Source organism: Aulonocara stuartgranti (genome assembly GCF_965226115.1).
Source record: "Aulonocara stuartgranti genome assembly, chromosome: 22".
NCBI classification, from domain to species: Eukaryota; Metazoa; Chordata; class Actinopteri; order Cichliformes; family Cichlidae; genus Aulonocara; species Aulonocara stuartgranti.
In genome coordinates this window covers 19,627,783-19,693,804 of record NC_138957.1, presented here as the reverse complement: position 1 = coordinate 19,693,804, position 66,022 = coordinate 19,627,783, and the positions used below count along the sequence as shown (strand labels likewise).

Below are 66,022 nucleotides of genomic sequence, written 5' to 3'. Positions count from 1 at the left end.
GTGAAGTATCTCAGACAGTCGGATCATGCTCAGGCAGTTTTCCGGGCTCAGCTGCTCCTGGAGGAACACAGAGCAGGCTTCAAAGAGGCTTCCGTAATGAAGCATGGAAGCTGCCTGCATGAGTGGGAGCACAATGTCCATGGTGATGGTGATGCAGCCCGTATAAACATAGTCCACAATGCCAATGAGCACATTTGAAGAGATTCCCTTCAGATTCACGCGGGCCTGGCTGCTCTCCAGAAAGTTACTGCAGAACATGGCGCGGAAGTACGGGCTGCTGGACACCAGGACGTTCCTGTGGCAGGGGATCTCCTGGTGTTCAGTGCAGAGCAGGACGTCCGTCAGGATGCGCTCCTGCCGGAGGACGTTGAGCTTTGCGAGTAGGTGAGAGGGAAGTTCAGCATCTTTGAAAGAGAAAACATCTTGTGGTCTGGTGGCCATTCTGCACAAGGGATGACAAAGCAGGAATCATTTTGTGACTGATGTCGTATTTTTGTTTTCCAATGGGAGAAAGTGGATGACCGGCTATGCTGATGATGTGTGATGTGATGATCTACATAAATATTAGTGACGACCACAGTTTTTAAAATTTGCTTGCATCTTACTCTCTGTGTACCATCCTCCTCTGTCACACTAACCATGTCCTTCACTACATCCATCAAACATTTTTGTTTTTCCTCTTTTCCTCATGTATTCCTAATATATCCAATGTCCCTCCTCTGCACGTGTCCAAACCATCTCAGCCTTGCACCTCTAGCTTTGTCTCTAAACTGCTCTACCTGAGCTGTCCCTCTGATTTCTGGTCAGTCCCAGTGAAAATATTGACATCTTTACCCTGCCACCTTCAGCCCAGCCTCCTGTCTCTTTGTTTGTGCCACCATTTCCACACTAAACATCACAGCAGGTCTCACTACCATCTTGTAAACCTTCACTTCACTCTTCTGTCACAAATCACACCTGACACTCGTCTCCACCCACTCCACCCCGCCTTCACACTCTTCTTCACCTCTCTTGAGCACTGTCTGTTGCTTTGGATGGCTGACCCCGGGTTTTTAAACTCATCCACATTCATGACCTTTTACACAGCTTCACTGTGTAAAAGGTCATGAGGCCACACACATTATTCTGTTTTGCTCCTCCTGACTTTCATTCCTCTTCTCTCCAGTGCATACCTCCACCTCTCCAGGCTCTTTTCCACCTGCTCCCTCCTCTCACTACACATCACAATGTCATCTGGAAACATCATAGCTCATGAACTGACCTCATCTGTCAACCTGTCCAACACCACTGCAAGCGAGAAGGGACACAAAACCAATCCCTCATCCCACCCCCACCTTGAAACCATCATTCACTCCTACCATACATGTCACCGGTGACCTCATACATGTCTGCTGCTCCTTTCATATGCTTTCTTTAGCTCCACAAAGACGCGGTGCAACTCCTTCCGACCTCTACACCTCTGCTTCACATCTGTAGAGCTCTTTCTCAGCATGAAGCCATACTGCTGCTCACTGATCCTCACATCTCTTCTTATCCTAGCTCCAACAAGTCTTTCCTCGATCTTCATAGTCCGTCTCATCAGCTTCATCCCTCTGTAACCCTTGTTCTTGAAAATCAGTACCAGTACACTTCTTCTCCATTGCTCAGTCATCCTCTCACTCTCCAGGACCGTGATAGCTGCCCTCATTTCCTCCTTTCTAATCCTCTCCTTCCTGATTTACTAACCGTTCTCCATCCATCCTCCTCTCTAATATTCTTTATTCATGAGCTCCACAAAGTGCACCAATTAGATTCACAAGTGTGATTTTAATAAATTTGTATTTGCAACAACTTAATCATGCATGCTTCGAAAACCGTGTGATCTGGTTCATAACAAAGCCTTTCACTTATTCGTCTCCTCTCAAACTCTTAAACCTCCCACGTAGCAGCTGTCTTTAATGTGAATGACTGACACAGATTTCTGTTCCAAATCCTGTCTAAATGATCTCACAGGATTCGTGTGCCATTAGGGCTTATTTCAGTAATCAAGCTGCCCATCATCACTAACATAAACAGAACTGTATCAGCGGACCATCTGTGTTTGTCTCTGCAACCCATCTCTCTCTGGACTGGCCTCACAGTCTCTCTTGTTATTTTTTTCTATATGTCATGTTTTCTCTCTTAGTCCCAGTGTGTCTCTCTCTGGCTGGAGGGTTTGTGGTGATCCTATTGTTTAAAGAGCATGAATTTCATTGGGCTATTAGCAACATTAAGTCTTCAAATCATCTCCGTGCCAGCTACCGATTTACTCCCACTTACATGGTCCAGCCTGTCTGATATATTTAGACCACTAATCATTATTGTATATTATTAAATGCCAATAGCTGTGAGTGGCATTTCACGACTGGGAGTTTTAACTCAGACTTCAAACAAGAGCTGCTGGTGGAGCTGCAGAACCTCTCATGATAAACTGCATCTGAATTTAAAAATAATCCATCTGCACCTTAATCACTTAGTCAACAGTGGTGATGGTGATGAATTGATCATGTACGCAGCTTAAATTATTACACTTTTAACAGACAGTTTATAGCATGGCATCATATTTTTGAGAAACATTTCCAGTCTAAATAAAGAAATGTCATAAAATGCAATGACTCACTCCTTTAAATGCCCAATAAACAAGAGGAAACGTTTTAACCAGAAAATATAGATTCTTAACTAAGAGTTATGCTAATACAAAAGAAATTTCACATTTGAAGATTTAATAATAAAACTGGAGTTAAACTGAGGAGTTTGAGACAAACATCTGTGTGAACAAGATGATTCCAGTTCATCAGCAGTATCTGTGGTTAGCTCAGCCCTTACCTCCTGTCCTCGGAGGACCAATATTATCCAAAGTCGTCAGTCTTGACAGAAAAAAAGGATTAATTCCAAATGAAAGACAGTTTAAGCATTACTCAGAGAGAAAATGGGTAGTGACTCAGGGAAGGGTTTCCAGTTAGGCGCTGTGGAGATTGCCATGAGGCCACTGTGTACATTCCTACAGCTAAGAATAGTATCCTGGGCCACTGTGACTCCAGCCGGGCCTCTCATGTGACACAGCGCTGTTTGGTACCCAGCTGCCAGCTTAACAACTCAGCCAGGGTCCAGTGGAGGGAGTGTTTACAATAGCCGCAGGAAGGGGAACCATCACAGGGTCCTGACTCAGGCATTGTTCCCACCCAGGCTGGTCTTTCATCAAAGTGTCCCCGAGCTGCTAACCCTTGTCTGTCTTCTAGTGCCGTCCAAGTTCATCCCTCCTCCTCCTCTTCCCCCTTCCTCATGTGTGTAACCCAGGATGTAGTCAAATATAGAACGGTGCTGATGGGCCACTTTGATCAGGAGAAACAGCTGTAAGAACTGGGCTCAGTTTTCAAGGTGTGGTGGTGTTTCTGTTAGTGTCCATGAACGTGCACAACTGGACGTGACCACTGTTGCTATTAATCACCCGTTTGACAGTTAACTCGTTGCACTGTGTGTGTCAAATCATCAAGAAGTATTTGCCATACCTTTAAGAGTTGAGCAACCAAACGTGGAGGTCCACATTTATATCAGATATCATGAGGTCATCATGTTGCCAAGCAACCACTTAGCTTGGCAACATGATGGCTAAAATGACCCATTACTGGCATTTATGCACCTATAACACCTTATAAAAGTGTCATATAATTTTTATTTTGCATCAGTAACATCTAATTTCTATCCAAAAAGGCTGAATTATGTGTAATGATGTCATTATGTTGCCTGACAACCACATAGCAACTGGCCAAAATGACCTATTATTAGCAGTTATGCATCTCTAAGAGCTTTGATTGAGTGATTGATTGATTGATTGATTGATTGATTGATTGATTGATTGGTAATTTATTTCAACATGTGAACAATATACAAGTACATTTAGAAAAGAAATGAGAGAAAAAAAATACTATACAAATTACATACAAAAAAACATTCTGATTAATTTACATGTTGAAAGGGAGTGGGAAGAAGTATACACTTATTTAATCCCACCCCTGTCCCATAAATTATCAGTGAATATTTAGTCAGCTTCCTTACTGATATAATTTGTAATAAAAATAGTGAACAGATTTCTGATATACTATATACTATAATATCACATCATGAATTTTTTGTTTGTTTGTTTTTAAATAGAGACATTCACTTAATTTAAATATTTTCCTTTTCTTTATAGATCGAGAAGATCATATTTTTATAACTCTTTTTGAACAGTTTTATGTTTGGACATTGCTTTAATTCCATATTCAGTTTGTTCCATAGTTTCACTCCTTGAACAGAAACACAAAAGCCTTTTCTTGTAGTACGTACCTTCATTGTTTTGAAGTTACAAAAACCCCTTAAATTATAACTTCCTTCTTTCAAAAAAAACATACTCTGAATATTACCTGGCAGTTCTTTATTTTTTGCTTTGAATAGAATTTGTGCTGTTTGGAATTTCACTATATCGTCAATTTTCAATATTTCAGACTGCAAAAATAGTGAGTTTGTATGTTCCCTATAACCTGCATTGTGGATGATTCGAATTGCTTTCTTTTGAAGAGTAAAAAGTGAATGTATAAGAGCTTATAAAAGTGTCATATAATTTTTTATTTTGCATCAGTAACATCTAATTTCTATTCCCAAAGTTTAATTATGTATAAAATGATGCATACAAAATGCAGGCTACCTGTTTTGTAGCATTTGTGCACCTGTAGCACCTTATGAAACCATTCTTTTTTCTTTTTTATTTCACGACAGTACATCACTTACATCCACAAAAGCTAAACTACATGCCTGGCAATCACCTAGCAACGGGCTACAGTCACTCATTTTTAGTACATAAACATCTGCCAGTCTATTTTTAAAAAAAACTTCTCTCTTTGTGATTAAGTACATCACTTTAAAAACAACACAAACGGACCAAAACCTACTAGCATGAGCATGTACTAGTTTCAAAAATACATGCAAATTTAAAAGCACAGAATACATTACAGAGAAATGTTTTGTTGATAGCGATCGGTGACTCTGAAAGTTGAGGCCTGGACCTCAGTGCATTAGCAGGTGGAGAGTTAACTGTGAGGCTCATAAAATTACAAGCAGTTTATTAGTTAATCACTTTTTGTGACTCCCCTGTGTGTACTCAGAGTGTGAATGAGTCTTACAATAATAAGTACTGTCTCTAGAGGAATTACATGATCAGTACATAAAGAATAGCTGTTGTAAGAAATTTTAAAAAATTGATTATTAGACATTACTTAATAAAACAAGCTGCTGCTGCTGTGAGAAGACATCATGTGAGATGGTTTGAAATGTAAATAAAGTTGACAGTTTGTTTCCTTTCCTTTTTATTATTTACATTCAACACAAGCAGAGGAGAAAAGCTCAGGGTTACAGAAGGTCTGATCGCTGTTCACAAAGCAAAAATGTCCTCTGCAGCTCACAGTAGTAATCAGGTTTGGTATTTATTTTAAGGTGAGTCATTGTTTGCTGTTGCATGGCTACAGCAGATCATACTTAGGCTTCCCCTTGCTGTTAAATCCCACTTTAGCCCCTGCACATTAAAGCCTTGAGACTATGAAGAACTTTAACAGTATATTTTAAAAAATTTATATTTAATTCAAAAAAAGAAACACTATTCTTCCATCTCTATGCTTCTAGTTTAGAAACAATGTGTGTTTTCACAGCTTTTATATCATACTGTAGCCTTAGATGAGGTGTTTCACAAGTAGACAACGCTTTATTTTAAGAGATCACACGCCAGAGAAGGCTGGGGAACACTGTTACAGAAATAGGGTGCAAAGATTTCCTTTCCTTCAGAGATCAGATTGAGCCTCTTGTGATATTTTTTCAAATCAGTCTTGTGTGACTTTACAGAGACATTTAAACCTTCTTTTCCTTATATTATCTGTGAGCTATAATGTCATGAGGATTCTCAATCTGCAGCCCCTTTCTGCACTCCATGGAGTTATGCCGGTTGTCTGCCAGGCAGATGAATTACTGTCATGTTTGCTTAGCGGCATATGACAGGGAACTGAAGTTACATGCAGGCAGATTGAATGACATAGCTGCAAGAAAGTGAGCTGTCAGCAAGCCAGATATCATGACCCAAGAGCAGAAGCCACTTTGGTGTTGCAGTGAAATCTTACACTGAGTCACCAGTCACTAAGTGATAGTTTCATGCTTACACGTCGGATTCCTGTAAGAACAAAACTGCAAATCAAACAAAAAACAACTCATAAAAGCTCCAGGTCAGGGTGCAGGGACAGATTTATGATTTTCTATTTTTAGTTAATCATACCGGCTCCAAACCTGAATTTTGCTTTTGTTTCCACTGCTGAACAATGATCACATTAACCACTCACTGAAATATTAAAATATACTGTATATATTTTCTGACCAGAATAAAGACATGATAACAGACCTACTGGGACAGAAGATATATTATCACACTAAAGGATTTTTTTATGGTGTGAAAATGAGAGAAAGACAGATTGGGGGACCTAAATAATGAAGGAATTTCTTTTCCAAAAATTATCTCAGGTGATAGAAGTGTTTTAACAGATCATTTTGGCTTTGCACTTTTATGTCTGACAGGAAAACGATGGCAGCATTTCAAGCTACTTAAGCTAATTATAATGCCCTGTGTTAAAGATGACTGTGTAGTTAAATCCACATCAATCCAGAGTTGTGCAGATGCAAACCTGACAATCATGTAGAACAAGAGATTAGAGGCGATAATTTATGTTTTTAACCAAATTTATCTACAAGTATTGCACTGTATTTTATTGTATTGTCTTTCTGTGAAGCTAGAGTTGCTCATAAGTGGGACAATGATACTATGACAACATTTTGCCGACGGTTTGTGAATCTGAATGTTAGATACACAGGGGAGACTTGTAGAAAAAAGTGTTATGAGTACTGAAATTGGTTAGAAATAATATAAACATACATGTACTGGACCACTTATCAACACCAATAGTATCATTATATGCTACATCAAAATATCTAAGTTTGTGTGTATTATCATAAATTTTATATTTCAGTAATGTCTCAGTTAAATAATAACCTCCTTTGACCCCCCACCCCCCAGCTAATAAAGTGGAAGCAATAATAAGATACTGCTGTATCAATATTTTGACCCACACTAAATGCAAATACTCACAGTATGAGTGTGAAAAATATGCTCATAGCCTACAGACATATATAATATTTACTCCAGTTTGAGCAGGATTCCAAAAACATGCAGAGCCCTGCAGGTTTAGACTATTCCTTAGACTTTTCCCTCAAACAAAAGAATATCTTTTCTGCATCATCAGTGATATGGACAGGCTTTGGGAGATGGAGGCCCATCCCAAAATGTCATTGGGATGCCCCCCCCCCAGTCAAAGTGGCCCATCCAGTCAGTCAGACCGGCCCTGACTTTCTGGCTTCACGTCTTCATTAGGATTAAAACAGGCTGCCGTGGGGGTGGAAAATGCTCCACATGTGCTAAAAATACTAAAAATAATGCAGTAATAATCGCACTTTAAGATAAACCATTGATTTGGACGGCGCTAACACCATCTCTCATTTGAAACTCCGCTCTCTCCTGCTCCATTCAGGTCCACGGTCACTCCTCAACAGGAAGTGACGAAAGTAGCCACGAGCGTGACGAACGGCTCTTTCGAAAATACAACAAGGAAGTTACGGTTTATTGTGAAGGAAAATAACCGCTGGAGAAAAAAATTCTCCTCAAACCGGGGGTCCCTTCGCTCGGTTGCTGGGTGTCCGGGGGGGGCGAGGTCACCGTGGACTTTCCCGAGAGCCCGTTTCCGATCATCTCGAGGAATTCTACTTGTAGCCAGCTAGCTAGCTAGCGATGAACACGGACGTGGAATTTCACATCAGGCAGAATTACCCGTGGAACAAGCTCCCAGCTAACGTCAAACAGGTACCGACTTTTAACGTTTCCTGTGGGCACGGAGAGAGGGGGGACACCGCAAGGGGAACCTGTCAATGTCACCGGGGCTGCTCGCTGTCATACTGGCAGCTGTCAGTGTCGCACTGCTCGCTCCCCGTCCTCTGCAGGGCTTCACCATCCAGCCGGAGCCATAACTGACCATCATTACACTCCAGCTACTGAAGCCACACTGGCATCACATGACAGTTTGTTTGATTGGGTGGGGGCACCACATGATTTTAGAGCGTGTATGTCACCTGCAGATACGGCTTTTACGTATTTGTGCCTGGTGCATTTAATGCTATTGAAATGTGCTGTTACAGTTAGTCAGTCAAATGCACGATCCCCCCTTCTCTTCTTGTGCCACTACGCCAACATGTCTCGGTGAAGAGGAGGTGGGTGGATGAGCAGTTTGAGCTGCTGCATCCTCATACACCCTCTGAAAAGTTGGATTACTCATCAGAAACAGTGAGACTCCAGAGGCCCCTGGTGTACACATCTGGCCTGATGTGCACAATATAACAAGTTTTCTCTCGCTCAAAACAGCTTTAGATACAATATTAAGCTTATGCCCCAATTCCATTGTTAATTTTCCTTTAATTTAAAATATCTCTTCTCATTTTTTGTGTGAGTTATCATGAATCCAGGGGCTACTGTGGCTCTAAAACCTGTGGATTACATCATGACACATAAACTGTCCATTGAGGATCAGACAGGTCATTGCTGATATCTGATCTGCTTAAGGTCATTATTGGTCCAATACCAACTGGTGTATTGGCCTTGTAAGTAACTAGAAGTATGCTGTAGGTATGTGCTACCAAAATCAAGCACAAGACGATGCTTCTTGCTTTATTACCTACCTCTTAGCCTGTGTCAAATTCAAATCCCTCATTGCATCTTTGCAGTTAATATGGTTTCACACGTTTCTCAACACATATGACATCACATCTAATAGCAGGAAATATTCCAGTATGGAAAAATATTTCACAGACAGCTGGAGAACAGGAGGTTTAAAAGAGGCCCTGTTTGGTTTCATCCCCTGACACATTAATGTGGTTGACCTGGGCATTTTCCTTTCTCTGCAGAGTTTGGGGAACTCTCAGCGCGAGTATGAGAAGCAAGTGCTCCTGTACAGCATCCGCAACCAGCTGCGATTCCGCAATAACCTAGGTGAGCAATATTATCCCCCCCCCCCCCCCCCCCCACACACACACACACACACAGCAGGGGTAAACATACAGGGTGAGCTACATGATGTTTGAGTGTTAGATTAATAGACAGACAGTGGTTTGTAGCAGGATAAATATAACCCCACCAGAGAGTGCTTGATGATGGGCAAAAACTTTCTCACCATATCACCTTGCAGAGAAACATACCCCAGTGCTATTTTATCATTGCAGTAAGACTTCTGATTTTATAAAAGTCTATGGGAAAACAGCACTAAGGTTCATGGCTCTGTGACCTCAGTAAACACTTCTCTGATGGAACTGTAATCCCACTCTCTGCTTTCAAAGCAAATTCAGCAAAACACAAAGTTTATTTTGTAAATTATGGTGATAATTAGGAGGATAAACCAGGACACGGCTATTGGATCCTGCTTGTCAGTTAGCGAGTGAGAATGCAGTGTCCTCTGGTTCCCATTTAGAACTAACTTTCACTCATTATGTCAGGTTTCAAAAAAGTTACAGCAAAAACAGGAAGCACACGGGTTAAAAATGGGACTCCACTCACCTGTGGGTGATGTCTTATTAGCTCTGTCCATGTTTTGTTCTGCTTTTGGTGTTGATCATAGGATTATCCTTCATATTTGACCCGAAAAGGTAATATACAACTGAAAATACTTGTACTGTTAATAATCATACAGTGGCTAAACATGTGTATGTACCTGTATAATAAAGTGCATTATGTATTACATCGAATCACTTTAGATGTGATGCTGATGTAGAGAGATCGTTTCTGTATGTACACTCTGACTGCTGTTTGTTTTCTGAGCAGTGCGCCACGTGAGGAAGGATGAGCGCAAATATTATGAGGAGCTTCTGAAGTACAGCCGGGACCACCTGATGCTGTACCCCTACCACCTGTCTGACATCATGGTCAAAGGGCTACGAGTCACCCCGTTCTCGTATTACATAGGAATCATGGAGGTAAGCAACTCATGCTGCGTTGAAGAGTGCAATACCAGAGCATTAACTTTGCTCCCATTATCATAATCTCTGTGAACAGCCTCTCGTATACCTGAACATCTGTCGTTCTGTCAGTTCCCGTTGGTTTTAGAACGATGGGGCAGGTAAACCCAGAGGAACAGAGCAGACATACTTATTGTTCAACGGCAAAGGTTTTCTAATTGACTGGAAACATGCAGTCTCTGTTCATTTAAAATGAACAATGTCTTCAGTTTTTGGCATCCCTGGGAATGAATGCAGGAACTGCAGGGACAAAACAAGGACTCCAAAAGACCAATACAAGTAGAGGGATCTGAGCTTTTCACAGCTCCCAGCTGTTTAGTTCAGTGTGCTTTTGTTGCATGAATAGTACGAGTATACGGCATTGTTTGGTACACCTGAGTAGATGTGCTGGATTATTATGGTCACCCTGCATAAAGGATAAATGGGTGTATTGTCATTGGTTAGAATGATTGTGTGTTGGTTCATTTTTAACCTAAAAGGTAAGATTAAGGACGTCATAAGACATTGTGTAGCTTTAGGGAGGAATATGCTATGTTTCCTATGTTCCCCAGATCTGTCATCAGTCAGGCACTAGGTGTCAGTCAGCGTCTAGTAAAGCCTCATCTACCAGCTCAGGGCAAACACACCCGGGAAAAATCTTTGCTGTTTGCTCTGCAGTCAGTCTGAGCTTTGCCTGCACGACAGCTCAAACTCACTGATAAAGCAGAGAGAACCGGTCTGTCAGGGAGAAGGGTTCTCCTTGACTTTTGGCATTTTCATTTAGATTGCAAAGACTGAGCTCTTGTGTTCACGGGACTGGAGATGGAAAATAATGCATTTGTAATTGAATTACTTCAATTTTGTGGCTGACTACATAGTTGGTGTAATTCCTTTATACAGCCTGCTCTCAGATGTATTTCCATTACCACAACTCTGTGTGCAGATACCAACTGTCACATTCGATTGTTCCACATTTAGTGTACTTCCCATTTCATAGGACAGATGTGGCTAATGTTCTTTTACCTAACCTATAAATACACATAAAGGAACAGCATTTATTTTTCAGCTCACTGAGAGGGGTTTCACCCACTTTCTGCTGCACGCTAAACCAAACTTGACTGAGCTTTAATTGTGACCACTAAATTGCCAAAGGCTATGTCATATTCTGATAATCCGTCTTAAGCACTTAATGAAAACTTGGAGTCGAAATTAGCACGGCTGCTCAGATCTGCTAATCCTGTTATTAATCAGAGACAGGGGACATAGAAAGGGGAGAACAAAATTAGTTTAATTCTTCTTTTTTCTCCTTTCTCCTCTTTTTTTCTTTCCACCTCCAGGATATTATGAACAGTGAGAAGAGTTACGACTCTTTGCCCAACTTCACTGCAGCTGACTGTGAGTTATTTTTCTTCTCTTCTACGCTTATAAAATGGCTTGACTGTCTCTGGCTCCCCAACTTTCCCAGTTCTTGTTTAATTTTTTTTCTTGTTGATTGTTTATTTTTGTTATTGAATGGTTATTAAAGGATCCAGAGTTTAGGAAGATTAGGTGTGAGAACAAGAGTCAGGAGCTCACTGGAGAGGCCCCTCAAACCTCTTTACAGATCTTTTTCGGTTGCGTGGCTTTTCTGTGTTATTCTTGGTGCCTATCACTTCCTTTGTACTTGTGTTACCTGTACCAAAACTGATCTCTCATTAATTTCTAAGATGATTGACAGAAAGTTATTCATTAGCTATTTTGATATTAAGTTAGTCGTGTAAGTAATTTCTTCTGGCAAACATTCATTTGTTTCGGCATTTCAGCATGTCCTGATCCCCCCCCCCATTTTTATTAATTAAAAACTGAATACATTTTTATTTTCTGTCATTTTTCACACCAAGCAGTTAATCAAGAGAAATAATTGGCAGTTTATTTTACTTAATTTCTACTTCTTTTTTTCTATTTAGGGGAGACAGCTTGTGTAACACATCAGATTTGAAAGATAAATTAAAGCAACGTGTCAAAAATGTTTCTCAGAAAATCTGGCTTTTGAAAAGCTGATGATAAAGATGAAGATTGGCACCCTGGCTTTTAGGCATGAGTAGCACATGTTGTTTGTCTCTGTACAGTTTTCTCGAGTCATTTTTCTAAGTGGTTTTAGTGTTTTTTGGTTCTTGAATATTGGAGGTTTAAGGCTTCTTAGTAAAACTGCTGTTAGTTCTCTCAAAGCCCAAACCCTGCTGTGGTTTTGTTATTTTATTACAGGAATGCTTTTGTAACCCGCTTATTAAATTCAATAACAAACCTAAATAATTGCTTTGTGTTTCCATAACCAAACCATTGCCATGGGTTTTAATTGGCTGGTGTAAATGCCATTTAATTATAATGAAAATTGCTTTTCCCCCTAAAAAATGGCCTCATTTCTGAGGACCCGCGTTTCTGGGAAATGACTGTGGAGCCTGATTAAAATTAGTTAAAAGTCACGGGCACTGGTTGTGATCTTTGATTTTTAGTTGTCAGCTGAAATGGGCTTTGGTGTTGACTAGTGAGTGGCTGAGTCCTGGCAGTGCAGGACCTTCATGCCGTGGAAGCAGAAGGCCGCCAGCAGGCGATCGTAGCCGTACTCGGAGGGGCCTCACTCCACTAATCTCTCTGGAGGAAGTCTGGAAGTGTGTCATGCAGAAGTGGGAGGATGGAGAGGCAGTGAGAGTGTGTGAGAGAGAGTTTTACGTGGGTGGATGTTTGTGTGTTGTGTCTGTGTCTCAGTGTAGCAGCAGGGTGCAAGTGTAGGATTCTGCGATCTTACTCGTTCCTGTTTGCGTTGGCACCTGTCCCAGCACGTTTTACTCTGCCCCCCTGCAACCCAGCGCAGCACAGGGGAGGGGACGAGGGGGGGGTTTTAGACAAATTTGAATATTTTAGTGTAACATGAAACTTTTTGCTACATGGCCCAGAATTTCCTCAGATTCAGAAAAAATGTGTTCGTTTGATTAGAAATAAATATGCATGCACACGCTTACTCTTGTTATCTCTGTCTGCCGGTTGGGGGATGGATTGTGTGTGTGTGTGTGTGTGCCTGTGTGTGTGTTTGTGTGTGTGTGTGTCAGGCAATTGTATTGGAGAAGGTGTGTGGGACTTGTTTGGGATTTGTTTGGACTTGCACAAACTTTGAACAAACCTCATGAGGGTTTTTTACTGAAATAACTTTTATTGAAAGAAGTTGGAAAAACACTAAAAAGGAACTGATTCTCAAACTTTCCTTCTTGACGAACGTCTTAGGTCTTACGTCTGTAATTACAAGAAGCCAGACTGAATATTGCAGGATCATTGCAGCCAGGTTAGACTGGACAAAAGTACTGAGCCTCCTACACATTACACTGACAGGAGCTGCTCAGCCATGGAGATCCATGCCAGGAAGCTCCTGGTGCACGGTTATTGTGCTGATTTTAATGTCAGAGGAGGTTTAAAACTGCAGTTACTGATTCAGGAGAGCGTTGGTGACTTTTATGCACCATGTGCCTCTGCACTCTTGTTCCTAAAAACGTCCACGTTGCAATAATACCACTTATAACTGACTGTTGAACATTTAGGGGGGAATAAATTTCAGAAAGTGACTTGTTGCAAATCCAATAATAAAAGTACCACATTTAAATTTAGTGAACTCTTTTGGGAAACTCATTCCTTCATAATTTTTGGTAAAGGCAGACTTGATTTTATACACCTGTGATAAGTTGACTGGCTCATGTTTCCAACCATCCCACAGGTCTAAGGCTACTTGGCATTGGGAGAAACCAGTACATCGACCTGATGAACCAGTGCAGGTCCTCCAAAGTAAGATGTCATTAATATGTATTTTAATCTGTTTTATTACACCTGTGCTCTTTTTAGTCTGTTTAAGCTGAACGAAGCCAGGTATACTTTGCAATCTGGGGCCCAACAGTGTACCATAGATGGTTAGTAAAGTCAGTACGGACTAGCAACTTGAATTAAAGTAAATTCTCCTTTATTTACTTTGATTGCTTGTCCATTAGTTTGTCCATCTTTGTAGTTAGAATATTAATATCTTTAACTTTTCTCACTTCACCTGCTAATTGCTGAGCCCTCTTTAATAATCTTTGTCTCCACCTTTAGAAATTTTTCCGCAGGAAAACAGCACGGGACCTACTGCCGGCCAAACCAGTCGAGATCTCCGTTGAGCCGTGGTGGGTGGCACAGACAGGCTACATCACCGAGGACGACATAAGGGTGCGACAGAAATTTGACTCTTTTCTTCTTGATTTGTTTCAGTTAAATAATGTACAATAAGACCCTGTCATTTTTTTTATAGAAAGCTCAGTGTCAAAAATCACATATTTGTCTCAAGCTCTTTACAGCCGTACAGAATACATACAGCGATGTGGTTTAAGGTACAGACAGGCCAAAGAAACCTGGGTGAACATAGGTAGGGAGGATGAGAAAGCTTGGATCCTCATGTTGGAAGTTTAGCGTAATTCTGTCTGTTTAGATGTTTATGTGCCATAGGAAGGATAACATACACATGAAGAGAAGAAGGAACAACATGAAATGAGTGTAGTGAAGACGGTGAAGAATTACTGGTGTAATGTTTTTGTTTTCAACCTAAAACATAAATGAGCAAATTCTTCTAACAATTCTTTTTTTCCACAAGAAAAATAAAGAAACAGAAAGCAACACATAATATAAAGTTGGATTATCACGGGTCCTTTTTTTTAAAACCCTTTTTTGAAGCATATTTCTGTGGTACAGGTGTGTGCTAATGTCATCTGTTTACTGGATCAACTTGCAGATCTGTTCTCCCGCTGAGAAGAAAGCCATTGATAAGATGATAGATTCTGGTCCTCAGCTGGCAGGATCCATGGAGTACAACGTGGTCTTAAGTGAGCAAAATACTCAGTTCTATTTGCTCGTGCTCAACCATAAATTAGGTGGCAAATATTTAAATCTTGTTAGTTGTTTATAGTAAGAACAGATTCAGTCTTACCTCAGTGTGTTGGACTGATTTTCGGAGGTGAAACACAGGGATGAAGGTTGTGTTCTTGCAACTTAGATGTTAATTAGAGATCAGTTTGAGTGTGATGAACCTCTACACAGGAGTGCTGGTAACTGAGTGGCAACAAATAGAATAAAATGCACTGAGACGCTTTGCAATCTGAATATGTGTAGATATTCTGATGAGATTTTTATTGGGTTGAGGTTTTTCCAGCATACTATTATTCTACTCTGATGAAGCAGTAACTGCACAGGTTCTGTCATAATATTAGTTTCCACATGGAAATAGCAACAGCAAATATACAAAGAGAGTATTTTATACTGTTTTTTCTCTGCTGTAGGCTTGTACAACCGGGGATTCATCTACTTAGATGTTCCCATATCTGATGACAGCTGCATCTCAGGTACGTGTGTGTGCGTGTGTATGTGTGTGTGTGTGTTTAAACATCCCTATTCTATTTTTTTTGGCTAAGAAAGTTTGCTGTTGAAATATTGAACATAAATGAAATGCTAAAAGCTAAAAAAGTATTATGGGAATGAATTTGCACTGATCTGAAATCACGTGTTATAAGAGTATTACAGACACAGTAGTGTGCAAACGTTTCAAGCTAACCTGAGTTTCTTTATGTTTTTCTTAAAGAAACCAGATTTTCTTATAATTTTTCAAGTGATTTTTAAGAAACAATTCTCGAGGCTCTCTGGCAAAAGTTTTTCTTTTGGACATTGGCAGCTTTTTCACTTATTTTTACTCCAGTCCTTGTAACTGACCATTTTCAGCAGAATGCATTTGTTTGTTAAGCCACTTAACACCTGATCTGTGAATCATTCAAGCACAAAAAAAGCATCTTACTGAAATATGTGTCTACACGTACCAGGCTGCTGAGCGAAGAGCTAATTTTAAATTGTATCTTTTGTTATTTTGCTACTGTCAGCCTGTCTCAAAAACACTTCTTTTGTTCCCATTTCTATAGTCGAAAAATGAAAAATGTCAAACATGACACAGTTTGACAGACATAATAGTGTTTTTGCACCAACAAGATGATTCCCAAACAACTATTAGCTGAAAACCTGGCATATCCCAGCATGAGACGAACAATATCTTCAAGCCATGTCTTTAAGAAATAGCAAAAATCCAGCAAAGACCTGACACAGGACCTGATAGTTGGCATTTCAGTTGATAAATCTACTGCTCACTGAAGCCTCATCAGAAATGGTCTCAGTGGAAGGATAGCTGTCAAATAGGAGGAAAGGCTGAGGTTTGCCAAATTACACAAGAACTGGACTGAAAATCAGTGGCAACAGGTCTGTGATGCTCAAATCAGCGAGGGCTTAAAACACGGTGGAGGCTCTGTCGTGGTAAATTGATGGAATTATAAATCAGATTTTGATCCACCACGCAATTCCATCTAGAAAACATCTGATTGACAAAAGCTTCATTTTTCAGTATGACAGTGACCCCAAACACACTGTCAGTCAAGTAAATTCATAGCTGCATAGAAAAACACACATTGGGAAACACAATCAGGCATGGATTGGCCTCCCCAGAGCTCGGATCTCAACATTGTTGAAGCAGTGTGGGATCAATGTGGGAAATGAAGAGGTCAGTCCACACGTTTGCACAGTACTGTAGTGTATTTAAAAAGAAGGGAACGGAAACAGTTCTGTGTTTGAAGAGTTGCTGAACAGTTGTTGGTTACTGTTTGTGTCTTTCAGTGCCCCCACTGGAAGGGTTTGTCATGAACCGGGTCCAGGGTGATTACTTTGAAACACTTCTGTACAAAATCTTTGTGTCCATCGATGAGCAAACAAACGTAGCAGAGGTAGGCTTTAGAAATGTGTTTCATTATCCTCTGGCTGCTGCAATCATAGTAAGAGAGTGTGTGTGTGTTTGTTTATCGATCAACATTTCAACCAAACACTTTTTTTGTGTCTCCTGATCCTGCCTCCCTCTGTGCTTCCCAGCTGGCAAATGTGTTGGAGATCGACTTGGACTTAGTGAAGGTAGGCATCTGTTCATCCTACTGTAACTGAAGTGCAGTTTTTCAGAAGGGAAATGGTAGATCTGAGAAATATGTCTTTCAAAATTTTCACAGAAAAATGCAGAAGTGATTTTCTGCGCTTCCACTGTTGCTTTAGAAGAGATTTGTTAAACGTACTTCTTGCTTCTCTTTGTCTGCAAAGACACATGGCAGAGCAGCGTTTAGATTAAATGAAAGAAAGGGAGCAGCTTGTTTTGAAAAATATGTTTTGCTGCATAGGAATAGGAATTTGCTTTTCAAGGATGTGACGTTGTGGCATTTTGTCTGATAAGCAGCTATCACATCGGATCTTTGTTGTCTTGGAATTTCAGAGACTAACTCTGAGGGGGGGAAAAGCTTTTGATAATATGTAGCCAAGTGAGGAGACATTTCAGCACAATTTGGCCGTTTCGGTTTGGATACACCCTCACGCAGACGTGTATCTGAGTACCACGATTAGATCCATCATGACCCATGACTCCACCAGAGGGGCTGAGCGGCATCATTCCTGTTGAATTGCTGCTCCAGATGCACTCCATCATCACTTGGTCCCATCTCATTGGTGCAACTGAAAAGCAGCACTTAGGAGAAGTGGTTGAAGGCAGCGATTTAAAGCGAGTCTCCAGCAGAAGGCCTGTAGCCTCTGAGATGATTGAGATGTCTGAGAGGTCTCCATTGTGCAGAAACTTTTCCCATCCTGACTTGAGTTTGAACTTTCCTCCTGTGCAATAACCACTTCATGGCCTAAGTCATTTGAAAGAAACTTCCTCCCAGGGCCTCTTTTGATATGATAAGAGGATGACTAGTTGACCTCAGCCTGCACCTCTCGGGTGTAAAGGTGTGAAAAGCAATCAAGCTCACTGTGCTCATGTCTGAGTAAAAGACTTAACAGCATGGCGAGTTGATGACTGTAGAAGTGGAGGAAATAATGAAAAGGCCAGACAGCTGTACAGTACAGCTGTACTACCTTTCTTTTTTCTCCAGTTTTTGAGACCAGTTGAGTCAGCAGCCAGTAATTGCTTTCTTTTCTCCCTAAGAGCATCATCCAAAAGACTATTCAGATTGCTTTTAGTCACTTTGAGACTCTCACAAGGTATCTCTGTTTACAGTATAATTTGACAATGTAATTTCAAATCCTCTTAAAGCCATTCAAACTGAGGGGGTTGGTTTTCTTGGGCTACACGTTTGTATGACATTTGTCCATCTTTGCACTGAAACGGTTGACTTTTTTTGACAATACATTTGTTTTTTTCAGGATTTTTAATTTACTGTTGATATTTAGATTAAAATGTTAAATGAGGTCTGAATTAAAATATCTTGCTAATAAACTCTTTAAAAGTTTGTAATTTGTATGGATATAACTGCCTGAACCTAGACAGCGTAGTTTTGAGTTACTCTTACTACTGCAGGGTGGATTTCTGTACTAGAAAAGAAAATTTAGTCAGAAAAATGTCAGCGGTAAAGCTAAGGGCGATGTTGTCATCAGAGATTGCACCATCGCACAATGCGGGAAGAAATGTTTCCCAGAAGAGAGAGATAAAAATACCAAATTTTCTGGTGACGGTCTCAAGACATTTTAGAGCAAAATCTGTAACCCACTTTTCTTCTTTCCTTACCTTATTATTGCATCTCTCTGTTGTATCACTATCACACTCAACAACCACTTCTTTAGATACACTTTCCCAGCACTTGGTTGGACTTCTTTTGCTTTCAGAACAGCCTTAATGGCAGTAAAGGGTTTTGCATGGTTAGCAGCAATAATCAGATGTGTGGTGTTTAAATAAGGCTTAGTGGGTCTAAAGCATCCAAAGTAAGCCACAAAGTCTCCCCTACACAATTACATCATCGCCACCAGCCTGAACCCTTACAAAGCAGGATGGATCCATGCTTTCATGTTGTTTACACCAAATTCTCACCCTACCATCTGAATGTCACAGCAGAAATCGAGGCTCATTAAACCAGGAAACGTTTTTCCATACATGCGTTACGTGTCTGCCATGTGACTGGGAGCAGTTAAACAGGTGTACCTAATAAAGTGGCTGATAAGTGTACATATGGTTTCAGATATGTTATTTGTGGGATCAAGCATCATTTGCGTGTGCTTCTCCTGTGTTTTATCAGAACGCAGTGTCCATGTACTGTCGCCTCGGCTTCGCCGTGAAGAAAGGTCAGGTGTTCAGCTCAGACCAGCTCCACCCCACCTGGAAGAACGCCCCATCTGTTAACAGGCTCAAGTATGTGTTGTCATCGGTCAGTCAGCGAAACACCATCTGAAACCTCAGTGTAGAGCAATTTGTTGAAATACATTTTTACATTTACACAGTTGAGCACACAAAAAACCAACATTTTAATGGAAGCTTCGAGCGTTTGAGACTCCAGAAACCGCCACACACCAACGTTATTCTTATAAAAATTCCATGCCATCAATGTTTAATGAGTTTTAATTTCCCCAGCTTTAGGACATGATGAACTACTAGGGTGTGGTGACAGTGTGTGATGTGGTGACAGTGTGTGATGTGGTGACAGTGTCCTTTATGTACTGTGTACTGTTATGTACTGTTGTAGGAGCACTATGGACCCCCAGAAGATGCTGCTGTCCTGGGAGCAGGGCAGTCCTGTAATGGAAGGAGGCTCCTCAGCCACAGATACAGACACCACTAGCCTGGAAGACCAAGGTCTGTATACACACACACATGCACACACACACAGGCATATTCTGCAATGTATGCAAATGCTGATGTGCGCACATGGAGCACTTTATGATTTGAGTTTGAAGCAGCAGTGTTAATTAATCCCTAAGAAAGCTCAGTCATGTTTCTGTAACTCATTCTCACATTAATAGGTGTTTCTCTAAAACATTCTCATATTTAAACTGAGTTTAACTTTGTTTTACATGTTAAGGTGGCACTGTTAAATTTGCGTTAGTGGATATTGTCATATAAGTGACTGTTGATCAATCACATCTCCATGTAAATCAGGCCTGTTTGATAGAGAGAGGCTTTAGTTTTCGTCTTCTAAATGCAGTTAATCATAAAAACACTAGTTTTAAAAGAATAACTCGCATGTAGCTGTGCTGTTAGACTTGCTGCAGTATGCATGAGTGGTACAGCATATTTTTATGTCTCTGTAGCAGACACAGGTAGCGTTAGCAGCCTGAGCATCCCAGCTGCACCCACCAAGAGGATCGCCTTCCTTTTTGACTCGACCCTTACAGCCTTCCTGATGATGGGCAACTTATCGCCGGTAAGTGAAAGAGTGTGGACGTGAAGGCTTCGCGTCAGTGAAAGTGGGGTAGGGTGGGGTAACAAGCATAAGATAAAGATAGTGGCTGTGCTGTGATCTCTCAGAGGGAAAATATTCATCAATGCAGTGTTGCTCATGCATGTGAGTTCTGCTGCTCGCTGAATGGTGCAGAGGGATGTTTGCCTCAGTCTGAACTATAATATGAGTGTACTTTTTTTTTATTTTGGAAAAGTAAAATCTCTGTGTCTAAATTTCTGAGTAGCAAAATCTGGAGCAATTAGGTACCTCAAACTATGTTTGTATCATTATCACTGCTGTTAATCATATAAAAACACAAAAAACAAAACTTATCTTGTAAAAAATTGGATGTTTACTGTTGATCTAATTGTTTTCTGTTGTCATGCTATCAGAACCTGAAGAGTCATGCTGTGACCATGTTTGAAGTGGGCAAACTGTCGGATGAGACTCTCGACAGCTTCCTGGCTGAGCTGGAGAAGGTGAGACCAGAAATCAGAATTTCTTTCTTGTTTGCAGAAAATCTCTAATCAAAAGCTTAACTTAAATTGAGAGGATGCTAACTAGGTGCAACAAATACACATGTATGTACAGACATCAAACACTACATGCAGACATCTGAATACAGTCACACAAACTCTGAGTTGGAACTTCTCCACTCGTTTCTGTTTCTCTCAGGTGGAGAGCACAGCAGAGGGCGAGGCTCAGCGTTACTTTGACCACGCTCTGACCCTGAAAAACACCATTCTCTTCTTGCGCTACAACAAAGAACTCACTCAGGACCAGGGACCTGATATTCCAAACATAGGTAATTATGCAGTTACACCGCCTTTATTTTCAAATGAGCACTTTGACGAGGACACGGGGTCTGTTACCAGTCACCCGTCCATCCCCAGTTTACAAGACTGGCTACCCTTCTTACAGTGTTGGTCAGATTTTAGTAAAAATTGTATACAGTGATCATCCAATGGGTCTTCATCCAGAAGTGTGCTCAAAGGCAAGGTCACTTTTGTTATTTTAAGGACAATTACCTATGAACTGTGGTCGATTGTGAGCTAAATGAGTTACTATCTATAATATAGAGCAGGGCGATATGACCAAAAATATTTATCACGATATACATTTGAAAATTTGCGATAATGATATAACTGACGATATAATTGACGCTTTACTTTACTCCTCAACTTTATTAGTGCAAAAAACCCCATCAATGTATTTTCACTTAAACAAGCCGCTGTTTTTTAAGTGCATTAAAGTTATATAAAAAATTAACTGACTCCTCGCTGACAGTTTAACCAAAAGGCATTTCCAGTGGAAACTGGCCGACATATCCTCAGCATAACCATGTATAATATCCACAAAACTTAAAAAGAGGTTATACACACACAATACGGTAATATTATGTTGAAGCACAGTACGTATCACTCCGCGAGACTCCTGCCTACGATAGCTGTAAAGCTCCAACAATCCATCAAGCGATGCGGCTTCGTAGCTTAGCAAAGTCGTACTGATACATTTGACAGATTTTCGAGCGCCGTGTACCACATAAAGTCGTTTCGAGGTCAGTAAACACAACCACAATTCATACATAAGGCACACGGGATTATAAGGGGCACTGCCGATTTTCAGAAAAATCAAAGGATTGATTTTAAGTGTGCCGTATTTTCCAAAAAACACGGTAGTAACGACGGCCCGCTAGCATGCTCTACCAAAAATAGTGCTTTGTTGTGTATCTGACGGACGAAAGCCAAACCAGTTCCACACCACTGAAGTTGCAGCATTTTTACAAACCAGTTCTGGTCCATCCGTTTCATTCAACGATCCACTTTCGCTCTCCTCATTGCCCAACATTACACCGGTATTACCGTGAACGGTATGATATGGCCCAGCCCTACTGTAATATATTGATTTTGTTGTTTCAGTATCATGGAGAGAAACCTGTTCAGTATCTTTGCTTTTGGCATGCATGAACTGAAACACCAAAACTCTGATTATTAGATGACCTTATCTACAGCTGCAGTTACATCCATATAATTACTGTTATAATTATAGTGGTGGATGCTCATTATCATTGTGAGCCAGAATCTCAGGATTCAGCCTGCTTTAAATATTTGGTTTCACACAGCTTTTGTTTTTTTCTTTACTCTTAAATCATAATAATGGGATAGAAGGGCGAGATGGCCCTAATGTGGTCATCTCAGGGATCAGGTCTCACAGCTCTGGCTGTAATTGGCTAATCCTCTCAAACCTTCTGTTTACAAGTGTCAGCCACAAAGATGGTTTACAGGAAGAAGAGCTAAGCAGCTTTTTTCAGATAAAATGAGCTGAGCTGCACCGAAGTCGGTTATAAAATAAACAATGATTATTTTTAATATCAAATATTAAAGTTACGCTGTCATAATAGGGTCTAAAAACAAAAGCACTGAGCTTGAAGTAATAAGCTCCCTTTTAATGTGACACAGTGTAACTTTGAAGTGCATCAGTGGTTCTGGTGGTCTGTTTTCAGCTGATCAGGAGTTCATGTTTTTATCCTGACTCTGTTACCTAAGAAAGTACTCTGAGCTGCTCTGACTGCAGTTATAGAAAATGGTAAATGTCTTCCATTCAGCAACTTGTTCTGTGATCTCAGGAAATCAATACATGATTACTTTTTTGCTGGTTGTGCTGCTTTTGGCTGGCATCTCTCACTATTGTCTCTTTTGGCCCTCACTGCTGTCTCTTAAATATGCTCACAGAAAATACTGAAGACAACGGCATACTATGTACACAGAGTAAACCTTTATTGTTCAGCTTGTGTCTCTAGAGGGAGCAGAAGAGAGTATGTCCTCCAGCATCGACAAAGCAAGCCTCTGAGTTTCTGCGTAGCTTCCATTGCGCCACCAGATGCTGTTTGTTTGGTTTGGCCGTGTGCCTCCTTTCTGATTGTCTTATCTTTGTGTGCTCCTCATGCTGCTGCTGCTCAGCTGAGGAGTGAGAGCAGTAAGAGCCTGCTGGCTGAAGCTAAACTAATCCCCCAAAGAGTCTAATGATCATTGTTAATTTGGGAAGTGAAGGAAATTTGTCAAGCAAAGAAAAAAAACACATTTGGTAAAGTCAGAGGAGATTTTTTTTTTTTTTAATTATTGGACCAGCCATTCATAACTGTATTAGAATGAAGAGAATAGAAAGTTGAAGTGTGCGTGCCATTTTCCATGTTACAGGTGTAGTTAATGATGAGTTATTATGGCGGTAAATCACTTTTTACAACAAAACACTCAGAAACAATTGATACTGTCAGAACGAACATTTGCAAATCTTGTAGATTATTAATCCCCGTTTTGTCAATTAAATATAAGTCACTTTATGTATCTTTGAAATTATTTATCTTTCACCCCTTTTTAAAATCTATTTTGGGGGATTTCTAGCCTTTTTTTTTTTTTTTGATCAGACAGTAGAGAGAATGCAGTAAAGCTTGGATAAAGACCAGGGGGAAGGCACGGCAGTAAATGGTGTTTGGACGGATGCAAACCTGGGCTTGTGCATTGGTCTTATGGCACATGGATCGTCTGCTCACCTAGTCAGCTAAACCAGCCCTCCTGTCTTTCACCCTTTAATATCATAGACATCTCTTAGATTCAATAGGTTCCACTGCAAGATACAAGGATTTTAAATCCAAGGATGCCAAAAATATCCTTTGAAAACTTAAGCAAGAAAAAAAACTTTGCTCTGTTCAATCATCACATTATTGCCTAAAGCATCCACACTTAGAAATAACTATTCAAGCCCTTTTTTTTTTTTTTTTTTCAAAGGAATAGTTAACATTTTAGGACACATGATTACCAGTTTTTTCACTGAAGATTAGCTAAAAAGATCCTTCAGCCTATGGTTTCTAAGGTATTCCTGGGCCAGATGAGAGATATAATCCCTCGAGGAAGTTCTGAAAAACTCCAGATCTCAGCCCAGCTGGATGCACCTGGAAAATATACAGCTGAGCCCAGCTACCCTACAAGGCCAACTCTTATTTTGCTCATTTATATCTGTAATCCCATTATTTTAGTCACTACCCACAGTGCATGATGACAGAGCATGGTTGGAACAAAGCTCCCAGTTCATCATAACAGTCCGGTGGAGTGCAAATTTTTTGCTGTGGCGTTAAGTCTCTCTATCCTGAGACAACACTACAAATTTAATGCGCATAAACATTTGCATTAGCCTGTTTAGGAAGTAAGTCAGGATTTTCTCATGTTTTTCCTCTCACTAGGTTTCCCCTTGGACATGTTGCGCTGTGAGAGCCTGCTGGGTCTAGACCAGGCCACCTGCAGCCGCGTCCTCAACAAGAACTACAAGCTGCTGGTCTCGATGGCACCGCTCAGCAACGAGATCAGACCCATCAGCAGCTGCACCCCTCAGGTATGATGCCTGGAAGGAAGGAGAGCAGAAGGGCTGCTATTTGGCATGCTGGGATGTTTGGGTACATGTCGAGTGCGTTTATGTGTGTGTGTGTTTGTGTTCTAGCTGACAGTTAATGAGTTTGTCCGTTTGGTTGTGTTTGCCTTCTCTTGTAGTGTACACACTCATGCGCTCGGGATTGATTTGTGATTGTGTGTGTGCTCCGAGTGCTCAGCCTGCAGTTGCCCCAACAACAAGGCTACACATAGAGAAAAGGGAAGGAAAGGAGGCGAGGCTCACCAGTAATTCCTCTGCCTGGCCACACTCCAGCTTTCTAGCTGAGCTCAGAGAGACAGAGGGAAAGAAGTTAAACTCTTGTTGTGCCGTTCACGCTGCTGCTTATTCTAACACTGCTGCGACTCAGTGAAGTGGAATTTACCAAATTCTTGTCTTTGTTTTCTTCTCATGTCTCTAATAGCAGCTTCAGTTTCCCCTCAGACAGAAGAACAACACGGACGCAATTATTGTCATGCGCCTGTGTTATTTTTTTAGGTTGATGTGAAGTGTGAGTTTATACAAGGAATGAGATGGGAAAACTGCCCAGTGTGCATGCGTTAGTTCTGCTTCTGTAAACTTATGTATGAGTGCGTGTGTGTTTTTGTTTCTCCTTGTAGCACATTGGCCCAGCCATCCCTGAGGTGAGCTCCATCTGGTTCAAGCTGTACCTGTATCATGTGACTGGCCAAGGCCCGCCGTCTTTGCTGCTCTCCAAAGGCTCCAGGCTCCGCAAGCTGCCGGACATTTTCCAGGTTTGTCCAAACTAATGATTAATCAGCTGTGTAAGTCAGAGGCGTAGAGACACGGTCTAGTCAGATTAAAAAACAGCAGTACTGTGTTGGACCAGCAGTTGGCTGAGTCACATTTTCACTCATCTTTTAAAACCTACCTACCTCTCAAATCTTTGACCTTCAGTGAGTCGGAAGGACGGGTAATCAGAGCGCTGGCTAGCTCTTTTCTAAACAAAGGCTCTCGTGGACCTTGGTCATATCTCACTGTAAACCTGCATTTTTCTCTTCAAAGGCTTCCTACTGGTTGTGGGATTTGTTTTAATAGCTCTGGGATTGTGAGACAAGGACCTAATGATGACTTGATACAGTAGATTCTCAGGGGAAGATGTGTAATGTCATGCAAATGGACCTATTAGACCATAGCTTGCATGCATGTATTTTTGCACCTTTTATCTACATGTCTCTTACTTTGTTGGTGTTTCAATAGGTTCAGAAAACATGCAAAATATTTTTAATGGGTCATTGTAACACTAATGACCTAGTTTTAAGGCAAATGCTAACTAGGAAAGGTAAGAAAGTAGAAATGCTGCAGCTTCATCCATCCAGCCAGCCAGCCAGCCAGCCAGCAGGTTGACAGTCTGTTGCAGGGCTAACACTTAACATGTAGTAAGAATCATGTGAAAGCAATTTTTGATTTTTTGGGAATTTCAAATTGACTGTGGAAGGACAGAGAGTTTCCATAGGAGAACCAGGTTATCTCACGCTGGGATAACATATGGAGTAGAGGCTTGCGGGGGTAAATAAGAAAACTTTTTAAGGGATTTTTGCCTTAAAATGATCTCACAGTCCTGTTAAAAACTGAGTACACTCTTACTGCTTTCACAGGTGATAAGAGTGTAAGTTGTAGCCAGGTGCTTCTAATCAAATGCACTTGATTAACTGATCATCAGCAAGTGTGAGTGTATTCATAAAAGCTGAAGTTTTGGCAGCTTGCTGGTCTGAAGCATTCTGGAGTGCGTTAACCTGAATCCTCCAGTGCCACAGCCCTTCGGGGAGAGTACAGTATTTAAACTCCTCTGTAGCAAACTATTCCAGAGTCAGATGCGAGACTATCTGTCTGACAGCTAAAGCTTGGCTGAAATTGGGTCATGTAACAGGACAATGTTCCAAAGCGCAGCAGGAAATCTACAACAAAATGACTGAAAAAGAAAATAACCAATGTGCTGCAATGACCCAGTCAAAGTCCAGACCTCAAGCTGATTGAAATTTAGGACCTTAAAAGAGCTGTGCATAAATAAATATCCATAAATCTCAATGAACTGAAACAACGTTGTAAAGAAGAGTCGGGCAAAATTCCTCCGTAATGAAAAGAGAAGCTGATGAAGTGACACAGACTGCAAAGTCTGAAGTGCCGTTTGGTGTTGAGCCCTGTGTGTGAGTCTGTTGATCAAAGGAGAGACTGGGCCAGCTTGAGATTGTCACTGAAGAGCGAAGGGTGGAGGAACTGAGTTGGTTGGTTGTTTGCTCTGCCTTCTCATGGCAGTGCAGGAAGTTACACATTTAAACAATTTTAAATGTGTAACTTCCTGTCCATAAGTCACTTATGGACTGAAAATAATTAACCAGAGACATGAGAATAACACCTTAATTTCATCTAAAAGCTCTCTCTCAGTTTGAGAGAGCCAAACAAAATCCTTGGCATGTGAAATCAGCAGCAGGGTGGAACCTTGATTAATTTAACCGGCTAATATTGACCTAGTGGGAGGTTGACAAGATGGCATGACAGTTGAACTAGAAGAAAATCGTGTTTCCTCTTATTCTTTTTTGTTTTTCGATCTTCTAAATTAAACAAAAACTGGTAAATACTGGTTTCTACATGTAGAAACCTGTATTTACATTTACATAAACAATAAAGCTATTTTGGGGCAAAAAGAAGTGTAAAATTGCAAACCTATCTCCACTTTTACACATCTACTATCATTTATTAGAATTTATTATGATTTATAAAGCTTTATGTTAAATAAAATGTGTTTTTCTTCATATTATTATTTTTTGTCCAGTTTGTTGAAAGCTGCTTTGGAAAGATCTGATGATGAGTGAAGTTATTCATTTCTGAATCCCTTGAACCTATTCTCTCTCTTCAGGTCTATGACAGGTTATTGATAACTTCCTGGGGTCACGACCCTGGAGTGGTCCCTACATCCAACGTGCTGACAATGCTTAACGATGCCCTTACACACTCTGCTGTTCTCATCCAGGTAAACTCACTCAGATGAGGCTGATTTTTCTATGTCATTGTCTTAAACCTCATTTAAGTTGAGAGGATAAAATATTGCCTTTAATACCAGATTATTTAACGTAATATTAATTTAATGCTGTCTGATGACATTTTTGTACGTTTTCTACCAACTCTTGCTGTGTTTGTGTATAAATGTGCACTGATTGTAATTTAAACTACATGTGCATGTAATCCACAGGGTCATGGTATGCATGGGCATGGAGAAACGGTGCACATCCCATTCCCTTTTGATGAGGAGGATCTGAAGGGAGGTAAGAACCTGTCTGTGCATAAACTATTGTTTTGATATAGCAGCTTTCAAATAGCCAACCTGCATTTAACCATAATGAAGAGTCCTGTTTTACTGAGTCAGACAAAATGTTAAAAAATGACATTTTCTTGGCTCAAAATGGACCTTTGGAGACTGACTTTGCACAGAGGCGCGACTGTCTCACATGCTGAATCTGTGTTGTGTTATTTTACAGAAATCAAAGCATTTTCTTTTCTATTTTTGATTTAAAGATTTAAAGTTTTTGAATAAATCAAACTGTTTTAAAAACACTGCTAAACATCGGCGAACCATAAGTGTACCTATGCAGAGAAAGCTGTGGCTGTCAAAGAATGAGAGGTGATAGTGAAATAACAGGAGAAAGGGGTTTTTCTCATAAGAAAATATGAAACCATGAATTTGCTTCACAATAGTATTCTTGACACGCTACTGTTCTCTCCAGAAACGGAAAACTCAAACCCACAGATTGGAGATTAGGAGGCCTCGCAGACTCTTTATTTGATTTCCTATGGCTATTCATGGTGCAGAATAGAACCCCGTCCTACAATTCAGCATATTTCAATAAGATATAAACATTTCAAAAATAGATTTTAACACAATAAAAACCTCAGATATCAGGCCATTTTAAGTTTTTATTGATGTTGTGAAATATGGCTTTTTCCATCTGCTCATTTTTCGTGCTCCTAATCTGACCTTGGGTTCATGTGTTCCAAAGGAAGAGGAAATGTACAAAGTCTTCAGTTTGCTTTTGGTGGACTCGGTGACTCATAGCCAGAAAACCTGTGGTGTAAGATGCATAGAGGGAATCTGAATCAGATATCAGAACAACCCTGAAAGGCTACTCTTAAATGTAAAGGATGGTCTCTCTACTACTGATGTCCTCTTTAAAGGTGACTCTGAATGTAGCTTAAAAGGGCTGTCAATGAACATTAAATTATTATATAAAAATAAAACGGATTCACGTCTTTCTATTTGCATGTTCGTACTTCCTAACATTACAGAGAGATTAGGTAAAGTGTAGCAATGTGTCCTTGGTTTACAGCCTTAAATTGCTAACTGATAATACTGTTATACTGTATTATACACTAATGATATATCAGCATTGGTATACTTTCACTGGCAGGGTGTGCATAAATTACAAGCATACCTTCAAACTGTGATCTTTTCTCTGCTGACTCAAACATTCACTGTTTTCAGCTTTGAGGGTTTTAACTCATCAAACACTGTTAGATTTTGAATCCTGTAAAATCCCTCTCTTTGTGCATTTGCTTAAAAGTCTCATCTTCCTAATGTGCTTACTGAACAAATGTAACAGGCCAAATGAATAAACACAGTCCATAACAGCCTCATGCAGCAGATAAATTGTGGCCATATCTTTGCATCGTGTCATTTTGAGTGTTAGCTTTGCCCCGTTTGGTGTTTAACATGATCCCACTGTGTGTGTTGTGTGCCTCCTGTGCAGAGTTCTCCTACTCCAACATGTGCGTGCACAAGGCACTGCAGAAGCTGAAGGAGCATGTGGATCTGGAGCACCAGTGTGGCTACATCACCATGCTCAACTCCAACAACAGGCACCGCCGCAGGCCCAGCGACAGCACTGAGTGCAGAGGTAACAAGAGCTCGCACGTGCACTTTTTTTTTTTACGGCTGTGCATGTGAGGGTGCTGGATGGAAAGCATGCCGGGTTGAACTAGCAGTGGTGCATTTACCTGCGATGGCCATAATAGCACTAATGGTGCAGATTGGATAAATATCGCTCACAGTCCAGTTTAATTATGCCGTTTGTCTGCAGAATAGTTTCTTTTATTGTGATTGCCTTTGCTAATGCATACGGATCGAACACTTTTAGCCTTTACCTTCAGATCAGCTGATTGAATCTTGATGTAAATGATCACAAATCTCATTTAACGCGCCAAGTGAAAGATACAACACTGCAGGTCTGATTTTTAACAGATGAATTTCCAATGTAAATCCCGCAAATGGCAAGAAATTATTTTAAAAAAGCTTCTCAGTTGAAGGTCTTATAGGCTTTATTCTAGCTCTCACCATTTACCCACAAACAACACTCAAAAGCCTTAACTGTGACTTAGATTTTGTCACTTCTCTTCCAGGAGACACCCATCTAGGTGGAGGCTTGGACACTAATGGCAGCACTGAGTCCTTTGAGCTTGTGACAGAGGAGAACAACGGTGAAGGCAAAGGAAAGACAGACAGTAAGTGTGTGTTAATTTAATTAGGATATCTCCAGTAGTATTTAATCAGATGTTTGTTAGTTGAAAGTGTTTGGGAAGAATCTAAGAGCTAAAGCTAAAGTGTGACAGAGGCTCCATGCTAAATTCAACACCAAAATGCTCTTGTCAGTGTCTTATGTTGTAATTTGTGTCCATCTTTCCCTTGCCAATCTCTTTCCCCCCCCTCAGCCCTTTCATCTGAAAACGAGTGGGTCCCTCTTGAACTGTGCTTTGGCATGCCCCTCTTCAGCTCTGAGCTCAACCGCAAAGTGTGTCGAAAGATTGCTTCACACAAGCTCTGCAGCAACGAGAGGTAAAAACCAAAATCAGGCAGCATCCTCTAAAGCTTAACTTTTACATAAAAACTGTGACAGGAGCTTTGACGTGTGTTGATGCTTGACTAAAGATTTGTTGTTGTTTCAGCCTTCAAGAGCTACTCCACTCGAGCCGAAAACTGTCACTCAAGGTGTTGAGCTTCGTTCAGTCATTCCAGGTAAAATCACTTTGCAGTTTCTTCAGGTGTCCGCTTAAGAAATCCTGCTCAAAAGTAAAAGTCTTGGCCAGTGAAAAGAGCAAATGTCAGGTTGACAATAATTTATCCATTTATTTTGATAAACTGTTTAAACTAATTCAGATCGCCACAATTTGTATCTAAAAAGCGTCCCAGACTGATAATCCATTCAAATGTCCAGTCAAGACACGAGCCACGTGGGCCTTATGAGACAGAAAGAAATATCATAGTAATAACAGGAAAGTACAATGTGGTAAAAATATAAATATGTTGTTTTAGCATAATTAATGTTACTATTTAAGCATTGTTCATTTTCAATTTATTTATATATCGTCAATTCAGAACAGCCTCCTCAAGTTGCTTTAAATTGTGTGGTAAGACCCTACAACATTAAACCCCAAACAATCAGGTGATGGGCAGCACTTGGCAGCAGTAGAAAGGAAGTACTCTCTTTAACAGGAAGAGACCTCCAGCATAACCAAGCTCCGGGAGTGGCAATCATCTTCTGTGATTGGTTGGAGGGTCAGAGGGGAAAGAAAAGAGAAAGAACAGAGCTTAGAGAGGAGGACAAAACAAACACGATAAAAGAGGAGATAAAAGTTAATGACATATAAAAATGGCATCCAAATGCACAGGGAGTGAAGAAGAAACTGAATGCAGACTGATTGCAGTGCAACTAAGGAAGGGTTCAGTTTTATGCATAATTAACAACTGTTATTACTTTTAACCCCAGTGCTTTAAAGTGATTCTTATTCACCACTTTAAACACACGTTCACACTCTTCATGAACACTGTTGTGACCCACAGCTAGTTTAGGGAAAAACCTTCAAACAGACCTGTTGTGCTGATTTTCATTCACATTTTAATAGCAATCTCTATTTATTTCTATTTGGCCTTGATATGGCCCCTTAGTCTCATTAAGGCATCTTTCTTCTGATTGGTTGCCCTTGGATGACTATATTAATGGCATCTGTTCTCTTTGTAATCATAAAGAGACAAAAGTAGAAAAAAATGGTCTCAATCAGAGTGTTTTAAGCAGTCTCTAAGCTCGGCTTTCAGCCTTCTGCGATTACTTACACATGCGCTGACCTCATTAGTTGAAGCTTTTGCCAAGTGTAATAGGAGCATCCAACATCGTAATAGTACATATGTGACAGAAAATAAGGAACTGCATAATGGGTCCACTTTAAGTTGGTGTTTATTTAATTTTAGTGATCAATTAAAGACATGAACATTACAATGCAAAACAGGAAGTGGAGCTGGGTGAACATTTAGTGCAAGAAAGAAAGAAAAGACAGAAATTGGAGACAAAGGAAAAAATAAGTGAAGTAATCAGAGCTGAATCAGGGTGTTGCAGCACGAAGGTAACATGATTAAGCGAAAGGACGTGGCAGCAGTATTTACTGGTTGAAATGGTGGGCTGTTTCATGAATCACACAGGAACCCTTCTGCTGGCTTTTCCTCCTATAAAAATATATCCCTGCCCTTCATATCGCTGCCTGGTGTTCTGATCTGTCACCTTTGACCCCGTGTTGGCAGGATGGCAGCCAGCCCTCTGACCTGGACAGCGGCGTGTCCAACCCTCTCAGCCAGCCCCCGCCAGAGTCCGGTGTCCCCCTGCCCGCCCTCAACCTCCTCTTCAAGGACGGGCAGCTGAAGGAATGGAGCGGGCGCGCCCCTCCTCCTCTAGACATCTCAGCCCTGCAGAAAGACCAACTGACATAAAGCATCAGCAAAACTTCCAGATTTAGGAACGAGGAAGCAGCGTCTCAACAAAGGGGGCTAATGTCTTTTCGCAGCGTCACGTCTCACTGTGGAAATTCCTGTTCGTGGTTCCAGCCCTGCATCTTTAAATCCAGTCACAAGGAAACTCCCTTATTCGTAAGCCCCGCCTTCTTGTCCATCAGTATCCAGTCATAGGATAATTGGCCCCATCAGAACTTTGTCATTCACCTACTGTATGAGGAATCATCGACACTAGTACCAACCCTCTTTGCTGTCCTCCTTCCCTCCCCTCTGTGATTCCTCGTATTCGTAGCAAGGCAGTGTTATCTGTTGGAGTGGTGCTATTATCACACTATATCACAGCGATGCAGGTAAACATCATTTAACCTGGAAGACCATCTAACTGGAAACAAATGCGCTGTTTTCCCACTGACTCCACCCCACCCCCACCCCTTCAGTCGATGGATGTTTTGTGACCCTTGAGAGCAGAGTGTAAAATGGTTAATATTGCATAGATGTTCTAAAAAAAAAAAGAAAAAAAGACCTATAAAATAAACATTAAAGTGTTGAACAGACTTCTTCAGGAATCATTTGACAATATGCATATTCTAGGACCAATTCTTTGGACTTTAACCAGGTTGATAAGACCCCGCTGCCTCCCTGTATTGTCTCATGTTAAGTGATCTAATGCATGATACTATTGCACAAAAAAATCTTTCCTCTTTACTTGTAATCAATATTTGGGGCATTTATTATTTGCACTGTGCAGGATTTCTTCAAACCTGTGGATGAAGTAACATCATGTAATTATTATTTTTTTTTTAAAAATGTTGGCTCATTTGTAGTGTGCACGTGATTTTAGAGCTCACCAAAAGGAAAGTGTCATACGAGGCATCTGAGAAACTGCGTTTTTTTTTTTTTTTAATCCATTAGAGAACACCAAAGACCTTATTTCTTTATAATGATTTATTTTCTTTTTACTCCTTTCTCTGTTCTTTTATTTTGGTGTTGCCTTATTATTTTCAGCCAATCAAAAACTACCAGGTCTGGGATCATATCTCCTGATTTTTTTTATTTCCTTTTTTGGGGGGTTGTTTTTTTTAAATCTCACAAGTTTCTTTCTTTTTTTAAAATTGTTAATATGCATTCGATGTAGTGTGTCTAACTAATAAAAATTACCAACGTCGGATCAAAAAACCTGCCAGCCATTATCAAGAATTTGACAAAATGAATCAAACTGAACCAAACTGAAAAGAATGGGAACAGTTAGCTCTGCGTGTTTGACCCAGGGCTGTTGCCACTGTCGCTTGCCAGCTATCTCTCTCTGCCTCTCTGTGGATCAGCTTTTGTGCGGTGCACTCTTGGCCAGCCTTGCTCACTCTCCAGGGGATTCTGTTTACACCATGTTTTGAAAAAAAATAAGGGGGTTAGTAGTCTAGAGAGAAGGCAACTTTGTTGTGAAGGCTGTTGCAGACCCAGGGGATGGAAATGCTAATGCTTTGCCCAGCATCTCAGAGATGTGATGGCCCAAAAAGTGTCTGAAGCCTATCGTGAATTTTTTCAGTGTTGCTCTGAGAATATAGAGTACTTTTTTTTTATTGCGTTTAAATGGAAACCCAGTTTGTTGAGCTCTCTCTCCATTTTTTTTTTTTTTAAAGGAATCTACATTCTGTTTTTGACCCACTTGTGGTAGTTTCTGATACGTGATGCTAAAATAGGGGAAAAAACAACTGTCACAAGGACCTTTTGAAGCATGATGACTGTAGAAACCATTGTGAGTATGTTGCGTGAGTATTGTACACGTCACGGGTGTGTTTTAATACACGCCTACCTTTCACAGTAAGAGTCTCCTCCCAGTCCTGCCTGTTTGTTATCTACTTGCAGTTACTCAGTCGTCCCAGATACACCCCCCTACCCCCTTCCTCCCCTAGATATACATCCACCGCAGTGTTTAAAATGCTAGTTTTATATGTCAGCAGGTATTTTAGGAACTCTTTGTTGTAGCTTGTTTAATGGGACTGTGGATATTTGACAGATTTAAACATGATCTTGTAATTACATTGGTTACAAAAAAAGAAGAAGAAAGTGACATTCCTTCACCATGCCCTTCCTTTATCCTTTTCTCCATCTTGCCTCGTCTCCGGTTACATACTATTACAGATAAATATGTAAAAAGTATATGAAAATATAAATAAATATGTAATAAGATCAAACTCTCTCCTCCCCCCTCTCCATTATAATATCCTGCAGTGGTGTATTTTATTTCTTGTACACTTTTGAAGGTTTTGAATCACTGATTCCACCGCCCACAGCCTCTGACTTGTGGCCAATCACATTACACCATAGTAGGCCATTAGATGTTTTCCAAGCCAGGTGGAACAGATGGTGTGCAAGACGCAGCGGTCCGGATGCTCTGTCCATCTGCCTCAAGTATACACATATTCAACTATCCTCATAGATTTTAACGGACACTGAGCTGAAAAACGCATTGTTGAATACCTGCTTGTGCAGCCTTTGAAAAAGCTATGAAAAGCCTGCAATTTTGGGATGGGGGGTGGGGGGAGATTAAGGTGTCAGTCTGAGGCTGGCTGTGTCCCCATCGGACAGGTGGAGCCCTGTCTAATTGAGTGTGTCTCCCAGGCCTCCCTGCTCCAGTAATTTCCCAGCACCACAAATTACAGAGTGTTACCAGGGGGCACCGGGGGCGTAAACTGGGTCATGCCACCGGAGGATAAGAAGCACCAAGAAGCGGTCAAATAGGCTGCATGTCACCACTCTAACAGTCTATTTCTTTCCCAACACCTTCAGCCTGCGTTGATATAAAACCTCATCCTCTAAAGGTGTAATACATCTGCTGAATTCATTCTGCATGTTATTTTTGACTCCTATCATATGCAGCGTCAGACTGAGGCTGCTGCAGGGCATCAGAGTGAAATAAGAGGAAAGTAAAACACGCGCGCACACAGCCGCACACAAAAGCCCAGAAAAAAATTGTGCTTATTCACACAATGAGCACAAACTTGAGCCGAAGTGGATGAAACGCTTGTGAATGGTGAAATTACACCAGCCTCTTACACACAGTCTGCTGCTTTGTCATTTTTATGTCATTTCAAGAGAAATCAGAAGTAGATGATCTTTGAATGAAGCTGCATCAGTATCGGGTCAAACAATGACACACATGCACACCCTCATACTCCAGTAGAGCATCTGGGGGCCACAAATGTCACAAGTCTACAAACTCTTGTGCCTGATTAGATTAATTACATTCGTTCAACTAGGAAAAAATGTGCTGATGTAACTCTAAAAGTGGAATTACAGTTACATACAGTGCTGTATCCATATCTGGAGTGCTAACGCTCAGTGGCACTGTTGTGACCTGGAAATCTGCATTACAGATGCACTTTGTGACCCTGCCACAGTCTTACTAACCTGGAAAAACATTCATCCTGGACTACTCGGGGGTTATGGGGAAATAACTTAATGTGATCCTCTGCAGCTCTACCACAGGTCAGTCTCTTAATTAACCTGATAGTCTGGAGGAGTGCTGCCAAAAGGTCTCCTTCCTAATCTGTTGAGTTCTTAAATGAGACCTTTCTACCTGCTTAAACTGCAGAAATCTGTAATAGGTGACTCTGCATTTCACCAAGGACAGAATGACACTGAAACTATACTGAGGTCACACTCAGGGTCATTCACCCTGCAAAGTTTGTCTCTCTCTCTCTTGTCTTCATAATGTAACATTTGTTTCCTTTAAACTGCAAGTTTGCTCGGAGCCCTCAGCACCTGTCCTGTTCTTCAAGCCGTTTCACATACAGGTGTTGTCACACAGAGGTTGCTGCAGCAGCAGTAGCAGTGTGTGCCATTTCGGGGAGCATATTCCCTTTGACGGAGGGATACAGTGGTGAGAAAATAGTCCATAACCGAGCACCTCCAGGCATTCTACGAGCCAGTACAAACATAATGGAAATATTATGGTCCCTCCAGGAGATAGCAGGCAAAGTACTTGGCAGCTTCAGCCCATTCAAGGACAGAGAGGTGGTCATAACTGTAAAAATATCTCCAGATGTTAGAACCCCGCCCCCACACCCCACTCCACTGTCCCCTTATAGGACAGTGGTAATTTGTACCAAGGCATCAGTCACTTATCTATAGATTCATCATTCCAGGATCTAGTTTGATTGACTAACTGATTTTCTTTCCAATACACACCACAAATCAAAGAACATCACAAACAGTTACATACATGTTAAGACCATGACAGTGTGCCTGCAGTAATTACCAGAGCACTAAAAAGTAATCATAAAATTAGTCTGTTTGTTCTCACAAATATACATATATCCTCAGTTCCAAAACTATATTTACAACTAAAATAACCAACAGACTCAAAGTAGATCCATCTGACTGCAAACAACTAACACAATAAAATGTTTGTGTATATTGTTTTACAGTTTAATGAGTCAGTCTGAGCATGAACTGAGAATCCGAGTGAACGAAACGGCTCATTAGAGAGCAGGAGCGGATATTAAAGATGCGGTGGAGAAAATTACGCGCACTTCCGCTTTAAAAGCGGCGCTGCGTGTGGCTGGAGAGAGTCCCTGCTGATGCCGAGTCACCCGGTGTGGCACGCTGCTCAGTTCCTGAGCTGCTTATATCTGCGTATGTAGGCAAACACGTCGCTCTGTCTGTGGAGGATTTTGCTTTCATCGTTTCTTTTCCGACAGAGGGCGGACGTAACTTTACGCAGGGAAACAGGAGGTGAGGCTACACCTGAGGGATATTTGTCCTCGCCGAATCTGTAAGCAGTTTGTCTTTTCCTCCCAACTCCACTTGTTGATGGGGCACCGAGTGGTTATCGGCGCATTCGGTAAACGGAGTTACTCTTATGCGTAATTTGGACAAAACCCTGTCTGAGGGCAGGGCGAAGGAAGTTTTTTTAGCCTTTTTGTGGCAGATGGTTGGGATGTTTGGCGACCGGTAACAGCCTTCGGCATCAGATCACATTACACAAGCTGCTACCAGGTGAGCAGCGGCATGGGGAACCAGATGGACAGGCTGTCGCATTTAAGTTACGCAGAAGTTCCCACAGTGGACTCCAACGGCGTGGACGCCGAGGACGGTCCGCGGATCGGCGTCTCTTACATATTTTCCAACGACGACGACGAGCTGGAGGACGGCTGCGCGGTAGACGGCTCCGATAAAGACCCGAATCAGGAAGAGAAACAGTACGACCAGCGCGACGAGGTGGAATGCGCCGTCTACAACAGAGACGAATGCATTTACGAGAAGAGCGCAAAGTCGGTGAACCTGGAAGTTTACTCCCCAGAGAATCTGCTAAACAAATGCAAACCAGGTGATCTGGTGGAGTTTGTGGCTACGGGTCAGTACCCGCACTGGGCGGTGTATGTGGGAGACTTCCAGGTGGTGCACCTGCACAGAGCCGAGGTAAAGAACCGCTTTCTGACCGATGCGAGTCAAGGGAGGAGGTGTCGGATTGTTAACGAGCTGTACAAATTCAAAGCTCTGGGTCAGGACATGGTGGTGCAGAACGCGATGGAGCAGGTGGGATTAAAGGACCGGGAGCTGAGCTGGAGAAACTCTGAGTGTTTTGCAGCCTGGTGCAGGTTCGGCAAGAGGGAGTTCAAAATGGGTGGGGAGATACGCATAGGCAAGCAGCCCTACAGGTTGAAAATATTCATGACGGGCAAACAGCCGCACGTGCTGGAGTTTCAGAGTTTGGAGGACATGATCATGGAGAAGAGGAGGAACGATCACCTGGGCAGGACAGCCGTGCTTCGGGAGCTGGCCGCTCATTACAGCAGGATGGAGGAGATCAAAAGCGAGCCGGGAGCTGAATGATGTCCGCTTTTTCGTGCTCTTCAAAATAGGCTAATTGCGTTGCAACTTAAGTGTAGAGTAGCCTTTACCGAACACAATCTGTTACACTGTCCTCCTCCAGCCTGTAGCAAACATCCATATCTTTGTTTTCTGTTAAGCACAGATGTCATAATTCCTACCTGAATATTGTCAGTCCAGCTGTGGATTTTTGGTCCATCATGTTTTTATTAGTTACATCGACGCTACTGCCTTAACGCCACAATCCTCAACATCCTCTGTTGCCATATGGCCTTAGCAAACATGAATTCAGCTATCTAAGATAAATTGAATAGCCTGATTTTCATCCCCTCCCAAAAGCCTCTCCAATCACAGAATGTATAGTTTTATAAAAAGCTTTACACATCTGACTTAAACTGTCATGACTCTGTAAGTAGAGCAGATTTTTTTTTCTCTATTTATAGCGTGTCTTGTTACTCGATCCTTGTGTGGTTCAACTTCATCTCATTTCACCCAGACAGCAGTGTCAGAGCTGCTCGCTGAATACAAGCAGTGTTCGTTTTGCCCTTAAGGGTAATCCTCACTCCAGCACATCTGAAGAAAATGTTGTGGAGCTTGTCTTTGTTATCTGTACCCGAAGTTTAAGTAAACCATGAATCTTTGTCTCTTTTTGAAATGAGTCTTGTTGTCTGTGCTCTTATGTTTGATTATTAGAGTAAGAAAAACACAATATGGATTCAGTGCATCATTGCATATGATACATTTTCTTAATTGTTGACTGTCCATAAAAGATGGATGTAGATGCTGGGTCTCAAAAGTAAAGTCCACGTAGAAGTGCCTGAAACTTGTGGTTTTTTTAAAAAAAAAAAAAAAGGCCAGCAGGGGGTGATTACTCTGGCTCATAGACAGTATTAAAAAACAAACATGGATGCACATACCCCAGAAGGACTTCACTGGTTAATGAGGTCCTGCTGTGAAGCATTGGAGAAGAGTTTTGTCATCAACACCTTTTGTGTTCTGAAGGTTGATGTTAAGAGCGAGGGACAGGTCTGAGTATGAACACTTACTGGCTAATCACTTGTCAATTACAAGTCATTAACCAATGAGCATATTCTGGCTAATCCTCTCTTCTTGTTCTCAGAATCACCAGAGGTATAAGATAAAGGAAGTTGTACACAGCCAGGCTTTCTTTACCTTAGCTGGTTTGACAAAATCTGTGGTTCTTAACTTTCTCTCTTAAGTTAGGCTTTCGGTTTCAGGCTGTGACGCTGTGATCACATAAAAAGGGGAATGCAACACTGCTGCAAAAAATACAGGAAACTAAAGCCACATCAATCTAGTGATCTAGCACACAGAGTGGAAATATATGTTTAAAATGAAGTTGATTACTTTTATTAGTGCTGCATGACAAAAATATAACAGGATACCACCTGTGCAACAAGTGCAGTTTTAACTACACACTTGCTACTACAATAAGTGGTATTACAACAAAGGCGAAGCGATTGGAAACGACAGCAACTCAGCCACAAGTGGTAGTTAATGTAAAATTACAGACTGGGGTCAGTGGATGCTAAGGTGCATAGCGGGCAGAGGTCACCAACCTTCTGCAGAATCATTTACTACAGGCCTCCAAAATCCATGTGGTTTTCAGATTAGCTCAACAACAGTGTGTAGAGAGCTTCATGGAATGTGTTTCTATGACCGAGCCGCTGCATCCAAGCCTTACGTTACCAAGCGTGACGCAAAGCCAGTGCAGTGGTATAAAGCACATTGCTACTGGACTCTAGAGCGGTGGAGACGTGTTCTCTGGAGTGATGAATCATGCTTCTCCTCCTGGCAATCTGATGGACGAGTCTGAGTTTGACAGTTGCCATGAGAACGATATTTGTCTGATGGCATTCTGCCAAGTGTAAAGTTTGGTGGAGGGGGCATCCTGTTGGTGTGGGGTTCCTGTTCCAGCATAACTGTACCCCAGTGCACAAAGCAATGTCCATAAAGACATGGATGATTGAATTTGATATAGAAGAACCTGTCTGGCCGGCACAGAGTCCTGACCTCAACCCCACAGAACACCTTTGGGATGAATTAGACCAGAGACTGTAAGCCAGGCCTTTTTGTCCAATATCACTGTCACACCACCAGTGACCAGGTTGGGTTTTGGCCAGTAAAAAACATATCTTGCAACCCATTAATGGACTCAAAGTTCTATTTTGTATGTCTCAAAATGAGTGACTCAATTGCAGGAGGGCTCAGCCGGACAACGTTTTCCTACAGGAACAGAAGTTTTTTAAAAAAACAAACAAAAAAACAGATGAAACATCCCTGTTGACTAAAATTGATGAAGGTTTTTGGCACTTTTGGCTTCATTTTTCAGACCTGGATGCTATGTTCATCTTTTACACTGATGGTCTATGGTCTGACTGTAAAAATAAACCCAGCTATATAGAAGTCGAAGGGGAAAACAAATGTACTGCCTACTTGATTTGTGATTTTGGGAAACAGTTCCCTGATGGGTTTATAGGTCAAATTGCTGGTTTAAAGTGGCATTCAGTACAACATGAAGTTCCAACTTTGATTTGACCACACGGTTTTAAAGGCACAAGCTGAAATCTGTGCTCTTTAGTGGAAATGTGCATGATTTACCGGTTATTATGAGGTAGCTTTGCATTTCATCTGGGCTCACCTTTATTAGAGCTGTCACCATAGTAACCTAAGCTGCTTGGATAATCTGCTCTCTCCTGGTTTAGACTATCAGAAAGTAAAATGCCTGCATTAATGAACTCTGAAAAAACACAGAGCCACAATCTGAGATGATTCCAGGAGCCAGAGAAAGGGAGCCGGAAGTAGATCAGAATTAATAATTAACAAAAAGCGCCTTAAGCAATATTTGTTCTGGGGACCCTAACGTCATGCCCGTGTTCCTGCTTGCAGAAGTGAGATATGCACTGTATTCAGCCAGAAGCAACAGGTCATAAGGTGAAGATTTGGCCCAGTGAACAAACTGGAGGAAAGTTTGGATGAAAAACTTCTCACAGAATGAAGAATCCCTCCTCCTCAAACTACAACGAGTGTTTACAGTGTTTTTTAGACCATCTGTCCACTTTGCTATTTAACTAGCACTCCAAACAAATAGCAGGTGGCAAAAGGACCATCATACAAAAAGCTGCATTGGTTTTTGCATATAAACCCACTTTTCAGTTTTGCAGTGTTCCAGACAGTAAACCGTTTCCACTGAAGCTCTTAAGAACACGATGGAACATGGTTATTGAGTTTTTAAAAGCCCCAGTGGGATGATACAGCTTTACATCGGCAGAAAGACTGCACATTGTTCCTCACTGATGGCAGTGATAAGCGTAAGTAGTTAGAATTTTAGTAGTCTGCATTGTGCAGTTTTCTCTTGAAGCCCGTGCATAACAAACAATTACTCCAAACTATTTTGAACATATTAATTTATTTGTGCAGTTTATTATTCGTGAAAGAACTCAGATGTTGCTGCAGGGCAAATATTCATCAGAGTGTCTTATATATAGGTTGCAATCTGAGCACTAAAAAGAAAGGCGTCGCATAAATAGATTTTTACTTCACCCACAAAAATTAAGAATACTGGGGGACTTCTAACAAATACCTACACCTCATGTCCTTCACATTTCATTTATTTCAACTGAAATGCAAAATGACTGCAGGTTGCATTGACATGTCAAGTATACAGTAAAACTGAAACCACGGCTTTCTGATGTTTTTAACTTGTACTTAAATGTGACATCCTGTCAAACCTATCAGAGGAACTAACATGCTAAAATAGTTTGGTTCACGTGGTTCACCACTGTGAGAGATATCTGGGCTCTTAAAGCTACTTTGTGTTTCCTTTTCCCAGAGGTTGCTTTCACATTCTTTGCAGCACTCTAATCAAATTATGACACGGTAAACCATCCTTGGAGTCTTGTTGAGCTCAGTCTTTCCAGAGTATATTAGACACTTTTGTAGTGAGCCAGGAGTCGTTTAAAAAGGCAGGAGTGCATCTGCGCAGATGTTACTGCCGTGGCTGCAAAGAGCTAATATCCTCTCATGTGAAAATGATGGAACAGCCTCCATGTGAGTGGCACTGCAGACAGATTAGGTCAATATTACAGGGCATGAACTCAAAAATGACTGAGAGACAGTTGAGACCCTGTTTTTATCTATCTGTACTTTTAGCTTGTTTCCTCACTGAGGTTTGAAGATGGTTCGTTTAGAGTCGGCTGAGGTTTTTAGCTCGTGACCCCTGAAAAGGAGAAAATTCCTAGATTGTGGCCTCACTGTGGACACGAAAAATCCTGAAAAACCTAAATAAATAGCAGAACACAAACTCAGATATGCAAATGAATATCTAATTAATAAAAAAATTGTCAAAAAGTTATATAAAGATTCCATTTTCAAAAAATTCTGTTCTTAAGCAACATGTGAGCCAGTATATTGTAAACTAGTTACTCCGGTGTTCCTGTGATGTTCCTGGTAGCCAATGTGGAACCTTTACTTTTATCACCAAGTGTGCGTTATTTTCATCTGGCTTCTTCTTCTTATGGTAGATGAAAGGACAGTCTGACTGCTCTTACTGGGAGGCAGAAGTCATCCAGAGTTAACGGTCTCCTCCGTCCTTTCACCTGATGGGATGTGAAAGTTCGGATATTGCCAAGGCAACCCAATTAGAACTGTCAGCGCTAGCAGCTCTGCCTGCTTCCACTGCTGTGTAGGCTTTGTTTCCACAGGATGCTGATGAGTTGTCGAGATTAGTTGAACTCACATAAACACGTTAACAGCCCAAAAGACAAATCTTATACTTATTCCCAGCTCCATATGTTATTCTTGAACTCTTTTAGAGTTGCTTTGCATGAGTCACAGGGGATGGTTAACTTTGATTTAAAGACACTTAAAGAGTTACTAACAAGATTATTTTCCTCATAAATAGACCAAGAAAGCTTTGAACTCAAGGATGACCACTGTGCAACAACATATATGCTTCGGAAAGCATGAATTACCACCTGGATACTGAAAAAGCATCTATCAGTAAAATGCTCATCGTAAAATATTTCACATTTCCCACAAAAAATATCTCATTTTGCAATGCAACTGCTGCTCGTTACTTTTATGGCGATGTTAGACACTCGCAGCACTTGTTTAATGTTATGGCTGGTAAGATCATTGTCCTTGGTTTTGGATTATGAGGCACTGCAATGTACTCCTTTAAAGTCTATAACCAAAGGCCCGAGGGCAAATATTCATTACGCTCACTGTTTTCAGGCAAAACATCTCATTTAAAGGAGTAGACTGACATCTGGGGTCTGGGAAGAACCAATCTAACCCCCCATCCACACCCCCGTGTCTTTTTTTAATGTAGCTTAATGTAGCATAAGTAAGAATCTTTTCATCCAAGTCTTCATAAGAAAGTGACGCTCAACTACTTCTATGATGATAACACTAGAGTACAATAACAAAATTATCATCTACAGCACATAATAGCTTTTTGAATTCCTGTGTTTTTTTGTTCTTATCAAGCAACAAAAAAGTAACAAGTCCACTTGATTCCATTAAAATTTATCTTTTTACAGCAGTGAAAATATCTGCAGATCAGTGCCCTCAAATAAACAACCTTGTTTAATCCACTTCAGGACAGCAACATACAGATTTACAAGGGCGCACGAACACACAGCTTTTACTAGAAATGAGAAAATAAACTAAAAAGATCAACAAACTGCCCCCACACTGAGGGCCGCCACGGTTTCATTTCCCCCCCAAAAAGTTGATTAAAACGTTTGTGAGCACTAAAGGAATGTGAACGTTTTAATATTCGAGCCCTGTTGTTTTTGTGGCGTGACCTGTCTAGACAAACGGGAGGGGATGCTGGGAAAGGCTTTTGTTCATTACGCCTGCCTTTTTTTGATAGTGAATAACACAGCCACGGGTGCAACGCAGCCACCACTCTCTGTGTCTTTTGAGTCATTCCAGGAAAATTTCCCAGTGCCTCCAGGACAAGGATTACACCGTGATGTCATAGTTGAAAGACGGCCGAAATGAGAAATGACTAATCAGGGTAAAATCAACTAGAACGCAATGCAGCAAATCACAATGACTGATTACTGGTGTGTTGAATAATGAGGATTTTATGAGGCGGTCATTCTGGATCCAACGTTCATTTGAAAGCAAGACTGTGTGACCTTTGCTGAAGAGCAGCCAATATGGAGCAGCAATTAGTGGATAATAGCAAAAGCTAACATAGAGAGTGACAGTAGCATAAATGTAGAAGAAAGCAGGGTGAGCATCAGTGGTTTGACTTGTTGTGTTGTCTAGCCTGATGCGTTCCTATTTATCAGCGATATTTGATGTATTTTATTTTGAAAGGGTTTTAGGATACTTTTTGCTTACTTTCCTGTTTTAATTTGTTCCTTATTCCTGTCCACCTGTCTGCTTTTAAACGTCTGCCCTGCACTTATTAGTATCACCTGTGTTTAAACTGTTATACCTGTTCCCGTTAGCCAATCAGATTTGAAGTCTCCTGTTTTGTGCCTGCCCATTGCTAGGCTGTCTTTGAACCACTATCATGTGGTTTTTCTTGTTTTCCCAAAAGATCCGTTGGACTGTTTCTGTCGCGTGGCGAGAGGCAGAGTAGACTCAGTCTGCCATGGGATGGGGCTCTTTCCAGTTGTTAAAATACCAATTTTCACAGCAAAGAAGAAAGAAATATGCTTATAGAATGGTATAAAAAACATTTAGGTCCATTTTTCCAGAACTTAATTGCAAATTATGCATTATTTAGGGCATGGCCAGACTAATTAGCAGACAGCTGCCTGTCTGCAATGACTGACAGGGGGCATAAAACAGAGGCTGGCTCTCACATCACCTTAAAGTGGAATTTATGGGAAATTTTCACAACAGCAAGTGTAACTGCTAAAGTCAGCTAACTTTTCTAGCCTTAACCACCCAGCCACAATAATTTCCTACTGGCCTTTCAAGATTACTGCTGAGTCGTGAGACTTCTAGAGGGCTAAGCAAACTAATCAGCACATGACATAACAATGGCAGCGTCTGTTATCTAGACAGTTTATGGTCGGATGAGACCAAGAAAGTCACGTAGAAGCAGCAAAACTACACAGAGTTCTGTATTTTTCATGGATCATGATTTCATTCCAAGAATTGTTCTGTTTAAAATTGAAAGTCTTGCAATCATGGCATGACAGAATACGCTTTGTTGGACTCACTTTGTGCTTATCTCACTAAGTTTGCACGCATCCCTTTACCGGGAAGGCTGCCAGAGCATTTCTCCCAAAGCGTTGCCTGAAGCGGAAGTCTTTTGCTTGAGATCCACACATGAGAGGCTCAGCCGAGCGGGCTAAGATGCAGAAGAGACAGGTGGCTTCATTGTCTGTGTGTGCTTTGTTTATAGCCGCCGTTATACTGGTCTTTCCCATGGCAACGCTTGCTGGCAGTGGCTCTTTGAACTGGTCATTTTGGGAGGAGAGGGCCTTGTGTTTACTGGGGGTACTGAAGTCAAATTAATTGTGTTGTTTTTAATGTCCCCCAACTGGAGCCAGGACAATTTGCATCAGCTAAGTAAACACAATTATTAAACTCTTGTTCACAGAAAGCTTTCGGCGAACAGGTTCGTTAAAGCTTGACTCCTTTGAGTAAAACGATCCGTGGTGTTTAACAGCCTGACGTGTCGCATGTCGTGTCTCACTACAGTTTACTGTACACCAGAAGACTAGCTCACCTTGCAGAACAATACTTTGTTCTCAAAGTCACTTCACTGTGAGATGTGAGGTTTGGAAATCCAAACGCAAATTTGCACACTGTAACCAAACAGTCCTTTCTCTGTGGTGTTAACGCACCATTAAGCCGCTAAATTGGAGGACACAAGGGCGGGCTCTGTGAGTCAAAGGACGTGGTAGCCTAACATTTCTTCTTTATTGCTCCTTTATCTGTTTAAACAGCTGCATATACAGGCAGCTTTCAAAGGGAGGAACAAACATACCTCAACAAATTACACAAATGAATACTTTATGCTTTTATTTCATCTACGAATGATGACAAAGTTTAATTAGAAGGCATATCTAAACATCTGGATGCTAACTTTATTTAATCTGGCACTAGTTCCATATTTAAAGTTTAACTGCTTTGCAGTTGCTGTTGTCACCATTCAGTATCCATTAACTAGAAAAATCAAGTCATTAAAAATAATTCTGCCATTAGCTAGCAGTTTTTTTTTTCATAGTTAAACATGTATTCATTTTCCGTCTTGCTTTTTCCAACTATCCAAATGGGGCTGTGGGAGTAGTGGGTACTGGAGCCTATCCCAGTGGACACGGGGCAGATCATTGATCCATCACAGGGCTAACAAGGCAGATAACCAAACAGCTAACATGCATGCATGTGGAAAGAAACTGGAGGAAGCATGAAGAGAAGATTCAAACTCCACATTGCTTTAAACAGCCCAGAGAGTGGACTATATTTATCAAAGATCTAATACGAACATGGAATGTGTGCTGATCAGGCGCGAGGAAGACAGGCACTGTACAAAAATGGCAGATTATAAGACGTGAAATAAACAGAAGCTGCATCACGCTGGATGATAAAGTAATGCACAAACGCAACACAGCAAATCTTTAAACAAGACCAAATTAAAGTGCCAGAGGAACTGGAACACGGGACCAGCAAACAGACAAAATAACTAACTATGCAGAAACAAAGCATTTTATTTAACACTTGCTTGAACTTATCATCCAACCACCCAGCTCAGGGTTGTTGGAGGGATGGAGCCTGTCTGAGCTGTCACACCATCCAAAATAACTCAAATCAAATGAATCAAACTGAAATAACAACTCAAATTCAGAGTAAATATTTCCTGTCATCACACCATGAAATGATGAAACTTCAGCAGTTGACAGACGCTCCCCCAGCACCAGCAAAACAAGAGAAACACAACATTAGATAAACTAATGTAAGGGTCTAATGCATTTTCAACAAATGCTAAACAAAGATGAGCACGTTACATAGAATCAAAGATTAGGTGTTATCATGAAATGCTCTGCAAACACTGAAAAGATTGTGTTGCCATCGGTGTGCATGTGTCTAACAGGTCTGCTCCCCTGCCTGCATCCCGACATTTGCGCCCTCATTATGTGACAGTCTCCATGCAGACCGCATCAGGCTGGATCCCTCCAGGCCACAGGAGTGTCACTGTCTAAAATAATTAGTCTGTTTTAAAGTCTTGAGAGGCTGTTTAAAGCACAAGAAGGCAGTAAAGCGGTACTCCAAAACTGGTTTGAATTCTGTCTCTCCTCCTCGTGTGTCTGCAGCTTTCGCTCAACAAACAAATTAACAGCAACTTTCACGAAGCTGGCTGAGTAATTACTTGTTCAAAGTGCGATGCTCTTGAATGCACAGAAAATTGCACTGCACCAAAATGCCAATTTTCACATTAATTATGAATGTATGGGCGTCTTGACTGTCATCTGCTTGCACTTATTTTCAAGCAAAAAGAAAAAAAAAAGTAATTTTTCCGACTTTGCTCAATCTTTTCGGTTCCATCAGCTGATTTTCGGCCCTTCTCAGAGATGCAAGTTTGCATGAAAGGATTAAATTATGAATATGAAGGAAAATACACGCTCTTAATGAGTCTGTTCCACTTCGATCTGGTGTTTTTTTTAAGGTTTATGGCCTAAATAAACTCAAAACATTCACACTTTCTGTTATATTGGATGGAGCACATCATGTAAACAGGCCATAATGGCATGTTCTCCTGAGCCTCCGCTGAAAGGGAGCATATTGGTCATATAATTTTGATGGCCGACGGAGTGTAGGGGACGAGTAGATGGTTGAGCGACAGCCTCTCTCTGCTGGGCAGCTGCACGCAGCTGAGGACATGCTCTAACTGCCACATGCCATCTGTCTGGAGATCTGGGGACCAAGGTGTTGCTCCAAGTGCGTGTCATTATCATTTTCATTGTGAAATGGGAGCGGAATAGCAATCGATCACTCTCAGAATCTGATCTTAGGTTGTTGTTCATTTTTCACTTCAACAGCTGAGGGCAGGGGTTCAGGGAAACCGAGGAGAAAACTGAAGAAAGTAGGGACATTTTAATTTTATCGTTGATATTCAGCTGGGACTTGGATGCCCTCCCCTGTGACTTAATCAGTATTCAGGAGGTAGCCACTCACATTTCTCTCCACAGGGTCTGAGGCTTTGGCTTACCTGTCTCTTCTGAGAGGCTATTTGTTCAGATAGTGTCAGTATGGTGAGCTTCCTCTGCTAATGATTCCACACGCGGTTGAGGTGCTGTCACTAACAGCTTTGCCAAAAGAGAAAATTGACTCCTCTGGTATGGTACATAATTCTGCAGAATTCTGACTGCAGGGAGGTCAGCCAGGATGTTACACGACATATCAGTATTCATGAAATTTTAGCCTATCCTGGAAACCCCTCGGCTATCTCGTCTTTGATCTCTAGTCGTGTCTGGGGAGTACGTTAGGCCAAATGAGCATCCACAAACTAATTGCTGCTCATTTGCATAAATTTGTGGCTTCCAGATGCCAAGAGTGTCAAATGCAAGGATAACAGCTGGCTGAGTCACCTCCCCAACATGTGAGGGTGAACTCTGACCTTTATCATGGCTCTAATTCTGCGTCACTCTTTTCAGAAATGTCACTTTGGAAAGTAATTTTACTTCAGGTGGATATATTTATTACTTTATTTATATACTTCAAATTACAATCTTGTGACAGCATGTAAAGTGGAAATAAATACAGGATACAGTGGTATGAAAAAAAAGGAAAGAAAAATGAATTATTAAAGGACAACAACTGAAATATGTTTATATGGATTTTAACTCCAACTAAAGATTTCAGAAAAGCACAACAAGGGCAAATAAATGAATAAAAATAAATAATAAACACCTGTTGGAACAGCTCACAACTAATTAGTTTCATCTGCAAACAGGTGAATAACACGACTGGAGTAAGGCTGTGTTAGTGTCGTCAGATTTGTTTAGAAAGCTTCCTAACTGAGTGAAGCGACCGTAATAAGAGCTGGTCAGATTCTCTAAATACTAAAGAAGGGTGCTTCAGTGTTTCCTTTTTTTTTTTTTTTTTTTTTATCTCCATCAGCAAAAACAATCTGGATAACTGGCAGGTGGCAAATCATGTAAGTCTAAATAATTGTACGTATTCCATTTCCAGGCCATAACCTACTAATATGTTTTGAATGTTGAATTTTTTTTTTTTTTAACAACAGGCTGTCAAACCCACAGCTGACCTCTGCTGTTATAAAAGTTGCTTCAAAATTAGTTGTTGTTCTTGTTTGAAAACCACAGAGCTACATCAGCTCTCTGAATCAAGATTATTGTTGATAATAACTCTATCAAAGGGCTTTAAGAATCACTACAGTTCAGTTTGTGTTATTGTCCGTTGTTACATTCTGGGTCTCTAGAACCATTTTTTTTTACTTTGGATCAGGTGTGATCGTCGAGGCCTGGAGTTGGAGACCCCTGATGTAAATATAAATAGAAATGTACATATTATTACATCATGACACATCTCTATTTATCAAATGACATATGAATTCACTTCTACACTTTACAGTATTACGAAGGTGGTTGGATTCTAACTGAGATACATCATCACTGTAACTTATGTTAAACATTTAACAATTCAGTTCAGTTCAATTTATTTATATTGTGCCACAACAACAATCACTTGAAGGCACTTTATATTATAAGGTAAAATCCTTTCATTAGAACAGACTATATTCAAGTTTAGAGCTCAACATGTATGAAACCAATCACCAACTAATCAATACTCTTGAGCAGAGTGTCAGCTCTCCTGGAAGATCTCTAGACCTCAATACATGGAAATAGGATGAGCTAAAGTTTTAGAGGGTCTAAAGTTTATGTCTTCCACTAAACAGCATAATTTGGTGCCAAATGTAAATTATTATAAGCAACTTTGTTCCTGCTTTTTCCAGGCTGCAAGCAATTTTTAAATAATTCAGTGTTTTTTTTATAGGGTGATCATATTTATACTGATGTGTCTGCAGCAGCTGTGTTGCATTCAGTCTGGGTTTTCTGTTTAACCCTCTTCATGTTTTCCTAGTAAAACAGTTTTATTATTACAAAATCAGCTTTTCTGTTGCCAGTGGGTCTGTACAACTTTGTGATTAGCCATATGGACCAATGTGACCCCTTTCATGTGAACACACTTAGTGTTATGTTGGAAAACCTTTGTATCACTTATTGAGATAATAACTGCCTTTGTGTAACAGCTCAGCTGGATTGCAGGCAAAGCAAAAATATCCTGGTATGTTGAATTTGCTTGAATGAGCTTGAATGAGCTCAAGTGAAAACTTTTTTTTGCTGCATACAGAAATGCAAGTAAACACTACTGACGTTTTGCGGACACATGACCACAAACCATATGTCATTAACATGACTGCCATTTTTTTGACAATGGAGTGTTTGTTGAACCTTTAGACAAAATATATAAAAAATATATCAAATTTTAATCTGCATATATGAGTTTTAATTTGTATCACATTTTCTACATTTGCCATATTTTTGCAATTTAGTCATTAAAAATGCAATTTATATCATTTTTTTGAGGGTAAAAAAGTCACGCTGATGATGTAGACGTCTCAAAAACTCACAAAAACATGTATCATGTACGATACGCCTGGCTCTGAAGGGTTAAAGTGGGATTTGCTTTCAAAACAAAAGCTTCACTTTTCGAAACACGGCTGCAGTTCTGAGACACAACTTTAACTTTGAAAGTGAACTCTCTTCATTTCCTGTTTGCGTCGCAAGTTGTGCCACCGCTTGGCCAGTATTTGTAGACAAACATGAAAAACTATAGGCAAAGCAGAAGGAGACTTTTGCTTTTGGTGCAGTGCTTTCTTTTAATCCAGTTTCAGAGGAGGTTGTATCACGTTAAATATGGCGGCTAGCTCTGTGAGAGCAATGTGCACACAAAAACTAAAAACATGAGGTTTACGATAACCTATGGCAGGGAAAACACCAAAATATAATATGTATATACTTTCCCTAACCTAATCTAAACTGAGTCAAGAGATGGTAAATGAAAATTTACAGCATGCTTTTGTATCTCTTTGACCACTTTAATCCCTTTTCGGACTCCAGTATTTTGCCCCAAAACATGTTGAGATGCTGACTGGAGGAGGCAGAATTGAACCGCTGACCTTCCAATTTATGGCTGACCTGCTCTGCCTCCTGAAGCATATTAGTGAAAAGGTGTGTGTCAGGTACTCACCATGTGGTCCACCTCCTGTGCTGCAGGTGTTGCCAGGCAAATGCAAGAGCCACTTTCAAATTCTAACCTTGAAACACAATACTAACCCAAGGCCGGCATGATGGAGAACACTAGTGAGCATCAGGCTTTAATTGATATCCACAGGTCCCTGCTGATATAACATATTTTATGAAAATATTTTATGAGCTACAACTTCAAGTGAGAAGTATTTAAAGACAATCATTGTAAAATGTTAGTGAGCGATGACTTCATTGTTTGCTTTATTAATCTGTGCAGCTCAAGAAAAAAGAAAATTAGAGCCAAATATTTAACACATAGTAATCCTGCTAATTGCTGAAGGAAAATATTTAGCTAATTTTAGATGTTTAAGCATCCAGTCTGATACAGATTTTAAGAAGTGTGGCAGTGAACACATAGTCATTAACTGGAAAGAGCTAGAACAAAACCAAACCACCCCTCCTCTTCATAAATAATTCTCTTTTGTTTTTTATTGAGCATTTATTGAGTTTCCTACCCAGGTAAGTTCACTCTGTTTTTGTATTCACAATGTGGTTAAAGCTCAGAATAATGAGCTCACCCTCATGAGGTGCATTTTCATCACTCTGCCCGGTGGTGGGTCAGCCAAAGGAGAGGAAATTCCACTGCTGCAAGAGGGTTGATTATGATAATAACATCAGCAACAAAAAACAAAGGATAAAGTCTTTGCATGGGGAGCGTAACGCTGGAGAGCCTTATTCTGATTAACACGAGGGTGTTTTAACAGCATGTGCCATGGGAGGAAGTGTTAATAACAATGTTTGGAGTCAGGATTTGGGTCCGTCAGAAGGAAACGTCCTGCTATTGTTTTCTTTGTTGGTGCTGAGCATTTTATTGATGCAATTTGGTTTTTATTTCAGCTTTATGTGAGGTGGTTTGCAGTGTGTTTTTGCTAAGGGTAGCTCTATGAATGAACTTTGTTAATATTGCCCTCACATTGACATTTCTACCTCGAGGCAGTCGTCACATTCAACACTTGTTCCCACAGGAGACTTCATGGCTCACGGCTCTGTAACAGTATGGCTGAGCTCTCAAGTCTCAGCAGGAAGAAGGTTATGAACCCTATCATTAGAGGGAATATGTCACTGTGTGTGTATTTGTGCGTGTTTGTGAAAAGACTACATAGGGGGTGCATTTGTTCTAGGGGGTCGAACGGAACCGGCATCAAGGTAAGTCACCTGTCCTTGCCTGCCTGCCTGGAGGCTTGTACTGTACTGGATTCGGTGTGAGAATAAGTTTCACGTCCTCCATAACCGCGCTGCAACCCATCAACCTCTGCATGTGTCAACCACAAGAAGCCTTCTGTGTCTGCTGAGGTCAAAGTCATCTGTCAGACTGTCGAGATGGCTGGCTGGCTGGCTGGCTGGCTGGACGAAGGTAATTGGTAGCATTGCCGCCTTATAAGAGAAGCTTGACAAAAATCTTGCCATGTGTCAGGGAGGTTTGATCGGGGAGCGCAGCCTCCTCTGATGGTTGCCTTTGCTGAGACGCAAGCACACAAGCTGAACGCGACAAAGAGGCACGTGGCCACTATCACGCATGAGAGCAACCAAAGGTGGCTGAAACACTTCGCTCTTGATGGAAAAAGAAAAAACAAACCAGAAAACAGTTCATACGAGGAGTCTTTAGTATATCTGCCACCCAGAGAAGATATTACTATCTATGTAAATTGTGGGTGTAATGAAGCGTATTTAAAGGAACTCCAGGCCTGGAGTTTTACTGCTCTTAACAATGGAAGTGTTTGACCGAAGAGGTTGTTTGAAATGTGACATATTTGTGCCTTAGAAATCACCCCCGGAGATGTTTTAGCTTCAGGCCAGAGATAAGTCCCAATCACATCTCCTGGCCATTTCTATGGTTGCCAGGATACAGAGCTTCACATAAGCAGTAGTTCCAGTCAGGCTTTACGAACAGACAGCTGAGCCAAGTAGTGGAAATCAGGGAGCTAGTTAACCGTCTTCCTTCTAAATCTCCTGTGTTAACTGTGCCAAGGAAGCTATGTTCCTGCCCCCTTTGTCTGTTTCCTTCACGATTAGCAGGATATTTTAGAAGACAGTGACACTCAGCTGAAAGTTGGACTACTGGCCAAAGGAGATTTGATAAGTGGTGAGCTGAAACTTGGCGATGACACTGGCATTAACGAAGACAGTTACTTTATCTCTTGGTTCAAAATGAGAGAAAATTGTAACCCCTACTACCTCTTTATTTAATTTTTACTAAGCATTTTAGGAACTTTTAGATTATGGTCTTGGTCTAATATGACAGTGATGGTGAAACACTAGGTAACAAGAGAAGTTTTTCGTCATTTCCTTATTTGTATTATTTTGTATGCTCGTTTTGAACAAAACAGTGAGTCAGCAAAGCAGACTAAGCTTTGTCGGTGAGGCACCGCACATGTTACTGGGTTAAAAACTGTTAAGTGCAGATAATACAGCTCACCAACCATAAGGCAAGAAGCAAATGTGAGAAGTTTAATGTCAGTGTGCTGTGCGAGAGCATAGATCCATGTCTAATGTCTGAGTAAGGTTCTGTCAGTATCCAACGTGTTATCAATTCTAAGGTGTCAGGACCTAATAAAAATCATCAAGCCCTTAGGAGGTATTAAAATTAGGTAGACATAATCTCAGATGAATATCATCATGTAATGTGTTACAGACTGGTCTGTTTTAGTGAATCGCTGTTCAAATATGCAATTGCGGAAACAAAGCGCCTCTTCCTGCTGTATTGACACAGAGCCTTAAGATACTTATTTCCTCTCTGCACCTGCTGCAGAAATTCTTTAATTTCTTTTTCCACATGTAATCCATAAAAAATGTGCAGCTTAACAATGTGAACCCACCCTGTGCTGTAATCCCCATCGCAGGATGCCGTAACTACAACTGTGACATTTCTAACGCGTCAAATAAATATTTTATTTAAAATAATTCTCTAGGGTCATAATGTGTTTTGCAGTTTTGTGACGTGGGCTGTTTTACTGCATTGTTTTGTTTCGTCTTGAACACTGACACAGTTTTTGTCTGGGTTGCCAGGTTTTGTTCTCCGCATACAGCCTAGCTTGTATGGCTCTCAGACCTGCACCTTTTAATCCTCACAGCAGTGTGTGCTCAGTGGTAAAATTACCTCAAGGTCCGCTGTGAGACTTAAGTTCATTTCTCCACGTTAAATCTCCTGTAAAGAGACTGGCATTTGGGATTTATAATGTGCCAGTGACTGACCTTAAAAGACACGCTGTCCTAAACCATGCCAGTGTCATAACTTGTTTAATTAAAGGTATGTCACAACTTTGTCACATAGGAAGGGCTTTCGGCCTTTAGAATTAAATGTAGATGCTGTCATCATTTGTCTATCAGTTTCTGAACTGGTTTAATCTGACCTCAAGTGAATACAACTGGCATAAAAGTATTAAAAGTGAACTGTGGCATTGTGCTTTCCTTTCACAGTAAGTTCAGTGAGTCACGTGATGTAACTTTACTTTAAATAATGCATATCTGTCTAATCTTGAGAAGAGCAACAAGCTTAAACGTTTTGACTCTGGTGGGATGGAGCGCAGTGTCCGGCACTTTTAATTTTCCTCTGCATGCAGACCCTGGACTGTAAGGTAAGGACGGGGCTCAGAGACCCTGTGCAGATTTATGACATGGCTGAGAGGTGTGCCCTTCAGACAAGTGCAGGTAACAGCACACTTGTGAGGTGTCGAGCAAGGTTTATCTCTTTGTCGGAAATTAGAAGAAGGCCCATGGGTTACAGTCAAGTATCAACCTCTTAGGTTGAAAAATGAAACCTCCTGCAGTTCCTCCAGTCGCTACTTAAGTGAGTCAGACTCAGTAGACTTGCATGTGAATTCGCCCAACTTCATAGCATTTCAAGGCAGCTTGGTACAAAATAAGTTAGGACCTCTAACTTATATTGGAGTATATTATGTCTACTGTAGAGTGGTGACCTGTCCAGGGTCTACCACAGCACTAGCCCAGTGACCACTGGAGCAGCTCCAGTGCCACCCCCATGACTCTGCATTGGATAATCAGTCAAGAAAATGGATGTGTGTGGGTGGATTTAGTTTTTTATATTCATACATCTGGATGGTGTTTGTTTAAATGACAGGGATACACAGTGAATTTAAACTGACCTTTTCCCCAGATGATTCTCTAAGATCACTGTGGATGACTTTTCTCATTGGCTTTGTGTTAACATGCCTGAATGCTCCGGGCCAACAAATGATCAAAACTTCTGTTTTTATAGAAGTGCTCACACTTGGTGATGATGTATTAACCAAGTGGGTTTGAGTTTCAGCACCTGGCTGTTACTTCCCCTGCGTTTTACCTTAATTGCTGTTTAAAAAATGATTTCATGGTATAATATGTCATGCTGCTGTTTATCTGAGGTTGCATTTACCCAATTTTCAGGCCTGCTATGCATTGTTTTATTATGTCCTGATATATAAAAACCTTAGACCTGAAGAGGCGTGTGCTTTGTTTTTCACCGTACCTCAACGTAACACTTTCACATTCAAATATGGCAAAATTTGGCTACAAAAAGTCAACATCTAGGTGGCCTTAACGCTACCATTGAGACTTCAGTTTGAGGAGTCCACAAAGCAAGAGGTGATGTGGCCCGAAGCCCATCCATCTTTTATATACAGTCTGTGGTTACACCCCAATTTGAGTAATGAGGTCACGAAAGAGAAGAAAAGAGAGGTTTATGTGCTGCCCCAGTTTAAGGAGAAACATAGTTGTGCGTTTTCAGTGTAGATTACAGATGCATGTTCTAAAATATATCACAGTGCATTAGATGCCTTTTCACAGCAAATTAAATAGGACCTGCTGCTGATACTTGGGGTATGCCACATAACAAAACAATGCCATTAACTCACTGATTGAAACATAAAACGCTTCCTGAATTCTCACTTTATGTTTCAGATGATCCTGGAGTAGAGGAAGGCTGACTTTTTTAAATGCATTGCAGAGGTGCAACAAAATGAAAACAGCTTTTTTCAAACTCTAAAGACACTACTAAGTGCAGTAGGTGTTACACTTCATTGAGTATAGCTGGAGGATGAAAAACAGCATGCTTGAATGAGGACAGAAACGAGAAAAGTCTAAGAGCGCAAATAAAAATAAAGTTAAAAAATGTGTAAATGGTGATAAGAGAGGAAAGTTGGTGAATCACAGTGTAGTGTGTTGGACCGATCAAGGCCTTCTGCAAATGGATCCACACATCGTGACCACGGGGACAGGTGTGTTTGAAATGACTTTATGCTTATATTTAAGGCATTTTTTAAACTACACAGTGAAGAAAGGTGGTTGTGTGAGGCAGCAATTCCCTTTTTTAGAAGAGTGACTGAGCATAGTTAAGAGTTTCACAACGATGCAGTCTCATTATGAATCATCTCACTTATTCTCGCAATCAGTTCCCATTTTTACTCTACTCTTTCAAAGTTAGCCTTGAAAACGTACTTTCTTTAACCTCAACACTGTGCTAACAAATGGAAACTGAAGTAATTCCCCTTAAAAAAAAAGAAAAATCTGCAAATAACATTTAACACACTCGACGTATGTAAAGGCCTTCACCTTTGAGTTCCTTGGCACAGAGGAGTTCACGCCTGCAGAAAAAGAGAGCACTTGGATAATGGCTTTGTAAGCTTTCTGACATGCTGAGACGCTCTCCAGCGCAAACGTAATTACAGCCTGACAGCGGGTGGAGGCCCTCACAAAGGCTTGATAATCAGAGGCTGGTGATCGGAGCATGTAGCTCATGACCAGGAGAAGCAGTGACGCTGAAAAGTAATTAAAGTCCCCCATAGAGTGGAGCCATGCAAACTGCGCTCCCAGCTTGCTGCAACACCCCTTCTTGACTTCTTGCTGTTCTATTATTCTCCCTCTCCTTTTCCATCTTCAGTCTTGCTTTATTTTCTCTCACATCCCGCCGCTCCATTCCTTCCCTTTGTCTCCCTCCTAACGCTCTGCCGTCTTCCTCTCGACTCCTGTCTCGCTTTTCTCTTCATGTGTCCATCATTCCTCCAGCCTTTGAGTGCTTTAAAGTGCCTCTCCATCCATCACCTGCTGATTCATGAATGTAGCAGCTACCTGTTATGTGCAAAAAGAAGTGAGTAAATGAACCACAGGATCCCATCAACCATGTACCACCCACATGTTCCAACGCTGAATTTACCCTAAGCTTTTATTTTACAGCCTAAGTCGTAGTGCTGCTACATTTAAAAGTAATGTATGCATACATATTTTCTCTTTATGTTCGATCCTGCATACCTGAATGTGTATAAGCTCTTCTACATCTTCTAAAATCTCTCAAACTTTTTTGTCAAGCACGCAGTGTTTCATATTATTTTCATGCTGTGGCGTGCAGCTTATCTCCAGCTAAGTCTTTGTGCTATGCAAAGGAGTGAAAGATTACCTCGCGTACTGCTCCCCCGTTCATAGCCCCCTGGCTCACCGATGAGGAGCTCAGAATAAATGGAGAAACGGAGATGTAGGCCATCGAGCAAGTATGTGGATTGGTTAATCCCTTCTCCTTCTCCCCCCTTTTTTGGCACAGTTCAGGCACCGTATGTGGCCTGCAGTCTCCCCCGGCAATGGAACTAATCACAGAATGTGAATAATATTATTACTCAATTAAATGTTTTCACTTTCTCCAAGCTATCCACCCACTGATTATGGAACAACTACTGGATTAAAGGACAATCCTGAATAAAGGTCAAGAAATGTGTGTATTTTAACCTTCCAATAAATTCCCATCAGGCAAATTATATGAGAGAGCCGTGGCACTCAAAGAATGCCAAGCAGAAAAATAAAGGAGAATTCCTAAATGCTTTTGATAGCACCTGCCCCGCTCTACCCATCAACACTGAAACCTGGAAACATGAAGCGCATTGAACCTTTGAGGCTGATAACACTTTCAGCTGTGTGCTGGCAGGCATACCAAATCATTACTGCAGTGCATGCCCATGCTACGGTATTGTTGGGCCTGTTTGTGCTGTTGGCAAACCAATATACTTAATGATGCTGAGAAAAGTCAACAAAAAAAAACAAAGGGGGGGGGGGGGGGGGGGGGGGTTCAGCCAAAAAAACATTAGTGTTGCCATGATGGCTGCCAAGTGGCAAGACTTGGATCTTGAAGTTTTGCCAGTTTGCTGGTTTGGAGCATTCAAATGTGTGTTAACACAATGCCAAGGAGGAAAGACGTCAGCAGTGATTTTAGTAAAATGAAGTAATTGCTGCTGCCTATCAAGTTTGGGAAGGGTTATATTGCCTTTTCCAAACAATTAGAAGTCCATTACTCTGCAGTGAGAACGATTATTCGCAATTGGAAAACACTGAAAATAGTTTCCATTCTTTCCAGGACTGAATGCCCCAGGAAATTTACCCTAAAGTCAGACTGTGCATCAGAGAAACTGCAAAAAGGACTGAAGGGTTGCCAAGAGACAGCGTCTTCAGAAGAAAATGGCAGAACAGCATCAGAACAAACCACATGACTTCTGGAATAATGTCCTTAGGCCAGAAAGACCAAAGTGGATATGTCTGGTAATAATGTACAGCACCACGTTTAGTGAAAATTAAACACAGCATACTTGGGCTTGCTGTGTAAACGCAGGGCCTGAGAGTCTTAGAATCACTGAGAGAACTCCTCTGTATAACATCTCTTTGACAGCTAAAGCTTGGCCCAAACAGAAAAACAATCCCAAGCGCAGCAGAAAACGTACTACAGAATGACTGAAAAACAAAAGATTCAAAATATTGCAACGAGCCAGTCAAAGTCCAGACCTCAACCTGATTGAAATGCTGTAGCGGGACCTTAAGAAAGCTGAGCTTGAAGGAATTTCTTCACAATGTTCTGAAAGACTGATAAAGTTATTCAGAAAAGGATTACTTAAAGTTATTGCTACTAATGGTGGTTTTGCAAGCTGCTGAATCACGAGGTGCACTTACTGCTACACACTTCTGCATTTTTGTTAAATTAATAATAACATTAGAAGTAAAAAGTGCATGCCTTCTTTTTTTTTAATACAACTCTGTTATCATGCAGCTTTCCACAGTTTTTCACATTTAACATACTGCTCAAAAACGTAATCTTCACCACTCACACACCACTAAAGCCTACAACTGCTATACAACAAGCTTTCAGTTCCTGCTTAATAACCCTAAAGCTACTCATGGTGTAACAAAATATCACTCCTTTTTTAATTTCACAATCCTTGTATGGCTGACTGTTTTTTTATTATTATTATTGTTTTTAAGGGTCGATTTTATGCCCCACATTTCTGCACAGTAAATTCAAGTGTTGCAAGTTTCATTCTTAGTTGCTCAAGTCTCAGTTCAACTTCCTTCATGACTCTTGCGGCTTTTATACGCAGCAAGAAGCGTGTTTTCAGTGAAAAAGTCAAAAAAAGTGTTAAAAACCTGCAGTTCCTTACCTGTTTGGCACCAAACGACAGGCAGACAGCTGGCCACAAGCTGGCGAAGCATCTGAAGAGAGATTTTCTGCATTGTTGTGCATGGTTTGGTAAACACAAAAAGCTAAAGGAGAGTAAATATTTGATTGATATCCAAGTAAATGATAAATGCTATGTGTCTGCTGATTGAAAAAGCAATTGTTTGCCATAATAACGCAAAAAGGATATGACAAATGAATTTTTAGCTCAGCTTTTCTAGGCATGGTAGATTTATTGATGCAAGTCGTTTACACACGTCTCCTGATCCCCGTCTATTCTTCTTTGATGATCTCTCAAGCTTCTCCAGATTTGATGGTCATCTGACATTTAGCTTTGTTTTCATTCATCCCACAGGTTTGAATTGGTATTCATGTCAGGGCCTTATGCAGCCCACTCATGTCATGTGAACTCACGCTCACTTTGGTTTTCTGGAAGTAGTTTTTCACCAGGAGTGACGTATGTTTTGGATCGCTGTCGTGCTGGAAGACAAAGAGATGACTCAGACCCAGTTTTTCAACTGGCTGGTTGAAGTTTTCTTTGACAGTGTCCATCAAAGTGCTTCACACAAGATTACAGCAAAAGGCAACAGAAACAGTTACAGTATACATAAACTTTCTCCAGGTTGTCCTTACCATACATCCATCTAGATTGAAGCAGTTTTCCTCAGTCTGCAACCTCGCAGTCCAATCCTGTTCAGTGATCCAGTGATGCTATCAAGTTATCCAGTAGATTCTTGGCAGTGGTTCTGGGGTCTCTGGGATCTCTAACCAGTTTATTGTGTGGTATTCTCTGATGATACTCCTCACTCCAGTTGACGCTTGGGAATGCAGCGATAACTTTGTATATCCATCTCCTGCTTTGTGTGCATCAATAATTCTTTTTCTTAAGTCTAAACTGACTTCTTTTGTTTTCGGCACGATGCTTTCTTGAGTGACAGCTCAAACCCTCGCTGAAGTTTTATACTGTGTGTAAACTGGTAGATAACCCTCCGTTTTAACTTGTTTTACAAGGCATCACAAAGTTAAAATGTATCATTGCACAGCAGTGGTTGTGCTATGGCTCAATAAAATGGGGCTAATAATATTGAAACTTATTTCTGAAATAATTCTGTCATTGTGTGCAAATATAAGTAATTTATACTTTCTATAAAAAAAGTAGTATGCTCGGAATCCCTTTCTCTTTTAAAAAAATTACAAATATATTTATTTTATTACTGGATTTTTCTTTTAACTGATGATCATCATCCCATTAACATTTACATTTACATTTAAATTGGATTCAAATTAGCCATATGGCAACACAGAGGTAATTTAACTCTATATTTCTGGAATTACAGCAGTGCAATCCTCTGAAATGTAGCTGCTTATTAGTGTAATAGTATAAAGTTGATAGATACTCCAGTTCCTCTAAATGTACTTCCGACCTCTTATTTCGCTACTGTCCTCTCAAGCGTGCAGTTTAGGGTGTAAGTACAGGAGCAGGGGAGAGGTTAATGCCGCTGCTGTGTACAGCTGATCTGTGTTTTTCCTCCAAAGTACAAAGGGACCTATGTGCTCCACTTCTAATCCTGGAAATGAAATGAGCAGCAAGTTGGCTAATGGGCATTTTTAGAGAACAAGAGTTATTACAAAGCCCAGTGACTTGAAAGGCTGCAGCTACAGCCACAGTATACTCATTCAGCTAACACGGGGCCGTGTGGCCCGGGCCAATCCCCCTACACTGTGCTCTTTGTTTCATTTTGAGCTAATTCCTTTGGTCGGTGCAATGTTTTTTCCTCTCACATTAGTTGGGAAACTGCTGATTTATCGATTTTTCTTTTTACATGGGGGTGGGAATGAAGCAGCTTGTCCAACACCCAACGTCATGCAACACACAAAAAAACATATCAGGGCTTCAAGGAGAACTGCTTACGTATTTTAATGGACATATTTTAATCCTCGAGAAGTTTCTTACTGTTCAGTGTTTAATTTCTCATTTATATTCTTTCACATTTTGGAAGCTGTTTTGTACCTTTCAATAAGAAATAATCGACTCCTTCCAGATTACATTTTATGCCATGAATGATGAAAAACACAAAGTTGATTAATTTCTATTCTCCTCACAGATGCGGGTCTATGGTGGTGATCGTGTTCAAGCTCTCGGCTCTGCAGGGGGAAAACAAAAAGTCATGTATTGGGTGGTCGACACTGTGGCTTCTGAACAAGGCAGCCCTGAAAGCACAAGATACCACGTGCCCTTTGAAGCATGAGTGACATGCATGAGAGGGCGATTCTGAGTAAAAACACTCTGCAGGATGACAGCGGCGCACCCCTTCATTTCAGTATCTCCAACAAGACAAAGACACCACTGTACTCGAGGAGTAAAGAGGTAGCTGAACATCTTGTTTCACTTTGTTGTTTTGTTCTTTTCTGTCTGTTATTTGTAGAGGTTTCGAGGCCTCTTGCTGAAGTTCCTGTCACTCTTGAAAAACGCGATGCATCTCGAAGGGAGTCAGAGAATAAAGGGACAATTTGCTTTCCACACTTTGATTTTTGTTTTGCACCTGTGTTTCTCCAACGTCTTTTAGAGCGCATAAAATAACAATAGTCTTCAACTCAGTACACGCTGGGGGAACCCGAGGCCATCGTGACTTTGACCAGAAATAATCAGGATTGGAAATGTAAGTGCAGCATGTCAGCATTAAAAACAAAGAATTATTCAGAGCTTTGTGTCAGCAGGGTTTCATGAATGACACGAATGCTCAGGTGCACCTTGTTGTCTCCATTAGCAGCAGGCATGAGTTAGTGTCAACACCACAGCCTGAGTGCACAGAGCTGGCGGTGGAATAACACATTTCTAGGAAACTGCACGGGAAACATACAGTGGATTCCATGCCTGAAATGACATAGAGCCTATTTCCTATTGTGCTGCAGCTTTTAGAGATAAATGGATACAATGATGAGTGTTTGTGGGATGTAGAACATGCACTGTATGCTTGCCAGCTTGAATTAAACCTTTCTTTCTTTCTGTTTTCTGCACTGCAAGAGACACATGTGGTCTAATGGAAAAGGGAGGTTCACCAGTGTCTCACGATGTAAGAAAGACAAAGAGCAGCACAACTGGAGGAAAATAGCAGTAGATGAAGAATGTTGCTTTAATTAAGGCAAACAACACCAGCTATTTTTGAGTTCTTAGAAAGAAGGCAGTTGGACTTGTTTGGGTTTGTGAAGAAGTTTCTTCTGTAGTTCTAAAACCAATCTCAGAGTTCCAGGTATTTAAACCCACAGTGGGAGCCTTGGAGGTGTTCTTTAAGGTCTTCGTCCCATTATTAATCAGTCTTTACATGAGGCGTGGGTCATTACTGTCACTGGGGCCACTGTTTGGTTTCTCCTAAGAAGACTGATGGTTTGAGAGAGGAGTAAATGAGGCAACAACATCCACTGTGAATGACCACAGCTGAAGAGAGGCGGTGGCTTATGACACCAGCTATATAATGCAGTCTGACCTTCCCAGGTGTTGCAGTCCCTACTGACACCTTGGCTGTATACCAATTCAGGGTCTGCAGCCTTAAAGTACGCAGCCTCAACGATCCTCAAGGGCCGCGTACTCAAAGACCGCTAAGGCCGGAAGTGCGAGGCTTGTGAAATGGGACGGTCTAGCCTCCGTTGCGCTGCCCAGGTTGCCTAGCAACCATGATACTAACCACTGGAAACGTGTCATACAGCTTTGTTTGACAGAAATGAAGGAGAAAACCTTTTGTTCATTTGTTTGTTTGTTTCCACATGAACTTTGATCATTCTCTGTAAGATTAAGGTCAGCTATTGAACGGCGTGTATTTTAAAGTAAAGGCTTTAAAACCAAGTTAGTACAAACGTCACTAATGTCACATAACTTTGCCGACATGTGGCCAACAGTAATGTTTAATCTTCTTCGTTATTAAACATTTGCTCATAAATAAGTGACATAATATTCAGTACTTAAAGTTTACTCTTCGGCCGCCCCTCATCTGCCGTTTTTTTCTGCAAATTTATCCACACCCATTGCCGCGCTATGCATTCTGGGATATGTTGGGCCACGAAGTCTACACTGCCACAGCCTTAAAATTCAGGGAAATGAAGGACGCATTTCAGGGCCACATTTCGAGCAGCCTTTGAATTGGGACAGCCTTCGGCGCGCCGCTGTGACATAATCGGCCTTGAAATGCGGCCTTTAAGGCTGCAGACCCTGAATTGGGATACAGCCCTTGCCTCAGGTGACCTCAATAGCTCTCGTTGACCCCAGCTATGGCATGCCTATTTAACACCTTGTCGTGGCCTGGCTTATGATGACTCAAACGATAAATGTGAGTCAGGACCACCTCCAAGGGCACTGCCTCACAGCCTCTTGGATGAGAGCATATATGCCTGTATGAACCTAAAGAATGCTGCGCTTTTATATGAAACATGGAAACTGACTCCAAATGACTCCACAGCTGTTAGAAGTTGAACCCTCTGCCCACCATTTTAATTCAAGCACACTTCTCTGGCGTGAACTCAAAGAAGATTATTGGAAAGAACTCATCACACACTGCCAGTATTTGCAGCATAAATTGGGTTCATGTGACACTTAGTAATCTTCTTTATGGCTAAGAGGAACAAATGCTAATGAAACTGCGAAATAACATGCAGATGCTCTCAAGATAATAACCGCGGCGTGCGCAGGAGAAGAAGCCTTTAAGGTGCCACTGTACATAATTTAAGAGTTTTTTCATCCTTATGACTAATGTGATGACACATTGAACGTTACTGATTCAGACTTGATCACTTTAGCAACCAAACAGTTCTGGTCTGCTGTGCATTAAGACCCCCTAAAACACAGATCGGATCTTGTTTCATGATGTTTCATGATCGTGGTGGGAAATTAGAAATGCATCTGTTTGGTAGATTTCAGCACACTTACATGTTCATTCATAATGAAATGTTTTTCTTTATAACATTAACATTGCTGTTTACCTTAATCCTAACCTGACACTCCTCCAGCCAAAGGGGACAATGTGGCAGATACATGAAAACACCACCCTCTTCTGGAATTTGACTGTAATTGACATATGAAATGTTCCAACCGGTTCTAATCCCTAGCAAACTATGCTTAATGTAACATTAACGTTATGTTTGCCTTTTCACTGTAATGACACAGCATTAATGTGAATAATGTTTCACATTTGGTTTTTAAGATTATAAAAGGATTTTGACTGTCCTCTTCTCACAACATGTTGTTTCCAAATATTATCAGTGGAGTGAGTGATCGCTGGGCACTTAATGACTTTTTATAGTTATTCTGATGTATGAGCTTATCTGTTAATTAAACTGTGCTCAATATTTTAACTTCTGTCCGTTATTTGTGGATCACCTGTGATTCTGAATATCAGCTGTTAATTAATTCAAATAACTTCAATTAAATGTTATTTCTAAAGCATCAAGGTAAACAGTCACCACGAGGTGTTTTATAGTGTAAGGTAAAGAGCCTACAAAAATGCTGACCCCCCCAACAATCAAATTACCCTCTATGAGCAAGCACTTGGCAACAGTGGGAAGGAAAAACTCCCTTTTCACAAGAAGAAACCTCTGGCAGAACCACACTCAGGGAGGGGCAGCCATCTGCCACAAAGGAGTGGGAGAGACAAAAGAAACACTGGAAGAGAGCCAGAGGTTAATAATAACTAAATCACAGTGTATAAACACAGAGAGTGAAAAGAGGTGAATGAAAAAGGAAGAAACACTCAGTGCATCATGGGAAAACCCCATGATTTGGTTCAGAGCAGTGAGCAAGTGCACATAACCATGTGACATTCTGCAAACATATGGATGCACAGTGCATATATATATATTC

General features: G+C 40.9%; 3 protein-coding genes across 4 annotated transcripts in view; 2 read left to right on the top strand and 1 right to left on the bottom strand.

The window, feature by feature from the left end:
• The window catches only part of klhl38a (kelch-like family member 38a), a gene marked incomplete at both ends in the record, with an annotated part of 2,048 nt that extends 1,607 nt beyond the window's left edge, over nt 1-441 (bottom strand). Inside the window, one exon of the mRNA XM_082521449.1 lies at nt 1-441. This exon is cut by the window's left edge and continues 915 nt beyond it. Coding sequence (XP_082377575.1) covers nt 1-441 — 441 coding nt within the window.
• A 6,962-nt stretch (nt 442-7,403) lies between these two features.
• On the top strand, nt 7,404-34,193 carry fam91a1 (family with sequence similarity 91 member A1). 2 transcript variants are annotated; one of them, XM_082521980.1, is made up of 24 exons: nt 7,404-7,945; nt 9,040-9,124; nt 9,950-10,101; nt 11,460-11,517; nt 13,865-13,932; nt 14,233-14,346; nt 14,906-14,996; nt 15,450-15,512; nt 16,822-16,928; nt 17,071-17,109; nt 19,248-19,360; nt 19,692-19,801; nt 20,260-20,369; nt 20,780-20,866; nt 21,063-21,192; nt 24,625-24,773; nt 25,427-25,561; nt 27,685-27,798; nt 28,018-28,090; nt 29,570-29,716; nt 30,219-30,320; nt 30,528-30,651; nt 30,762-30,831; nt 32,389-34,193. In XM_082521980.1, exons 1-24 carry the CDS (start codon nt 7,874-7,876, stop codon nt 32,572-32,574), a joined length of 2,499 nt encoding a protein of 832 aa, XP_082378106.1. In that variant the 5' UTR covers nt 7,404-7,873; the 3' UTR covers nt 32,575-34,193. The 2 variants fall into 2 exon arrangements, with proteins under 2 accessions (XP_082378106.1, XP_082378105.1); XM_082521979.1 differs by having other exon boundaries at nt 7,405-7,945; nt 20,257-20,369.
• Nucleotides 34,194-37,144: 2,951 nt separating this feature from the next.
• On the top strand, nt 37,145-38,981 carry lratd2a (LRAT domain containing 2a). Its single transcript, XM_082522468.1, has one exon. The coding sequence runs from the start codon at nt 37,606-37,608 to the stop codon at nt 38,428-38,430; it is 825 nt and encodes a 274-aa protein (XP_082378594.1). The 5' UTR covers nt 37,145-37,605; the 3' UTR covers nt 38,431-38,981.
• The last annotated feature ends 27,041 nt before the right edge of the window (nt 38,982-66,022 follow it).

Coding starts and splice junctions, on each gene's coding strand:
- lratd2a (XM_082522468.1), top strand. CDS start 37,606: ATGGGGAACCAGATGGACAGGCTGTCGCATTTAAGTTACGCAGAAGTT.
- fam91a1 (XM_082521979.1), top strand. CDS start 7,874: ATGAACACGGACGTGGAATTTCACATCAGGCAGAATTACCCGTGGAAC. Junction 7,946..9,039: donor TCCCAGCTAACGTCAAACAG/GTACCGACTTTT, acceptor CTTTCTCTGCAG/AGTTTGGGGAACTCTCAGCG. Junction 20,370..20,779: donor TGATGGGCAACTTATCGCCG/GTAAGTGAAAGA, acceptor TCATGCTATCAG/AACCTGAAGAGTCATGCTGT.